Raw genomic sequence first — 72,089 nt, forward strand, 5'->3', positions numbered from 1 at the left:
ATTCAATGTTCCTCAGCAGGTGCTGGCATGCAGGGGAGTCAGCCGGCCCTACGCAGAGGAAGTCATCCAGGTAGTGTACCACTGCTCTGTCCTCTGCCTCAACCCGCACCACCCATTCGAGAAATGAACTGAATTTCTCAAAGTAGGAGCACGAAATGGAACAGCCCATCAGGAGGCATAAGTCCACAAAGTAGCCCCCTTCGAAGAAGCACCCCAACAAGTGGTGACATGCCGGATTAACCGGAAGCAGACAAAAAGCGGCTTCGATATCCACTTTGGCCATCAAAGCCCCGCGCCCGGCCCTTTTTACCAGCTCGACCGCCTGGTCAAATGATGCATAAGAGACCGAGCACAAGTCCCTGTCGATACCATCATTCACCGACGCTCCTTTGGGATAAGAGAGGTGGTGAATGAGCCAAAACTTCCCCAGCTCCTTCTTGGGGACCACCCCGAGCGGTGAAACCCTGAGGCCCTTCAGTGGCAGTGCCAAGAACGGTCCCGCCATCCTACCCAACTGTACTTCCTTGCCAAGTTTTTCCAATTCGACCCCGGAAATTCAGACACCGATTTAAGATTACGAAGACACACTGTACCGCCCCTCTCCTGAAAGGGAATGACGAACCCCTGTCTAAAACCTGTCCTGAGCAGCTCCACGTCCGCCCTGTTACCGTAACAGCTTAGCCAGGGTTCCATCGCGTATAGCTTCACCGGGGTTAGACCCTGGGGCAACGGCAGTCCCCCCGCCGCCAGCCGCGGCAGGAGCCCCAGTTCCCCCCGACTTCCCTCTTTTAGAACAGCGCTGCAGCCCGTGTGCCCCCCTGCAGCCTGAGCACTCGTGCTTAAAGCGGCAGGACGTACCCCACTTGCACTGACCTTCGTTGAAGAGCCAGCATAAGCCCTTCTGCAAGGTGGCCGACGAGGCGGACTGACCCTTAGCGCCAGCCACGTGCTGAAAGGGCTGCGCCTTCTGCGCCATCATCAGCTTCATCCAGAGAGGCAGGTCCATTTGGTCCCACCTCATACCCGAATTAGCCGAATCGCTGCCGGAACTGCTTGTCATACCGCCACAGGCCAGTCCGCCATAGGTGGGGTATGCCTCCCAAATTCCGTCCAAGTAGCAAAATAGGGATGAGCAGGAACTCAGCAATTTCTCCCCTATCACGCTGGCTAGTACGCAGAAAGCCCTCAACCAGTTACCAGGGGACTTCGGTATCTTACGATACCACCGCCGCTTCTCTTCCTCCTCCTTTTTCTCGTCTTTCTTATCTTCTTCCTTGAGGTCAAAAGTCTTCCAAAGGAAGGAGGGAAAAGATCTCACAGAATTCCCCTTTCCAAATTTTTTCTTTCACCTCCTGTTTGAGGTGCACCCCTAGCGGGCCCGCGAACGAACGTACGCATGTTGCCGTGCCGCATCCGGCACTCCCCCAGTCAACTCCGCCCGCTCACTCCCCGTCTCCCCCGAGCTTGATGCCGCCCCCGCCTCCCCGCTGGAAGCCGCCACTGCTGGGGACCCGCTACCGGACCCCGCTTCCACCGCCCCTGTGCCCACACCTGTGCTACACTACCCTTTGTACCACCCCCCACCCCCCACCCCCAGTGAGTGGAGGAGTGATTGCAGCGTTTGTACTAATGCGCCGGAACGCAGTGATTCACTGGACTCACCGGCCAAGCCCCTCGATCCGGAACCACCCGGGGCTGCACTGATAACCGCTGCGTGTCATGGATGAGCGACATCCGCTGATACCCCGCCAACCGGGAAGACCTGAAACGAGGAGAAGACGTCCTGGGCAGGGTGTACTTTCCCCCATCCACCCTCCCGTCCCGACTCGGGGAGCGCCTGCCTGCTCCCAAGTCCTCCCGTTGCGTGCCCCCCGCTGCTGCGCCCCAGGGGCCTGGATAGCCCCGCCCCGCGGACTACTGCTCCTACCCTCCCCCCTAGATACCCGCCCCCATTGCCTCCACCTAGGGGACCCTGACCTCAACCCTGCCGAACTGCCGACGAAGACCGACGGCGCCGGGACCTCCTACGAACCCCATGGGAGCCCTTGACCCTAACCGGCGAGGGGCTTCTGCTAGACTCCGAACCTGACCCCCCACCAGATCTACCACCAGATCTACCGCCGCCCATACCCGGCCCTAGGACTGACCTGGCCTACCCCTGCCCCCACCCCACCCTGCCCCGGCAAGTGGCCCCCCGGCCCCCTTGAGCCCCAGGCTGCTGCACCACCCTCCTACCAGGATCTACCTCCGGCCAGCTGAGACATGCCCTTACCCCTACCACCCGAGACCACCCCCATGCCTGTCAAGCAAGGGGATCCCCCCAACGCCCCTTGGGAACCACCTGGCGACCTCGGACCCCTCACCTTAGAAACCTGTCCCTTGACTGCCGCCCTCACCTCCTGGAAGGTGTCTGGGGCCCCCCTTGGAGCCCCCCACCTGACGCCAGCACACCAGGGGAAACCCGCGCGCCATCCCCCCTCACTACCCGCCCACTAGACCTAGGCCGCACTTCCCCCCTGACTGGCTCACCAAGAGGGCCCCCAGAAGGGCCCCCTGCACTTGCCTGCTATTCCTGGGGGCCACTCAGAGCCGTCCCAGCCCGGACACCACCGTCCACTGCCTCCAGCGATGAGGGCGCCCTCCTGGGCCGTGACCCCGTCCCGCCTGGCTCCACATGGGCTCCGGGTGCCACCCCATCCCACTTGAGGGGGGCGCCGCCGACGTCCGGGGCAGCCGCCCGCCGAGAGGTAACCCGCCGAGGCCCCGGCCGTGCTCCGGGAGGCGGAGCCTCGACCGGACGGCCTCCGAGCCTGCCGCGGACTTCCCCTGCCGCCTCCTGACCTTCAGTGCTGCTGACCTCGGGCACCTCCGGCCGGCGCTGACAGGATCGGGCCGAGCTGCGCCTGCACCCACTCCGCTCCCTGTTGCCGCACCGCCATCCGGATTCCCTCCAGGAGCCTCTCCACGACATCCATAGCCCTGCAGAAGGAGACAAAAGAAAAAACCCTACCCAGCAAGTCAGGGAGCACCAAGGTGCATACAAACTCCACCAGGAAATTAAAAGTGCACAATACAAAATGGCTACCTATTTAACCCCTTAAGGACACATGACATGTGTGACATGTCATGATTCCCTTTTATTCCAGAAGTTTGGTCCTTAAGGGGTTAAATAGCCAACTCCTTATTCCCACAACCCACCAGTCCAGGCTGCTTCCTCCTTAGCCCACCTCCTAACCCCTGTCAAGGCCCTTTTTTCGCTAAGCTGCGTTTTTGCTACATGGGGGCTACATTATATGATAAAGTAAGTATTAGTATAGATCAGGGTGTTTCAGTGGATGTGATTTATTTGGATTTTGCCAAGTTGTTTGATACGGTTCCTCACAATAGATTAGTCTTCAAACTAAAATAAATTGGTCTAGATGAATATTCTTGTTCTTGGGTAGAACATTGGCTTAAAATTAGAGTACAAAGAGTTGTCATTAATGGTAAATTTTCAAGCTGGACAGAGGTGGCAAGTGGTGTCCCTCATGGTTCTGTTCTGGGACCCCTTCTATTTAACATGTTTATAAATGATCTTAAAAAAAGCATTGAAAGCCATGTTTCAGTGTTTGAAGACGACACGAAACTCTGTAAAGTAATACAATGTGAGCAAGATAATTACTTTGCTGCAGAGGGATTTAGATAGGCTGGGGGACTGGGCAGATTAAATTTTATGTAGAAAAATACAAAGTTATGCACTTTGGCGTAAAGAATGCACAAGCAATTTATACCCTTAATGGAAGCGAATTAGGGATAACAATACACAAGAAGGAATTGGGAATTGTTATAGACAACAAACTCAATCAGCAGTTGCTAAGGCCAGTAAGGTATTGTCATGCATGAAAAAGGGCATAAATTCTCGTGATGAGAATATAATTTTGCCTCTTTATAATTCACTGGTAAGCCCCCTCTTGAATATACTGTGGACCTTTGGACACCTGTTCTAAAGAAGGATATTACGGCACTAGAAAAAGTGCAGAGGTGGGCTACAAAATAAATAAAAGGAATGGAACATTTTATCTATGAAGAAAGGTTAACAAATTTAAACCTCTTTAGTATAGAAAAACACCGCCTCAGAGGAGATATGATAACATTATATAAATATATCAGGGGCCAATACAAACCACCGTGTGGAAATCTATTCACAAACCGGACTTTACATGGAACATGAGGCGATGCGGTTAGAAGATTTTGTCTAAGGCAAAGGAAAGGTGTTTTTACCATAAGAACAATAAGGATGTGGAATTCTCTGCGTGAAGAAGTGGTTTTATCAGAGTCTGTACAGATGTTTAAACAGCAAATAGATGCATACTTGCAAAAACAGAATATCCAATTATATAATTTTTCAACTGTAGGGTAATAGCTTCTTGATCCAAGGATAAATCTGACTGCCATTCTGGGGTCAAGAGGGATTTTTTTTCCTAGCTTGTTTCCAAATTGCAAGTGCTTCAAACTTTTTTTTGCCTTCTTTTGGATCAACAGCAAAAAACAAATGTAAGGAAGGCTGAACTTGATGGACACTTGTCTCTTTTCAGCCTATGTAACTATGTAACACCAAATACCATAACCACTACTGCCCAATTTTTAACAGAGCCCCCACATGCCGCTAATGGGTGGGGACAGGAACATTAGGTTCCCCCATGTAAGATTATTAGAGCCGTTACCCACCGCTAATGGGTGGGGGCTGGGAACATTGGGTCCCACTATATGTCTTAAGTAGCCTCCACCCGTGGTCATCACAAGACGTTGTGTTCCACCCTTCTACCACAGTTTTTCAAGTTTTCAAACTTAAGCAGATATAGGTATGGATAAGCATAATATGGTTGATTACTTCCATTAGAGTAGTCTTTTTTTTTAGTTCTTTATTTTACATTTATTGGGTCAGCTGGCTAGCATCCAGACCCAGAGTTGAAGTCATCAGGTGGCATTTTGTCCGACTGAAATCTAGACAAATTTAGGTCAGTTTGGGGCCTGAATTGCACAGTTTGGACCTTGTGGACCAGTGTGAACAGTGTCTGGATTTTGCAGTCTAAAATGCCTTTTATGCAGCCAGATGATTTTGCTCAGTTCGGTACAGGGACATTTAGACTTTAGCGAATAATCTTGTATGTGTCATGGTGCATTAGACGTTCCCTTGTCCTGCTCTTCCAAGAAGGCTCATACTGTAGATGTTCTATGCAATGATTCTACTGTTTTGGTGTGGGTTTTGATGTATGTAAAGGAATACCTGGTGATGGCAGGGGGTTTGCTGAAACAGGATAGAGTTTTTATTCCATATAATCAATAGTAATATTGATAATATTAACTGATATAATCGTAAAAGGTTCCTCTGTATCTCAAGATTCTTGTAAAGCAATGCAACCCAATGACCTGGCATTATTAATTTGGAACAGGGCATAATATAGCAAAGCCATGATTCCAAATTATTAACTGTATTAAATCCATTAGAACTGGAGGGGGTAGAATAGTATTGCTTTAAAAAAGAAAGAATCCATAGATTAATATATTAGATTGCATGGGTCTAGGAGGCATATACTTGTAATATAGGATTGAACCATTTGTATAGATGATGATTTATCTTGTGTTCCTTCCTACAGGTACCATCTGCATAATGCGCCTGTTAATATTTGATATGGCCATATGTAGTAGTGGAATTAGGACAATAAGATGGTAAAAATGCATTTGCCTGAAAATGCCAAAAACAATGATGTAATATGTTATGCATATTTATTGTACAATATTTTTTCCATTCTACGTTCATATATGCAATGTGAACTGCAAAGTGAAGTAAAAAATAAAAATAAAAACAAATATTTCTGGCAAACACATAATGCAAAGTTTTTCCAATATATTTACAATACGGTATAATTTAGGTGAAATGCCAACATTGTAAGGGAAAACACCCACTGTAATCACCAATTAACTAAAGGGACTAGCCCTAGTTAATGGGACTGAGGGGAGGGTATAATTAGGCTGCTTTTTTGGGAGCATTACTGATATTATTTTTTTTTATTGTATATTGGTCTCTGAAGAAGTCCAATAGTGGACAAAATGCGTAAGACCAAATTTCCTTTTATTGCTTTTTTATATACAAATAAAACCTCTTTTCTACTCATCTACCTGTCAGAGTCCTGCATGGTTCCTGATATTGGGTGATACCTGATCCTACGAGGGAGATATTAGCCCCCCTAAAACATTGGGGGAGGCACCATTTGAGCGCATATAACTCTAACATCCCGTGAGTGCAATCTTTAGCAGGGAATATTACATTTCCATCAACTGTATTATGCTATGTTCTACTTTTATTTTATTTTACTTTAGATTTATCAGCTGAATCCCATGTGTATTGTATCTTTTGGCTTGTTTAGACGTAACACTCTTTGGGAGGTGTTCGGTGGTAAGCTGTCTTCTATTTATTTGATAAGTATATGATTTTATTTTTGTTGTAATATATTTTATTTGGAATTGTGCAAAAAGAATGAGATTAGCACTGTCACATAAGTCTGAGATCTTTATTATAAGAAGCAACAAAGTGGAAACCACATTCAAATAAGCATACAATAAAAATACAACCTGGAAAATATATCCAAAGTTAGAATATTCTATGTAAGAATATAATTAAATCTGGAATGATAAAGAATATATATCATAGCGTAACACAATAAAATGTAATTAGTGAAATGTGAAGCAAGTAATGAACTCACAAACAAAAGTGAAAATCAGGCCTTTATTATACCTTGATGGATCCACGACTGAATATTCATTCCTTCTATTACATATTGTAGAAGTTCGAAGGGTATGCTATATATTAATCTGTCCTGTAGCCTTATTTTTTTTGCTAAAGATTTTAGAAGTATGAAACATATCGATAAGAATTTTATTAGAAATTAAGCCGGTATCAATCGTCCCCAATTTTAAAATGCCAATCCAAAATAAGATGTGCAATTTATATCTAGGGCTATCCTCCTGTCCTTGAATGGACCACGAGTATTTCCCAATTCCTAAATTTAACCATAAAGATAAATGTGATAGCATACTGACTTCATGGAGTTTCTCCGAAGGATCTCATAAGAAATCCTAGGCTGTTTATCACGTCAGATTGTCAGGATTACAAAATGATCCAGCACGTAGAATTGTGTAACACAGCGGACTGATAGGTATCGTATACCGGACCTTAGAATGGCCGGACTAACGTACCAAAGAATAGTCAGGAATAGCCGAGGTCAAGGGAAACAGAAAGAGACACAACGATAAGGAAAAGCCAGTAGTCAGGGATGCCAGAAAAGAGGGAAGTCAAAAACAATGCCAAAGTCAAATAACCAGAATTACCAGAATCAATAACGCGCTCTCGGACAACCACAAGGGAAACCACGACAGGGCACTGAGCAGGATGAGAAAGGGCCTAAATAGATGGGCCTAAATACCCCTAAAAAGATGAGCCTAAATACCCCTAAATAGATGGGCCTAAATACCCCTCCTCTAGATCTGATAGACTGTAACCGGCCTTTGACCCCAAAGCAGTTACCAGGTTCCCATTTGCATAATTGCTGCTCAGCATTAACCCTTCTGTGGATTTGGTTGCTGCTCGGCACAACTTTTCCTGTGTGGACAGTAAATGTCATTAACCACATTTTTATAAGCGGATGAATACGTGACACAGATATATTTAGAAAACACATGTTGAAACTGACCTAAGACTCCTGTTCCCACTCTATAGGGTAAGATAATATACAGGGCCGGTGCAAGGATTTTTGCCACCCTAGGCAAAAGAAAGATTTGATGCCCCCAACCCCCCTCACTGTAATCTTCTCCCCCCTCCCTCCAACCTTCTCTCCCCCCTCCCTCCAATCTTCTCTCCCCCCTCCCTCCAATCTTCTCTCCCCCCTCCCTCCCTGTAATCTTCCCCCCCTCCCTCCAATCTTCTCTCCCCCCTGTAATCTTCTCCCTCCAATCTTCTCTCCCCCCCTTCCAACCTTCTCTCCCCCCCTTCCAACCTTCTCTCCCCCTCCCTCCAACCTTCTCGACCCTCCCTCCAAACTTCTCTCCCCCTCCCTCCAATCTTCTCTCCCCCTCCCTCCAATCTTCTCCCCCTCCCTCCAATCTTCTCTCCCCCTCCCTCCAATCTTCCCACCACCCCTCCCTCCCTCCATGTAATCTTCTCCCTCCAATCTTATCTCCCCCCTCCCTCCAACCTTCTCTCCCCCTCCCTCCAATCTTCTCCCCCCCTCCACTCCAATCTTCTCCCCCCCTCCACTCCTCTCCCCCCCTCCACTCCAATCTTCTCCCCCCCTCCACTCCAATCTTCTCCCCCCTCCAACCTTCTCTCCACCTCCCTCCAATCTTCTCTCCCCCCTCCTTCCCTGTAATCTTCTCTCCCCTGCCTCCAATCTTCTCTCCCCCCTCCCTCCAACCTTCTATCCCCCTCCCTTCAACCTTATCTCCCCCCTCCCTCCAACCTTCTCTCCCCCTCCCTCTAATCTTCTCCCTCCCTCCAACCTTCTCTCCACCTCCCTCCAATCTTTTCTCCCCCCACCCTCCAACCTTCTCCCCCCCTTCCTCCAACCTTCTCCCCCCTCCCTCCAACCTTCTCCCCCCTCCCTCCAACCTTCTCTTCCCCTCCCTCCAATCTTCTCTCCCCCCCCTCCAATCTTCTCTCCCCCTCCCTCCAATCTTCCTACCCCCCACTTCCTCCCTGTAATCTTCTCCCCCTCCAATCTTTTCTCCCCCCTTCTTCCAATCTTCTCTCCTCCCCTCCCTCCAATCTTCTCTCCCCCTCCCTCCCTGTAATCTTCTCCCTCCAATCTTCTCTCCCCCCTCCAACCTTCTCTCCCCCTCCCTCCAATCTTCTCCCCCCCTCCAACCTTCTCTCCACCTCCCTCCAATCTTCTCTCCCCCTCCCTCCCTGTAATCTTCTCTCCCCTGCCTCCAATCTTCTCTCCCCCCTCCCTCCAACCTTCTATCCCCCTCCCTCCAACCTTCTCTCCCCGTCCCTCCAACCTTCTCTCCCCCTCCCTCTAATCTTCTCCCTCCCTCCAACCTTCTCTCCACCTCCCTTCAATCTTCAATCTTCTCTCCCCCCTCCAACCTTCTCTCCCCCTCACTCCAACCTTCTCTCCCCCTCCCTCCGATCTTCTCTCCCCTCTCCCTCCAATCTTCACGCCCCCCTCCCTCCAATCTTCATGCCACCCCCTCCCTCCAATCTTCTCCCTCCCCCTCCCTCCCTGTAATCTTCTCCCCCTCCCTCCAATCTTCTCACTCCCCCTCCCTCCCTGTAATCTTCTCCCCCCTCCCTCCAATCTTCTCTCCTCCCCTCCCTCCAACCTTCTCTCCCCCTCCCTCCAATCTTCTCCCCCTCCAACCTTCTCTCCACCTCCCTCCAATCTTCTCTCCCCCCTCCCTCCAATCTTCTCTCCCCCCGTAATCTTCTCCCTCCAATCTTCTCTCCCCCTCCCTCCAACCTTCTCTCCCCTCCCTCTAATCTTCTCCCCCCTCCAACCTTCTCTCCCCCTCCCTCCAACCTTCTCTCCCCCTCCCTCTAATCTTCTCCCCCTCCAACCTTCTCTCCACCTCCCTCCAATCTTCTCTCCCCCTCCCTCTAATCTTCTCCTCCCCCCGCTCCAACCTTCTCCCCCCCACCCTGTAATCTTCAGTGTGCACTTCCTGTCAGTCCGGCCGGGTCGCGGACCGGAGAGGAGCTCGGCCACGCTACAGGAAGGGGAGGTGAGGCAGTGCGGCAACCGTCTGAGCGCTTGAACGCTCAGGCGGCTGCAGCATTTAAAGGGCCAGCGATGGGGGCACAGGGTGCCCCCTCCTATATGGCGCCCTAGTTCGCCTTATAGGAAGCGCCGGCCCTGATAATATAGTAGTGTTTGGTATAAGAAAGGCTTTAACCATATTTACTCTACCTATCCAAGAAGCCTCTAGCTTTTTCCAGTTATCTACATATAATTGGAATTTTTTAAATAAAATATAATTGGTTTGTATCAGATTTTCAAAGTCAAAAGAGATTTTATTTCCCAAATAATCAGTATTATTTTCATTTCAAGAAAAGTGGAATTGTGACGTTAAAAGTTCTTCTTGAGCCATCGATAAAAAAAGAGGATATGATTTGAGTTTGTTTTATTTTTTTATATTAATCTTATAATTTGAAAATCTACTGTAATCTGAAAAATATTCTAATACCAACGGGATTGAAGTTAACGTGTCCACAAAAAGGCAGATTTTAATCCTAATCCCCCTAATATTAATGTTATGTCTAATCATACAGGCTAAGGGTTCAATAGTGAGAATATACAACAGGGATGCCAAAGGGCATCCATGTCTGGTACCGTTTCCAATCCCAAAGGAATCAGATTCAAAAAAGGGATTAATTATTTTTGCTGAGGAATTCATGTAGAGTGACATAGTTTTATTTCTAAATTGTCCAACAAGGCCGAACTGACCCATGACAGAGTCAAGGAATCTCCAATTGACTCTGTCAAAGACCTGCTCGGTATTGAGGGCCATGATAACGTATCTCAAACCATGCTCATTAATTCTATGAATTAAACTAAATATCCTGTGTGTATTATCCGTAGTGCCTCTCCCCCTGATGAAACCTGATTGGTCAATGTTAATTAAATCAGGGATAACCTCCTGAAGACGATGTTGCGGACCGTTTCAGCATAAAAGGGGAAAAATCCGTTTAGGCGATAATCCCCTTTAGATAGACCAGCAGCTACTATAATCACCAACTTCCCGAACTCCCAAACTGCACGAATTCACCAACTCTCGAACAGCAGACACACGAACCCTGGGAGCAGCCGAACAGGAAAAGCAATACGAACAGCTTACACTCCTGGCAGTCGGCATACAGTCCCCTTCCCCCCAAGAAAGAGACACACTCCAGCTTCAGGGTTAAACAGCAACAACACTGATTTATTCACACACAGGCTTATATGAGATTCTCCCATGCAAGGGAGGGGTTTACAGTACACCAATCCAGTTTAAGGTACAACCCACACATCTCCTCCCTCCAACATATCTGTTAACACAATTAACAAGGACATAGTTTTACCCAAGTTTTGGATGTACCCTAAATACTTGGGGTACATCCACAAATCCAATATCTCCAGATAGCCCTAGTCTGGAGGAACAACATATGTTAAAATCAGCCCATTCGGATAAAGCGTTCGGGAGTTATGGGCAGGCAAAGTTTTGACCGACCGCATGGGTAAAGTATCCGAAAACAGTTCCATGCATTTTGGCCCTGCAGTCGGTCACAGAAAAGGGAACGAAACAGACGAATTGCCTGGGTTATGGAGCCTAAGGGGGATTCGCAGGAATCCCCTAGTTCGTGCGTTTCTTTCTACGAACGTTCGGTAGTTTCCCCACGAAATCCTGGAAGTCTGGAGGTCTCAGCGGTGTTTGCCTAGTCGAGTGTCCGTTTTCAGTTCCAGACGCTCGACGGCAAAACACCGCTGTTCGGTAGTTTAAGATGGCCGCCGCCACGTGTTCGTTTCCCGAATGGCGGCCACCCAGAGGACAAAGACCACACTACACTGATTGCCAATTACCCGTTTGCAACATTGTTGCAAACGGTAATTGGAAGCACACTTAGTCCTGGGTGGTCTGGTTGTTCGGTAGTTTCCTCAATACAATGAATGGAGTGATTCTACCGAACAATCAGATGAATGCTGCATATATATAACCCAGGTTAACTGCACACATAAATACATACATGACATTAAAGGATTAAAGGCAGGATTACTGTAATACGCTCCACAGTCTTAAAGGTACAGTATCCCAAAAGTCCCAATAGGTCCACGGATGGCTCTTAAAGGCCCAGTAGCAGTGATATAAATTATTACATGCCCAAATATAGTTTTTACAGTACAATATGTCCAGGGGCCATAGTCGCAGGGCAGGAGGCTAGCAACCAGGCTTCTCCAGTTCACAGTGGCGAAGTTGGTTTCACCACAATTCTCCCCTTTACCAATTAGACTAACAGGGTATCTGACCTCCTGCCGGTCAGTGCCCTGGTTAGTCCAGCAACCCACCCACAAAACAGAAACAGCAGGGCAGCCCACCCACAATAAACAGTTACTACACCTGGGTGAGGGAGAATTTTGTCCAGGTTCAGGTGCCTCACCACGGCTGTGTGGGGGACTGATAGGCTGCCTTGATGGTTTGCTGAGGGGGCAGAGACCAGCGGTACTCTGTCCTGTTGCCAGCACTACCACGGGAGTAGTCTGGTTGGAGCCTGGTTGCTGGAGACCGATTGTCTCCCCTTGGGATATATTGCTCTGTGGCTGGGGGACAGGACCGACCGTCCCTACCCCTGGTGCTGTAAGTGCAGAGACTACGGTCCCATCTGCACAGATGTGGGGCTTAACATCTCCCCTTGGTGGGTTAGGCTGCCGTGGGAGAGAGGGTGTAACAAGCTCCTCTCTCTGGACGGTGAACTGCCGCTGGGAAGAGGGGTTAGCAGGCTCCTCTCCCTGACACTCTCTCTGCTGGTGGAAAGGGAGACTAGCTGTCTCCCCTTTCCTTCTCTTGTCCTGCTGCTGGGGTGCGAGACTGACTGTCTCTGCTCCCTGCAGGACACACTGCCGCTGGGGAGGACGGACGACACCATCAGCTCCCTGGGGTACACACTACCGCTGGGGAGGAAGGACGGCACCTTCGGCTCCCTGGGGTACACACTGCCGCTGGGGAGGAAGGACTGCACCTTCTGCTCCCTGGGACACACACTGCCGCTGGGGAGGATGGACGACACCATCAGCTCCCTGGGGTACACACTGCCGCTGGGGAGGAAGGACTGCACCTTCTGCTCCCTGGGACACACACTGCCGCTGGGGAGGATGGACGACACCATCAGCTCCCGGGGGTACACACTGCCGCTGGGGAGGGAGGACGCTGCTCTCCGCTCCCTTCACTTCACACTGCCTTCCTGGCATATCACTTTGCTGCTGGGGGGCAGGAACAGCTACCTCTGCCCCCTGTAACTCAGCCTGCCTCTGGGGAGGATGGACGACACCATCAGCTCCCTGGGTTACACACTGCCGCTGGGGAGGATGGACGACACCATCAGCTCCCTGGGTTACCCACTGCCGCTGGGGAGGATAGACGACACCATCAGCTCCCTGGGGTACACACTGCCGCTGGGGATGAAGGACGGTACCTTCAGCTCCCTGCGGTACACACTGCCGCTGGGGAGAAAGGACTGCACCTTCTGCTCCCTGGGACACACACTGCCGCTGTATAGGGCGACCGATACCTTTGGCTGGATCTGCCATGAACCGCAGGTACTCGTCTACCTGGCTCCTTACCCACTGCATGAATTTCTCAGAGGGGACAAATGTAACGAAAGCCATCCGCGAGGCATACTCTTTGTCAAACGCCTCCTGAGGGTAGCTGGGTGCCATGCTTGCTCTGCTGAAGTTGGTTTCCTTTGTAGATAGGGGCGCTGTACGGGTACTGGTGTTGCCCTCACTTTGTAATCCAGGAATGGTGTTGTCTGTAGCTGTCCATCTGGTTGTAGGAACGATCCCACCGCTGCCACCAATTGTTGCGGACCGTTTCAGCATAAAAGGGGAAAAATCCGTTTAGGCAATAATCCCCTTTAGATAGACCAGCAGCTACTATAATCACCAACTTCCCGAACTCCCAAACTGCACGAATTCACCAACTCTCGAACAGCAGACACACGAACCCTGGGAGCAGCCGAACAGGAAAAGCAATACGAACAGCTTACACTCCTGGCAGTCGGCATACAGTCCCCTTCCCCCCAAGAAAGAGACACACTCCAGCTTCAGGGTTAAACAGCAACAACACTGATTTATTCACACACAGGCTTATATGAGATTCTCCCATGCAAGGGAGGGGTTTACAGTACACCAATCCAGTTTAAGGTACAACCCACACATCTCCTCCCTCCAACATATCTGTTAACACAATTAACAAGGACATAGTTTTACCCAAGTTTTGGATGTACCCTAAATACTTGGGGTACATCCACAAATCCAATATCTCCAGATAGCCCTAGTCTGGAGGAACAACATATGTTAAAATCAGCCCATTCGGATAAAGCGTTCGGGAGTTATGGGCAGGCAAAGTTTTGACCGACCGCATGGGTAAAGTATCCGAAAACAGTTCCATGCATTTTGGCCCTGCGGTCGGTCACAGAAAAGGGAACGAAACAGACGAATTGCCTGGGTTATGGAGCCTAAGGGGGATTCGCAGGAATCCCCTAGTTCGTGCGTTTCTTTCTACGAACGTTCGGTAGTTTCCCCACGAAATCCTGGAAGTCTGGAGGTCTCAGCGGTGTTTGCCTAGTCGAGTGTCCGTTTTCAGTTCCAGACGCTCGACGGCAAAACACCGCTGTTCGGTAGTTTAAGATGGCCGCCGCCACGTGTTCGTTTCCCGAATGGCGGCCACCCATTGGACAAAGACCACACTACACTGATTGCCAATTACCCGCTTGCAACATTGTTGCAAACGGTAATTGGAGGCACACTTAGTCCTGGGTGGTCTGGTTGTTCGGTAGTTTCCTCAATACAATGAATGGAGTGATTCTACCGAACAATCAGATGAATGCTGCATATATATAACCCAGGTTAACTGCACACATAAATACATACATGACATTAAAGGATTAAAGGCAGGATTACTGTAATACGCTCCACAGTCTTAAAGGTACAGTATCCCAAAAGTCCCAATAGGTCCACGGATGGCTCTTAAAGGCCCAGTAGCAGTAATATAAATTATTACATGCCCAAATATAGTTTTTACAGTACAATATGTCCAGGGGCCATAGTCGCAGGGCAGGAGGCTAGCAACCAGGCTTCTCCAGTTCACAGTGGCGAAGTTGGTTTCGCCACAGACGATTTGCCAAAATTTGGGAGTAGGTTTTTTACGTCTATTTTAGTAACGGATATAGGTCTACAGTTAGTGGTAAGTGATGGATTGTTACCTATTTTTAGTATCTGAATAATTGATGCTAAGAGCATATCAATAGGAAAAGGATTTTCAACTCAGATGTCCAAAAATAGTTTCAGAAGGATAGGAGCAATAAGTCTTCATAATTTTTTATAGAAAATAGTTGAAAAGCCATTCGGGCCAGGAGCTTTATTTGATTTAAAATTGTCTATTGCTTCCAAGACTTCCATCAATTGGAATGGAGCATTCAGTAGATCTAATTTCCCTTGATTTACTTTCGGGAGTTTGAGATAAACTAAAAACTCCTCCATTTCCTTACTGCCTTTTTCTACATCTTTTAGATTATATAGTTATCTGTAGAAATCTACAAATGCTTTAGCAATATCTTTTGGGGAAGTTAGATGTTTGTCTCCTATCACATTTTATAGATTTATCTTTAAGGTAGTTATTAATTTTATTTGAGAGATCTTTGCTTATTTTGTTATTGTTGTGGTACCACCTTTGTTTAAGGAAGTTGATATTTCTTTTTACTGTATCAAATATTCTTTCTTTAATAGACTCCCTTAGGCTAGCTATTTCTTGCACTAACTCGTTGTTAACCATATCTTTATTTAACCGTTCTTTAATTTCTCATTTAATCTTTAGCTCCTGTATAGTTCCTTCTTCTCTTCGTTTTGACCTGAACCCAATTTTATCACTAGGCCCCTTGCATAACTTTCAAAAGTACACCACAATGTTGTGGTGGAAACTTCATCATTATTGTTAAAAGTAAAAAAATATATATAATTCAGATGACAAGTTATCAATATTGTGCTCTGATTCCAAGAGAGTTTCATTAAGTCTCCACCTATTCCACCTATTCTCTTTCAATTTGATATCTATAAATACTGGAGCATGATCCGAATAACTATAGAGCCAATGTTAGATTTAGTAATTGCTCCTAATAATCCTGCAGTGACCAAAAACAGGTCTATATGAGAATAGGTCTGGTGGACGTGTGAAAAAAAAAGTGTAATCTTTCTCAGTCGGGTTCAAAATTCTCCAACAATCGTATATAGAGTTCCTACTTAAAAATTCTGAAAATTCCAAGACATTAAACTTGTAAGACTTCTGGTCTCTAGTATGTTTATGACTTTTATCTACTCTAGGATCCACTACACAATTAAAGTTGCCTCCAAGAACAACATTGCCACAAGCAAACTCATCTACCTTCTTCATGATCTCATCCAGGAAACCCACTGGTCTATAGTTGGGTGCATATATATTAACTAATGTATATAAAACATCATTAATTTTTTAGATAAGAATTAGAAATCTATGAGCAATGTCTTTAATTGAATAAACAAATTCAGATTTGACTTTGTGAGAGATAATAATAGCAGTCCCTCTTTTTTCCCTCTTTTTCCATTACTCTCACAAATTCAGATGATTCTTTTGTATTTAACTCAGGCCCCTATTACATCAGTTGAAATACATACTTCCTATATTAATAATTAATTTCTTAATAAAGCAGCCATATTAAAAAGATTGTATGTTCTTAGAAAGTTAAGAGACTCATTATTGTATCATTCTAGATTTATTTAGTCTAATTCTTTATTCATATGTATAACAGTTAATTTATCTATCATGTAGATACATCCTATGTAACTGTAACTCTATATATGAAGTAGCGTAAATAAATCGTAATCTAAAGAAACACGCATATTTCTTAAAAATAATGGACCTCCCTCAAAGGTTTGGTTTTGGTCCCTCAAAAGTGAAAATAACTCCCTATCATAATAGTCAAATCTTCATTACATTCATCACAATTCTTCCCATAATATTAGCCATGTGTATATTGAGAAATCCAACAAGTGACTATAATTGTTCTTTAAAAAAAAAAAAAAAAAATTTAAATTAAGTGACATGACTATACCATCTTAAATCGTATAGTCTAGTTTCTAGCTCATTTATATATACCAATAAGGTTATCTATCATGTAGATTAAATTAAATATTTGCAAGTCTATATGTAAAATAGTATAAAGAAATTGTGAATTAAAGAAACACACATATATCTTAAAAGTGGACCTCCCTCAGAGGTTTGGTCACAAAATTTGAAAATAAAGGTAACTTCCTATCAAGGTGTTCAAATCCTCATCGCATTAATCCAAATTCTTCCCATAGTGTTAACCATGTAAATATTAAAGAATCAAACAAGTGCCTATGACTACCACAAATAAAACCCATATCAAAAGTTATAGAAATAGCCAGATGACTCATTAGTGTGTCATCTTTAATATCCTAAGATTTCTTCATCATAGCCTTAAAATTAAAAAAAAACATTACCCTTCATGCTACCTAAATAGAAACACAATTACACAAAATAATGTAAATACAATTCACCGACAATAGGAAAGCCACATATGATCCAAATAGCACGCTGATTATTTTTCTTATAATAATAAAAATTGACATTTCCCCCGTCCTCTCTCCTTCTGCAGGGAGCTAAAGGGTTAAGCTATAAATTATTTCCCAAGATTGAATTATTTCTTGTGTGGCAGCTGCTCCTTTAAAAAAGTATTGCTGGACATGTAGGGGGGCGGAGCTAGCGCTCAACGGCTTCGGACGCACATCTTCTGAGCTCTGACAAACGGGAGCGAAAAAGCCTGTAAACTACGAAAAAAACGGGGTGGTCACCCCCCAAAAAGCAGCGGACAGCCGTGCAAATGATGGGGAGAAAAAACAAGAAGCCCCGTCCGGACCGACCACGGTTCTGTGCCGATATCGGCGAACTCCTGAGAGGGCCGCATGGCGTGGGGAGAACAGAAATGGCGGCGGACCTGGAAGACTTCTCTGACGACTCAGAGGACTACTCCCTCCTCACTGCAGAGGGGCCAAGCATGAAACCTCTGAAGCCTGCCCAGCCTGCCCAGTCAGCAGCCACAAGGTCAGAACCACTCACCACAGGCATACTTACCAGCCTCCTGGCGGACCTCCGTCAAAGCCTGTCCTCCGAAATCTCACAGGTGAGAGAAGACCTCAAGGGGTTCAATGGGCGCCTAAGCACAATAGAACAGACCACTACAACACATGCAGCCCACATCCAGGAGCTGCAGAATCAAATAGGCACCCTCACTACAGCTCACACCACTCTGAGCCACCAGATTGCAGCAATGGAGGACAAGAGAAGGTGGAAACACCTGAAGATAAGAGGCCTCTCAGATACTATTACACAGGCAGAACTACCACACTGCCTGCGCAGACTCTTCACAACCCTGCTCTCTACCAAACAAGCGAAGGGCATTATACTAGAGGGGGTGTTTCGGCTCCCTAAGCCTCCTGCAGCAGCAGCGGTTACCACTAGCGACCTACTGGTCAAGTTCCAAAATGGCCAAGATAAAGCAGCCATCATGAATGCAGTGAGGGGGAAACCACCGCTCCGCTTCGAAGAAATGGACATTACATTCTACTCAGATCTCTCCCGTCCGACCCTACAGTGGCGGAGAACACTACGACCACTCACATCCATACTTTCAGCAAATGGCATCAAATATTGCTGGGGTCCACCACAAGCACTGATAATACAGCACCAGAACATGGAGATCAAGGTGGCGGAGTCATCGGAGATAGCGGCAACCCTGACCACCCTGGGCCTGGACCCTACCGCAACACTTGCACTGACAACTTGGGACCCGGCTAACACTGTCCCATTTATCCCGGCAACCCGGAGCACACACAGCCGGGCAACTACCTGACTCTAGCAATTCACAAGTTCCTTTTCTTTTATGTTTTTTCTTATGTTTTTTCTTATGCGAAAATTTGCTTCTCCTTTTCTCAAGGCACGGCACCACATAGGGCCAGCCTCACGCAAATATTTCACTGACGAAGTATATGTTATATATATCTAATACTGTTCTAGTGTACCATCGTTTATATGACATACCCATATGTTTATGTTTCACACACCACGCAGACAACATACTATATACCACGCAGGACACCGACAATGAAAAAACATGCGCATCGACACCACCTCCCAGGCCTCTATGGGCCAAGACCGGGAACACTAGCTCATTAAGGACCACTTACCCCCCCCCCCCAGGCTCCATGCGAGTAACCACATACACCCACTCCAATATGGGGAGCTGTAACTTCACAGCATCCAGTCCGCTCTTGACACACACCACAACACGTCTCATCCTCTGACGACACACAGCCATACCTGACCTTAACACTCACACCTACTACAACCACCACCCGAGGCAGGATTATGGCGGTAGCAAGCCACACCACTTTAAATAATAAAAAATTGCAGTCAACATCGATCACTTGCCAAATGCTAGCGAATTGTTAACTGTAATGATATGCCTTATCGAATGTATCTTTGTCTATACCATGTTGACTGACAAAATAAAGAATTAAAAAAAAAAAAAAGTATTGCTGGTTCTGAAAAAAACACTGTTAGAGCAGTTGGAATTTCAATTTGTATTTGATATTGTGAGCTCTACGTGTAGAGGTCTGAGCCGCAAAACTTTTCCTTGCCTGTTGAGTCATTAAGGATATATCTGAGTGTAGCTTAATATCTTTGAATTGTGGATCTGGAGCTGGATTTTTCTGTAACGATTGCATAATCGAGTTCTTAATATGATAATTAGAAAAGCAGACAATAATATCTCTAGGAACTTCTGGTGACAGGTTCTTAGGTCTGTATAATCTATGATATCTTTCACATGGGAATTCTCCCATTGACTTTACAGGTATAAAATTTGAAAAGAAGGATCTTAAGAAGACATCCAACAGAAAAGCAACAACCGATTCTGGAACACCTCTTAGTTCAATAGGTTAATCTTCTTTTCCAGTTGGCTGTACTTCAGGGGGCCCGGCCACCCTGCGGACCCCTGCGACCGGGCACCAGCCTCCATGTTTAGTGGACCCGGCCTGCGCAGTAAACCGCCGAGGCTGCACATGAAGGGGTCCATCGGGTGGCCCATGCTGTTCGGACCACTCGATGGATATGGATTTTCAGGGGGCCTGGTCGGCGCTTTAACAGCGAGACTGGGCCCCCTGTGATGACAACAGACAGAGCTGGGAGTAAGTGACTGTCCCGGTCACTTCTCCAAGCTATCACACAGAGCCCGCGCGGGAGGAAGGAGGAGGGAGGAGGGAGTCAGAGTGGGAACTCTGAGTTCCATCAACCTGAGCCACCACTGGACCCCAGGAAAAGTCACCCTCCTGCAAATGGTAGGAAACAGGAGGGTGACAAACATTTTGTATATGTGTGTGTTTGTATGTGTGTGTATGTGTGTGTCTCTGTATGTATGTGTCTGTAAGCCGGAGCACATGATGCACGTACAACTTCTCTCGATTCATGTCCTTCAGATCATATACAAAATTACACATTGAACATACAGAAGAAATGTACAATATTGCTTCACATTATTAACAGTAATTGCAGCTTTGTTTTAATTGAAGATGCAATTAGACAGATGTTTACAGAGATGTTAAACTGATGGAACAGTTGATATTTTTGAAAGTTACATTCCACATCTGCAGAGTTCATTTATGAATGGTCTCCTCACTTTCTTTTGCAATGCTGGATAAAAAGTGAAGTTCCTGTCCCAGCATGCAATGCCATAAATTCATGCACAATGTTGCTATCAGCAGCATAAAGATGAAATCACTTTCGTGAATGCAGAAACTGAATATTTGTGCTACTGAAATATATGAAGAAGCCTGATTTGAGACACTGGAAAATGACAGTAATTGATATTCTTGGTTCAAACCTTTAAACTGCTAAATTGAAGTATTTGATGTACATGAATAGAGCACGATCTGCATAACTATTATCTTGGTATATTACTGATCTAAAAGGAAGGTGCACAAAATTGTATTACCATTCTAATCAAATTAAAAAAAAAACTGCACTTAATATTTATTCACAAAAACCATCCAAGTACAAACCTACTGATAAACAGATACAAAAAATGAATGAATATTGAGTAAGTAAGACACAATAATGGAATACTGTGTTTATCACCGTTTGATGCCCTTTTTATCTAGTGACACCAATATTACATTACACAAGGATATCAGTTTTGAAAGGCTTATAAGGTGCTCATAACTGCTGTTTTTACCAAAGTCAGATAAATTCAAGGGTGGATAGAAAGATGATGTATTTTGAAATTGCATTGGCCAAATTAGAATTTTTCACAACTGTTTTTTTTTCACTGAAAGTCACGTTAGAGGAGCTTTCTAAAAAGCAGTGTGTTTGACCATTTCTATTTATGCATTTTCGTCATATTTACTGTTTTTGACATAAATGGTATTTCTGTTTTATGCAAATATTTCACTCTTTCTGAAATCGTATAAGAAAATAATAACATACAATCTCTAAATAGGTTTATCATATAAAAGATTTTTGAAAAGACCAAACAAATAAATAAAAAAATCTAATTGTGGAAATGTACATAATTTCCATTATCCCAGAGTAGCAATTTTTAAATGAAACAACTGTTTTATCCCGCATCATGTGCTCATTATGTATCCCATGTTAAAGTGAACTTTGTGCTGTTTTTAAAGGAACACTGTAGGCACCCAGACCACTTCATCTCATGGAGTGCCATGTGCCTTCAATTTTAACATTTATGTTCTGCAAGAATAGCAATGTCTTCATTGCAGGGCCAACCTGCCCCTAGTGACTGTCAGTATGAAAGCCATTAAAGGTGCTTCCATGAAATAGTAAAGTAAAACATCACTATTTCAGTCATATGGTTTCAGAGAGACCATCTGATGGGTGCAAGGTGGCATTTTGCTGATTAATGTTGATGATCCCATTCAAGGAGGCAGTACCAGCCATTGAGAAAGCAGGTATGTTGACTCTTGAGGACTTAACGCTTAAACCTTGCTGGAGGGCGGGTCCTGATCACATAAATGATTACTAAGGAACTATAGCATTAGGAATAAACATATGTAATCCAATTGCTATAGTGTTCCTTTAATAGAGGCACTGTAAACATCATAACCACTTCAGTATGCTATAGTGGTTATGGTGGCAGGAGACCCATGGCACCATCTCACTGTAAAAAGTCAAACCATCTTCAAGTCCTTTGACACTTACTTGGTCACAGCCTCTCTATTTAAAGATATTGTTAAATTAAAAATAATAAGATTCTACTTTCTCTAAGGAGAACTTCTGCTTTAGCAAATGATGTGAAGAGAGAGCGGACAGCAGGTACTTGGGGGATAGTGTTGAACCATTCAAAAACAGTTTCACTTTTAACACTGGGACAGTGCCACGGGACTCCTGACACCATAACCATAACAGTGGGCTATAGCAGCTCTGATGTTCAGAGTGTCATTTAAATAGCATCAGGATTCTTGTCATTAAAGGGATCCTATAGTGCCAGGAAAAAAAAAAACGTCTTCCTGGCACCATTGGCTCTTGGAGAGCTCCCCTCCCTCGGGCTCCCCTCCATCGGTGCTGAAGGGGTTAAAACTCCTTCAGCCACTTTCCTCAATCCAGTGCCAGGCTCCCTCGGCGCTGGTGACCTCTCCTCCCCCTCCAACATCAGCTCTAAAGTGGAGCCGAATGCGCATGCGCGGCCAGAGGTGTGCGCGCATTCAAACCCGCCCATAGGAAAGCATTACTCAATGCTTTCCTATGGGGATCTTAACTAACGCTGGACTCCGTGAGGACATCCAGTGTTAGATAAGTGCGATTTACTCAGTGTAAATCACGGAAGCAGCCTCTAGTGGCTGTCAGTGAGACAGCCACTAGAGGCTGGATTAACCCTGCAATGTAAATATAGCAGTTTCTCTGAAACTGCTATGTTTTCAGCTGCAGGGTTAAAACTAAGGGGACCTGGCACCCAGATCACTTCATTGAGCTGAAGTGGTCTGGGTGCCTATAGTGGTCCTTTAATATAACATTTTGACGTTCTCCATCTCTTTTATTCCAGTCTGTCATGTTATAATATTCTTTGATTAACCTCTGATGTGTCAAGATAAACTTCAAAAGAACCTCACACAACTGCAGTTCTAAACTGTGCAGACATTTTTAGCATAATATGTCAACAATGTCTAAGTCTTACTTACTATGAAGCATTTATATATAGTCCTATATTCGTTGCTTAGTTTTATTAATACAATTATCTCACACAGCCCATTAAGAGGGATCAAAACCTACATTTCTCAAGGTCTAAATGGGTCAATTAAAGTTTGAATATATCTTGTAGGATTTGAAGTGTAAAACACAGTAATTTATCATTTGGAGATGAAAATTGCTTTCTATTCAGTTCTGTTTGCTCTACATTAGACAGCTGAATAAATCTACTTCAACACTAGAAAAAAGCTTCTTACAAAAAAAAAAGCATTTCTCATGTCCTCAGTTTCATATCATCAGCAAGCGCATTCAAAGCCATAACCCTGAATGGAGTTAAGTAAACTAAACATGCTGCAGGCATTCAAATATGAATGATTATTACTAGATTCCAATTTTATTTTCCAGTGAGCTGTGAAACAAAATAATATTTATTGCATTTTCAGCAAGGCATTGGGGTGGCCAGATGACCCCTTTAATGGGGACAGGAATGTGAATGTCCTGACCAGACTACAAGAAAATACATTCTAATCTCTATAGTTGCTTTTATAGATGACCCTTCCCGTAAAGAGGAGATGAGCAGTTCAATGATTATTTATTATTATGATCATGATGATTACTATTTATAAAGGGCATGCTTTGTTGAGCTTTACATTTGGTGGAATAAAGTGGACATGCTCATTTTAACAGATAACATGTCCATAAGCAAAAGATTTGTTGAAAAGACCCAAAGTGCTATCATATTGGAATATATATATATATATATATATATATATATATATATATATATATATATATATATATATATATATATATATATAATAAACAATACACAAGATCCAGCGCACTCTCCTATCTACTAAACAGCAACTTCAATGTTGACAGATTTTATTAGTTTTTAAAAGTTTTTTTAAAAACACCTAATCTAGGCAAAAAAATAATGGGGATTTAGTTACATTATATGATCATACATTGCATAAGCCTGCCACAACGTCAATGTACCCCATCTTTGGCAGGTCCTACTCTCACAGTCTAATGTCTGCTCTTATGAGATTAACCACTTACTTGGGAAAAAATTCCATCTGAGGCTCTCTGCAGTACAAGGCTAAGGATGGTTTGAGCATACCCAACACACATGCCCCTTCCCAGTCCTGTGGCAACTCCGAATAGGCTTTCTTACCACAGATCCAGTACAAATTTGCTGGGGCTCTCCAACTAGATGTGATGGATAAATCAAACCATACGTCCCTTAAATTGGCGTATCTTGCAAACGGGTTAGATGGTTCTGAGACATTTGAAGCCGACCACCAAGTTGTATTCTTTGTATCATCATCATAAGCTTTTTGCCCTAGACAAGTTAACTCTCCTACAGAAGTATTATACATCATTCCTTTCCTTGCTATGCAAACATAACCTATGATGGAGGTCTTTAATCTCCACTCAGATTTACCTCTGACACTCATCTGATAATCGGCTTGTGAAGATATTAATTGTTCAACTGCCTCAGAACCGGACATTACCTCCTTTGCTTCCCAAGGCCATTGGTCTCCCATGTTAGTACCTCCACACACATAGCAGTTGGTAACATTAAGACTACCGGCAATACTTTCAGCTAAATCAATGAACAGGTTTTTAGCGTTATGGGGGATCTTATTATCTATACTCATTTCTTCATAGAAGGAATGGTATACCTGATGAGTTTGGGAGGTTACCATATCAGTCTCTATCCCTATAAATAATATTGTCCCAGGGTCTAAACCCGTCCCATATATTTGAAACCCAAATAAATTACCATATTTATCTAAGAACTTGTCGGGGTTATTTATAAGTATATGGACTGGATTGCATTCAATAGACTTACAGTATGGATTGGTAGGCAACTTAGTCACAATCATGTCCTTGTCTGCTGTCTGTCCCCAAGTTGCCCACCCCACACAAGACCAATATGGGCAAAAGTTATAATCTCTATTTGGGCATCTAGGACTCACATACTTATTTTTACTGCTGGGACAAATATATTTATCATTAGACCCATACGTTCTCTCCCATCTAAGATCCCCACATACATTCCACGGCTTTCTACCACTTGATATCGCCTTACATGCATCAAATAGCAGAACACCCGAAGAATGTACGGATTCTAATATCGTTTTATTAATTAGGGTCCCCTGAGGATCTCCATTCCTGAGAGTGAACCAAATTGTACGGGGTTGATACTCTGGACTGAAGCACTTAGGTTCTCCTACTCCTAAATGGCACACACTATATTCTATATTTAAGTATCTACATCTTGATACATCTCCTTTACACTCGTATTGCGAATGCCAAATTAGGGTCTGGGAAATATGGTTACCTGTTCTTGTAGTCTTAATGCATACCTCACAGCTAGGAGTGTCGGTACCTCTACCTTCCTGAATATAAAAATACATATATAAAAACATTATCAGAAACACATCTTTCATCGGCATCCTCAGTCTTCGTCCGTGCGATGGCACCTCAGCTTCCAGGATGTAAGGGCTGCAGGGAATGGAGTTCTGCTCGTCTTCACAGGGGTCTCTTCAAGACTTTTCCTGACTTATACACTACACGTCGGTGAGCGGACAGGCTTTATTATGGCCTTCTCACTCACTTACCAATCTCTGAAACAATAAAATTTGTAATCCACAAGGTTCCTCGTCACTCCGACGAGTCGTGCGCTTTAACCGGATCTTGCAGGGATTCTCTGGATCTGCTGTAGCTTGCCAAAAATCGACCGCTGCTGGTTTAACCCTGGAGTGATGTATCCACGGAGTCACTTCGGCCACTTTTATCGCTGTAGGGGTAGACAAAAGAACAATATAAGGACCTCGCCACTTGGGCCCTAACGGTACATTATTCCACTCTTTAATCCACACTTGGTCTCCTGGGTGGTAACTATGAACTGGGGGATAAATATTCACAGGTAATCTATCTTGTACACATTTCTGTATCTCCTCCATAGTCTTACCCAACTCTACAACCTGCTGCCGAGTAATTCCTTCTCCCAACTGACTCAAATCCCCCCTTAAGTTACCAAGTACGGGAGGTGGTCGCCCATACATGATTTCAAAAGGAGAGAGGCCCATCCTTCTGGTAGGTGTACTGCGGATTCGCAATAGAGCTATGGGCAAAAGAACGTTCCACTTAAGTTGGGTTTCCTGACACATTTTAGCCAACTGGTTCTTAATAGTTCTATTCATTCTCTCTACTTTACCAGAACTCTGGGGTCTATATGCCGTATGAAGCCTCCACTTTATACCAAGCATATGAGTCAGTTGTTGTAGGCACTGATGAACAAAAGCTGGACCATTGTCCGATCCTATAGAGCAGGGTAGTCCATATCGGGGTATTATTTCTCGTAGCAGGAATCTCACAACTTCTCCTGCTTTCTCTGTACGAGTAGGACATGCTTCTACCCAGCCTGAATAGGTGCACACAACTACCAGTAGGTAGCGATGTCCACCAGAGTTAGGCATTACTGTATAGTCAATCTGTAGATCGGACATGGGGAGTCCCCCCATAAACTGGACTCCTGGTGGCTTTACTGGTCCTTGCCTTGCATTATTTTTAGCACACGTTACACATCTTCGTACAATGGCTTGAGTCAAGTTGGACAATCTTGGTATGTAGAAATGTTTTCTGAGAGATTCTTCTGTACTATCTCTCCCAGAATGTGTCCCGTTGTGATAGTTTTGGACAATTTCTACCGCTAGTGATGCTGGAATGACTATTCTCCCATCTTCTAACTGATACCATTTGTTCTCCAAATACTTTCCAGGTTCAGTCTTTAACCACTCCTCTTCTTGAGCTGTATAAACTGGAGTCCATTGAGACAGTGGAGTTGGTATAAGAGCAGCAATATGCTCCACATATTCCTGTCTTTCTGATTCAGCGGCACGCTTAGCTGCATTATCTGCCATCCGATTTCCTTTGGTTACATCACCATCTCCTCTCAGATGCGCTCGACAATGTATGATACCGACTTCTTTCGGTTCCCATACTGCTTCCAATAGTTGTAGGATTTCAGCTGCGTACTTGATTTCTTTGCCTTCTGAATTCAATAGTCCTCTTTCTTTATACAAAGCTCCGTGGGCATGAGTGGTTAAAAACGCATACTTGGAGTCCGTGTAGATGTTCACTCTTAAACCTTCAGCCAATTGTAACGCTCGTGTCAGTGCTATCAATTCTGCTTTTTGTACTGATGTTCCTTTTGCCAGTGGCCGAGCTTCTATCACCTTGTCTATTGTTGTTACTGCATATCCTGCATAGCGGATCCCTTCTTTCACATAACTACTGCCGTCGGTGTAATATTGAACATCAGGGTTCTGGATGGGAAAATCACGAAGATCTGGTCTACTTGAAAATACTTCATCCATCACTTCCAAACAATCATGTTGACTTTCAGTAGGTTGTGGCAAAAGGGTAGCTGGATTTAAGGTATTAACAGTCTCTAAATGCACTCTTGGGTTTTCACACAACATTGCTTGATACTTGGTCATACGGCTGTTACTAAACCAATGATTTCCTTTGTAATCCAACAACGTCTGTACTGCATGTGGAACTCGTACATAAAGTTCTTGACCCAGAGTGAGTTTATCGGCTTCAGCTACCAGCAGGGCGGCTGCAGCTACGGCTCTTAGACAAGGTGGAAGTCCGCTGGCCACTGCATCCAGTTGCTTAGACATATAGGCAACAGGTCTTTGCCATGATCCCAAGTACTGTGTCAATACTCCCACAGCCATTCTTCTTTGCTCGTGTACATACAGGTAGAATGGTCGTGTGTGATCAGGTAGACCTAATGCTGGGGCACTCATCAAAGCCTTCTTCACATCTTCAAATGCCGTTTGTTGTTCTTGAGTCCATAAGAAGGGGTCGTGCTCTGTACCTTTGATAGCTGCATACAGAGGTTTTGCCAGTATCGCGTAACTGGGAATCCATATCCTACAGAAGCCTGCTGCCCCCAAGAATTCTCGCACTTGTCTTCTATTCTTGGGTGTCGGTATTTGGCACACAGCTTCTTTTCTCTCTGGCCCCATAATTCTTTGACCTTCAGAGATATGGAATCCCAGATATTTGACAGTTGGCAAACACAACTGAGCCTTCTTTCTAGACACCTTGTATCCTGCCTTCCAGAGAATGTGTAATAGATCGTGCGTTGCTTGCTGACATATTTCCTTTGTAACTGCTGCTATCAACAAGTCATCTACATATTGTAACAATACACACTCTCCTGGGATGGACTCGAAATCCAGTAGATCTTGACTTAGAGCTGAACCAAATAGGGTAGGTGAATTTTTAAACCCTTGGGGCAGTCTTGTCCAGGTCATTTGGCGTTTTGAGCCCGTTACAGCATTTTCCCATTGGAAAGCGAAGATACATTGGCTTTCTGCGGCAATTCGGAGGCAAAAGAAGGCATCTTTGAGGTCTAAGACTGTAAAATAAGTAGCCCCGCCCAGAATTAAAGAAAGCAGGTTATACGGATTGGGTACAACTGGATGTATACTAACAACCGCATCATTGACTGCTCTCAAGTCCTGCACAGGTCGATACTCATCTGTACCGGGCTTTTGAACAGGCAGCAATGGGGTGTTCCAGGGGGAAGTTCAGAATTTTAGGATACCATACCGTATGAACTTATCCAGATAGGATTGAATGTTCTTCTTAGCCTTCTGCGGGATGTGATATTGCCGTAGGCTTACTGGATAAACCCCAAGTTTTAGTTCGATTTTAATAGGTGGAATATTGCGGGCCAGTCCTGGTGGGTTGTTCTCTGCCCAAACTCCTGGTATGTTGAATAAGGATTCATCACTCCTAGGGTTTTGGCTAGTCAACGCTGTATAAAGTCGCCACTCTTCTTCCTTTGGTACGGATAATGTCATAATACCTGAAGGTCCATTAAACTTTAAGGATGTTGTTCCGTTTGGTAGGAACGTAATCTGCGCTTGTAATTTGGAAAGCATATCACGTCCCAGCAATTGGACTGGACATTTAGGCATGTAAAGGAATTGATGTTTTACTACGTGGCCTCCCAATGTACAGAGTCGACTTTTAAGAACCGGTTTTGCAGCACTTCTTCCAGTTGCTCCTATTACAGTAATAGTTCTTCCAGATGGAGGAGCAACTAGGTTAGTCACCACCGAATGTTCAGCACCAGTGTCGATCATGAATGCACTCCTTTTTCCCCCTATTGATACATCGACCATAGGCTCCGCTCGACCAAAGGGGATGGAGCCCGGTCGGTATCAATAGTCCTCCATGACCGTGTCAGCCAAGTCCCTACCTTCTCTATCGCGGGACCTTTGCGCTGCTGGATAATACCTATCTTCTCTTACACTTCCTCTGTTTCCATTACTTCCTCTATTACCATTACTCCCTCCGGGGCCTCCTCTACCTCTCGCTCTGCCTCTAAAGTTTCCATAACCTGCCCTGGGTGGGTCTCTCTCATACTGCTCTCTTTGCGGACACTCGCTTCTCCAATGCCCTTCTTCTCTGCAATACGCGCACTGATTCTTACTCAAGGGCTCCCTATTCCACCTACTATCGCCTCTATCTGGGCCCCGTCTATCTACGCCTGCGATTGCTACCGCTAACATATCAGCCTTTTTACGCATCTTGCGCTCTTCCTCTTTCTTACTTTCTGATTCCCTATTCATGTACACCTTATTTGCTACCTCCATTAGTTGGGTGATGGACATTCCTGCAAACCCTAACTTTTGTAGCTTGCGCTTAATATCTCCGTAGGCTTGGCTGACAAAGGAGGAGTTCACCATTCGGGAATTGTCAGCGTCTTCCGGAATAAAGGGGGTATACAAGCGGTATGCCTCCAATAATCGGTCATAAAAGACACTGGGCGCTTCATCACTTTTCTGAATCACCTCAACTGTCTTCGACATATTAATGGCTTTCTTCCCTCCGGCTTTCATGCCAGCAATTATAGCGTCTCTATAGGCTTTTAGTTGAACCATATAGGCGCCATTAACATTCCAGTCGGGATCGGTATTAGGATAATGTGTTGCGGCCCATGCTGCTGGATTGGCTTGATTTAAAGTACGGGCTTCATCCTCTAGCGCTTTAATGGCCGCTTGGTTAATCCTAGTCCTTTCCTCATTATTGAACAATGTCATTAATAACTGCTGGCAATCAGCCCATGTCGGATTATGTGTCTGAACTATCGAGGTGAACAGATCAGTCATAGCTTGTGGTTTCTCAGTGTACGAGGAATTGTGGGTCTTCCAATTCAAGAGATCAGTGAACGGGACATATACGAAGACTGGGTCAGCATATACCATTTGACCTGCGGCATCGAGATAGGCTGACCCAGGATTCAAACGAAGAGGCATCTGATAATGTTTGGGTTGTTGGGTACCGGTCAGTTGTCGGGTTAGTATAGGGCTACGTGGAGGGGCGTCGGTTATGGGTTCTGGTCGGGGGGTAGTAAGACATGAGGATGTAGAAGCTTGATTTTGGGGAAGGTCGGTGAATAGAATATTCCGAGCCGAGCTAGAAGAAGCTTGACCGGAAATTTGAAGTGGCGCCAAATCAGGATAATCGGATCTAACGGGGGTTGGTTCCGGAAGGGGAGGTTTAGTACGACGGGGGGTGGATTCTGAACTGGAGGAGGAAGCGGAAACGGATGGGGACAATGGGGGAAGGGATGTAGAACTTCCTGTGCTCTTATCACTTCCTTCTAAAGGGAAGTAAGGGGGCGGCAAAGGGATCTCGGACTCAGGGGGCGTGTCCAAAATGGGCCTAACCATAGTCCTAGTGGACAAACAAGTCCTGGCCACCATGAGGCGACATTGCTCCTCGTGGCATATCCGAATCCATCTTGGCGAGTCGTTTACGGCCTGTCTCCAACAATCAATATATGGAAACTGTCCGTAAAGTTCAGGCCTACCTGATACAGCCACGTGTACACGCTGTACCAGAGTTGGATCCAAACTGCCACGTGGCGGCCATGCCGCAACCAAAGTAGGCCACTCCCTAGTGCACAAAGTGACCAAACGTACAGGGGACATTTTAACCCCAAAATCACATGTTGTAAATCCCTTTTTAAAATTCTTTACCATACAACCTAAGGGATCCAAAATCGTCGACTCCGACGCGCCCATACTTATCAATGGAGCGTCGTTGACAACGAATACTATGCACACGTTCTATTCAACAGTCACACCCGTTTCTTCCGGCAACAGCACCACGTGGTACAGTTACCAAGTGAAACGTACACAGTAACACAATGAACACTCAGGGAATTCCCGTACACACACAGCTGTTACACCAGTCACTAAGTAATCGATATTATGCCCTTTGGCGAAACTATACAGTCACCCACGCTATAATTCTCTATATATGAATTACCCGTCTATAACACACCCCAGTAACATCGTCTTTTACAAACAGCGGTTACAGTACGGTTAGCATAGGTCAAAGCACAATTTAAGGTCACAATGCAATTATTAGTGGTTATGGTGTTAAACATGCAATAGACGACAATGATTAGTACTTATATACAGTGTCAGTAAATATACAGGGTTATGGTACCGTGCACTATAATACAGCAACACACTATTAACACTCTCGCTAGACGGCTGAGCTCGCGCTATCTAACAAGATATACACTTTACTAACAATCTTTAACACATATACAATCCCAACTAAACTATTGGCCAGTACCTTGATGGACTACCTAAAACTATCTACATCCGTTTTGGTTAGCCACACTGCCCAAGCACCACATATAGCGAACTAGAGGGCGGAATTGTAGCGGATTGGTACCGGGCTGTCCCACGACATGTATGAGAATAAGTGTATTTGGTCATATGGCTGGTTTAATGTGTATGTACATGTATAGAAAGCATGGTATCCGGGTATAATGACAGTTAAATGTATGTAAAGAATTGTATTCCTCTAGTTGTTCGGTAGAATCATTCAAATAAAACAAGGGAAGTGTGCCTCCAATTACCGTTTGCAACAATGTTGCAAACAGGTAATTGGCAATCAGTGCAGTGTGGTCTTTGTCCTCTGGGTGGCCGCCATTCGGGAAACAAACACGTGGCGGCGGCCATCTTAAACTACCGAACAGCGGTGTTTTGCCGTCGAGTGTCTGGAACTAAAATCGGACACTTGACTAGGCAAACACCGCTGAGACCTCCATACTTCCAGAAATTCGTATGGAAACTACCGAATGACCCGCCGTTCGGTAGAAAGAGCCCCATAAACAAGGGAATTCATTCAAACCCTCTCCAGGCTCTATAACACAGGCAATTCGCCTGTTTTCATTCCCTTGTTTGTGACCGACCGCAGGGCCAAAATGCATGGAACTGTTTTCGGATACTTTACCCATGCGGTCGGTCAAATCTTTGGAACCCCATATCTCACGAACCATTCATCCGAATGGGCTAATTTTTAAGTATGTTGGTCCCCCAGAATAGAGCTATCTGGGGATGTTGGATTTGTGGATGTACCCCAAGTATTTAGGGTACATCCAAAACTCGGGGAAAACTGTGTACACAATAAGGGGATTATGATGCTAGAGGAGGGGAGGAGATCTGTGGGAGGTTACTACTTAGAGATTGGATAATGTCTTAAGTGTTAGAACCTCCTCCCTTGCATGGGAGAGGGCTTTATAAGGAACTGTGGAATAAAGCTTGTCAGTCTACTCCTGAAACTGTGTGTCGTCCAGTTATTGGGATTGCGATGGGGATACTGCTGTATTACTTTACCTGCTGGAAACCTTGCCTATGGACTTAACATCACCTTGTTCCTGAGCCTCACTGGAATCTCTAGTGGAGAATAGCTGTGCAAGATCGGCTCTCCGCTACAGGAATTTACAACAGAACCCTTTTAGTCTTTCTACTCTATCAATAGTCTAGTGGGTTCCAAATTTACACGCCTTCCCACTTAGCCAAGATAGGTTGAGATCTAGCAAACGATAATGTACATCAGAGTCTGCTTAGTCTCCCGGTCCCTCCGACCTAGCGAACGAATTGTACACCCTAGAACGCTAGTCTAGACAAGACACCGGTGTCCGGCTAGCGCTATTTACACAGAACCCCGCCTGACTCCAAACCAAATCAAACGGTCTTACTAAAGAGCGTTCGATTGAGCGGTGCGCCTTCGCTCCTTCCCTCCGACAGAGGGGGCAGATTCCATACACAGATTTAAACCCCTTATGGGCCTACCGCACAATCAATATACACCTAGTGGGTCCGCCGTCTAAAACAGCGGTCGTCTTACCTCCTCGTTCCTGAACCTGAGTTCACACTCATCGACGGGGACACCCCAGCACTTCTTACGTAGAGGCCGATGATCTCCTGGACAACAGACCAGTGGCGCCGAGACGAAGGGAGGTCCACGCAGAAGTTCAGGGGTGCAGCCGTAGAGAACGTGGGCAAAGATAGACCGTCTCCGCCTCTGCCTCTCAGCTACCGTTGAACGATGAGCTTCCCGGCCAATGCACCAAATGATACCGGAGAAACTGACGGAAGCCAAGCACAGAGAGATGGACACAGGTTTCTTCAGGAAGGAAGAGATTCTTTATTCGGTTCACCGATCGGGACTCAGAGGGACTAATGTCACCAAAATACAGCAAGTTCTGAGCCCCGGACAATAGTGCAGGCTCCTTATATAGGCACATAACTCCTCCCATAATAAGCTCCACCCGCACATTCTCTTGACCAATCAATACAAATAAGAATTAACTTCCTGCTTGACCGCATGGCCTGTCCAGCACAATGGAGGAGGGGAATACTACATCCTGTATTCTTGCACATGCTCCGTACACTACTGATCGTATCTTGCCACGTGCAACTAACTGATCGATACGTCAGCATATGCACGTACACATGCCACGTGGTAATCTCGGCCTACTAAATTTATTTTTACCGAGATTCCACCACACAACCATCCCCCCCATGTTTCCTATATATATTTGGGAGTCTAGCCAACTCCTTGGTTTTGCACCCCTCCCTGTTACAGGTGCCTCATCTCAGGTCCCTATTTAGCCTTGCACTGCAGAGAGCCTCAGATGGAATTTTTTCCCAAGTAAGTGGTTAATCTCATAAGAGCAGACATTAGACTGTGAGAGTAGGACCTGCCAAAGATGGGGTACATTGACGTTGTGGCAGGCTTATGCAATGTATGATCATATAATGTAACTAAATCCCCATTATTTTTTTGCCTAGATTAGGTGTTTTTAAAAAAACTTTTAAAAACTAATAAAATCTGTCAACATTGAAGTTGCTGTTTAGTAGATAGGAGAGTGCGCTGGATCTTGTGTATTGTTTATTGTATAATATGGCCCCCAGCAGCACCCCATTTAAGCATGTTTAGGTGAGTGCAACCATCCCCCCCCCCCCATGTTTCCTATATATATTTGGGAGTCTAGCCAACTCCTTGGTTTTGCACCCCTCCCTGTTACAGGTGCCTCATCTCAGGTCCCTATTTAGCCTTGTACTGCAGAGAGCCTCAGATGGAATTTTTTCCCAAGTAAGTGGTTAATCTCATAAGAGCAGACATTAGACTGTGAGAGTAGGACCTGCCAAAGATGGGGTACATTGACGTTGTGGCAGGCTTATGCAATGTATGATCATATAATGTAACTAAATCCCCATTATTTTTTTGCCTAGATTAGGTGTTTTTAAAAAAACTTTTAAAAACTAATAAAATCTGTCAACATTGAAGTTGCTGTTTAGTAGATAGGAGAGTGTGCTGGATCTTGTGTATTGTTTATTGTATAATATGGCCCCCAACAGCACCCCATTTAAGCATGTTTAGGTGAGTGCAACCATCCCCCCCTATGTTTCCTATATATATTTGGGAGTCTAGCCAACTCCTTGGTTTTGCACCCCTCCCTGTTACAGGTGCCTCATCTCAGGTCCCTATTTAGCCTTGTACTGCAGAGAGCCTCAGATGGAATTTTTTCCCAAGTAAGTGGTTAATCTCATAAGAGCAGACATTAGACTGTGAGAGTAGGACCTGCCAAAGATGGGGTACATTGACGTTGTGGCAGGCTTATGCAATGTATGATCATATAATGTAACTAAATCCCCATTATTTTTTTGCCTAGATTAGGTGTTTTTAAAAAAACTTTTAAAAACTAATAAAATCTGTCAACATTGAAGTTGCTGTTTAGTAGATAGGAGAGTGCGCTGGATCTTGTGTATTGTTTATTGTATAATATGGCCCCCAACAGCACCCCATTTAAGCATGTTTAAGTGAGTGCAACCATCCCCCCCCCATGTTTCCTATATATATTTGGGAGTCTAGCCAACTCCTTGGTTTTGCACCCCTCCCAGGGCCGGATTAACATAGGGGCTGATGGAGCTGCAGCTCCAGGCCCAGGCCCATGGAATAGGCCCATCTAAAAAAAAAAAATGTTTTTTTTTTTACACACTACTCTTAGGTTTGCCACCTGACTGATATTTTACTGGCACAGCCGGTATTTGAGGCTGCCTGGTCGTGCTGGTATTGCAGTAATACTGGCAATACAAATGCAGGTATTTTTCTCAGAATAAATGGCGATTACTCTGCGATACCAGCACCGGCGAGTAGGGGTCACTGTGTGTAGAGAGAGCATATCCCTGCCTCTCTCTACTACTCACTGATCCGTGGGAAACAGCAACACAGCACAGAGTCCAGACAGCAGCTCTACAGCTCAGGTAAGTGAGGGATGGGGGGAAAGGCAGCAGGGACACATGGGGACACTGAGACACTAGGACACATGGGGACACAGACACTGGGAGACCTGGGAAAACTGAGACACTTGGGGACACTGGAAAACATGGGGACACTGAGACACTAGGGGACGCTGTGAGACATAGGGACATTGGGAGACACTGAGAAATTGGGACACGGAGACACTATGTCCACATTTCTCCCAGTGTCCCAATGTCCCCCAGCCAGTGTCCCTAGTGTCTTAGTGTCCCCGAGTCTCCCAGTGTCTGTGTCCCATGTCTCTCAGTGTGCCTAGTGTCCCCATGTGTCCCAGTGTCCTTATATGTCCCAGTGTGCCCATGTCTATGTCCAAAACTGTCCCCATATCTCCCAGTGTCCCCAAGTGTCTGTCCCCTAGTCTCCCAGTGTCCCCTAGTCTCCCAGTGTCTGTGTTCCCATGTTTCTGTGTCCCTAGTGTCTTAGTGTCCCCAAATGTTTCAGTGTCCCCATGTCTCCCAGTGTCTGTGTCCCTAGTCTCTCAGTGTCACCATTTCTCCCAGTTTCCCTAAATGTCTCAGTGTCCCCTTGTCTCCCAGTGTCCCCATGTCTGTGTGTCCCGGGGTCTCTCAGTGTCCCCGGGTCTCTCAGTGTCCCCATGTCTCACTGTGTCCCCAGTATCCTAGTGACATGGGGACACACTGAGACATTGTGACACTGGGAGAAATGGGGACACTGAGACACTGGGAGACTAGGGTACTGGGCGACATGGAGACACTGACACTATGATACATAGGGACACTAAGACACTGGGTGACTTGCGAGACTGAGACACTGGTTATTTTACAGAATTTTCTCTGATGTCACGCCTTGTGATTATACAAATGATTAAGGCTGGTATTTTTTCCCAATAAAGGTGGCAACCCTAACTACTCTTCACATACTCTTGCTTAAAGGAGCACTATAGAGTCAGGAACACAATCATGTATTTCTGACCCTATTGGGTTAAAACCACCACCCTTTCTTGCCTACCTAAAATATAACTTGTATTCAAGTCTGCAGCTGATGGCTCTGTCTCTGAACTGACTGTCTGCTGACATCATCAGAAGTGGTTGTCTGAGCAAACTACAAATACTTGCCCATAGGATTGGCTGAGACTGTCAACTAGGCATATCAGGGGCAGAGCCAGCACAAGCCCAACATAGCCCTGGCCAATCAGCATCTCCTCATAAAGATAAATTGAATCAATGCATCTCTATGAGGAAAGTTCAGTGTCTGCATGCAGAGGGTGGAGACACTGAATGGCAGTGCTGCACAATAGGCAGTACTGCCCCAGGAAGCACCTCTAGCAGCCATCTAAGGAGTGGCCAGTGGAGTTATTTTCTCTGAAAAGACAGTGTTTACTGCAAAAGACCTGAATGGAATGATTCTACTTACCAGAACAAATACAATAAGCTGTAGTTGTTCTGGTGACTATAGTGTCCCTTTAAGTTTGGAAGCTTAAGAGGGATGTATGGGAACAAAACTTGTGTGGACTGGCTGCCAATAAAATTAGTTTAGGTAATGCAAACGTTGGTCTCTCTAACACTGTGGCATGTCCCCTTTCTTTTACACTTACTACATGCACCTTTTCTCTGTCCCAGACTATATACCAGGAACTTCTGCCTGCTAGTAAGAAGGTAAGGAGACAAGTGGACCAGTGAGTGCTAGGGGACAGTCCTTAGAAAGCATGGAGTGAGTGCATCATTAGCCTCAACAGCCTGCATGATTGGCGGGCAGCCTGACATGCATTCATGCCAGGCTGCCCTTCAAATTCTTTGGACAGACATGCCCCCTTTTTGGGCATGTTTTCCCCTTTTGGTGGGTCTGGTCACGTGATTCGCACCAATGGCCCACCCTTTTACCCCGCCCAGTGACTTCCTCCTTCACTGGACACTGCTGTTAGGGGTTATGGATTTACTTGAAAGCATAAATTAGAGAGAGATTAGCATGTGTTTTTTATGTGTTTTCCTATAGCTGCATCCTATGAGTTTCCCTCCAGCACCATCTCCATCAGATACATGACGCTTGGGAGGTATGACTGTTTTAGTCTTTTAGGTCAATAAGATTCCGTAATGAGGCCCATCATAATTGTCAGCACCAGGCCCACTGTGCTCTTAATCCGGCCCTGACCCTTCCCTGTTACAGGTGCCTCATCTCAGGTCTCTATTTAGCCTTGTACTGCAGAGAGCCTCAGATGGAATTTTTTCCCAAGTAAGTGGTTAATCTCATAAGAGCAGACATTAGACTGTGAGAGTAGGACCTGCCAAAGATGGGGTACATTGACGTTGTGGCAGGCTTATGCAATGTATGATCATATAATGTAACTAAATCCCCATTATTTTTTTGCCTAGATTAGGTGTTTTAAAAAAAACCTTTTAAAAACTAATAAAATCTGTCAACATTGAAGTTGCTGTTTAGTAGATAGGAGAGTGCGCTGGATCTTGTGTATTGTTTATTGTATAATATGGCCCCCAGCAGCACCCCATTTAAGCATGTTTAGGTGAGTGCAACCATGCCCCCCCCCCATGTTTCCTATATATATTTGGGAGTCTAGCCAACTCCTTGGTTTTGCACCCCTCCCTGTTACAGGTGCCTCATCTCAGGTCCCTATTTAGCCTTGTACTGCAGAGAGCCTCAGATGGAATTTTTTCCCAAGTAAGTGGTTAATCTCATAAGAGCAGACATTAGACTGTGAGAGTAGGACCTGCCAAAGATGGGGTACATTGACGTTGTGGCAGGCTTATGCAATGTATGATCATATAATGTAACTAAATCCCCATTATTTTTTTGCCTAGATTAGGTGTTTTTAAAAAAACTTTTAAAAACTAATAAAATCTGTCAACATTGAAGTTGCTGTTTAGTAGATAGGAGAGTGCGCTGGATCTTGTGTATTGTTTATTGTATAATATGGCCCCCAGCAGCACCCCATTTAAGCATGTTTAGGTGAGTGCAACCATCCCCCCCCCCCCATGTTTCCTATATATATTTGGGAGTCTAGCCAACTCCTTGGTTTTGCACCCCTCCCTGTTACAGGTGCCTCATCTCAGGTCCCTATTTAGCCTTGTACTGCAGAGAGCCTCAGATGGAATTTTTTCCCAAGTAAGTGGTTAATCTCATAAGAGCAGACATTAGACTGTGAGAGTAGGACCTGCCAAAGATGGGGAACATTGACGTTGTGGCAGGCTTATGCAATGTATGATCATATAATGTAACTAAATCCCCATAATTTTTTTGCCTAGATTAGGTGTTTTTAAAAAAAACTTTTAAAAACTAATAAAATCTGTCAACATTGAAGTTGCTGTTTAGTAGATAGGAGAGTGCGCTGGATCTTGTTTATTGTATAATATGGCCCCCAGCAGCACCCCATTTAAGCATGTTTAGGTGAGTGCAACCATCCCCCCCCCATGTTTTATATTTATATATATATATATATATATATATATATATATATATATATATATATAAAATAGGGATTTAGTTACAGTATATGATCATACATTGTATAAGCCTGCCACAATGTCAATGTACCCAATTTTGGCAGGTCCTATTCTAGCAAGATAATGAGATTAACACACTTGGTTTGGAAATATGTCCTCCGGGTGCTCTCTGCAGTGTAAGGGTAAATAGGGCCCTGGAATGAGGCACCGGTGATAGGGTGAGCACTCGCAGGTCTTGTGACTTACTGATTGTATCAACTAGTAAACAAGATATTTTGTGCATTCATAAGACCCATGAGTGCTCTCCATTTTTGGATTATGTGCATGGCTGGAGATTGCACCAGGGTGGATTTCTAGTTATTTGAATTTTTTTGCTACTTATGAGCCACAATAATGATTATAGTATTTATCAGCCCCAATATATGGAATAAAAAAATATATATATATATATTTGCTGTGTACTATCCCAAATCATAAATTTAAATAACTGGAGGTTTTATAGTATCCGTCCAATGGCCATTAAAGTGCAAGCTGACCTTTCTGATTAATTACACATACATTGCTTATGGAGATATTATCAGTGGGAATGATTATATCAATTGTCTTAGGAAATGTGGATTGTATGTAGGTTAAATGTAAAACATGCAACCTATCCCTGCTTTCCACCTGCCCCTTCCTACTGCTTGACAATATTTCCAACAGAGTAATGTCTGCCCCGCTGTCCCTCTATTCATGTGGCACTAGACATGCTTTCCAGGTTAATATCACAGCAAATACAGCACTTGTAGTAAATAGAAAGGGAGGGGAACAGCGCTACAGTACTGATCACAAGGGGGGATAGAGCTGCACACCTGAAAGGAAGGGTAACCCTCAAACCCTTCAAAGAATGGAGAGAACAAAAGACAACAAATACAGGGTGCGCTAAATAAAATAAAGGGAGATGAAAAAGTCTTTAGGTACAATGTGGACCTTGAGTGAATGTTCTTATGTTCCTTCTTTGGGATCTCAGTAGTCGAATATGGAATACAAAAGCAGAGAGGGGAGACCAATAGTGCAAAACCGTAATGCGGAAAGGATCACGAACAACACAGACGTGGAGAAGTGCCAACTTACAATTTAAAGAGCTAAGCCCAGCTCTAGGAAAAACAGCATACAGTGGTATTTAGTACTCCCCACATGTAGGATATTGCTGGACAATTGGAGGTGTCTTCACAAGATTCTTTACACCATCCCAGACAGACGTCAGCATATAAAAGATGGAAAAACCCAATGGTGCAATAACTTTGGTAATACTGCAACAACAGACAACACTGAGGTCCTAAGAGTGCCAACTTACAATTTAAGTTCCTCTAATGATGCTTGCAGTGCCGGTCTTATGAAAATAAAATCACAAGAGAGGGCCCATAGTGTTTTCCATATATAAAATGACAGTGGAATAAAAAAGAAACGTACTTAGTGTTCAGAGCAGCCACACTGCTCTATGAATAATCCCCACCAGGGATTTCTTTTGAAGTACTGGATCTTGTTTAAAAAAAAAATCAGCCAGGATAAAACAGCAACATATAAAGTAAATGTACTAACCAAAGATAAGTGGTAGTCACAAAATACTTTAATTAAAAACAAAGTAAAAATACACATCGCCAAACAGTCGGCTTTTTCAAATGTAGAGTAAATAATCCTGGCTATTCACATTATATAGGCAGCTAATTTGCAATGAATTTCAAAGATTGGCGCCAAAATGGCATCATTACCATGTGACTGCAGTCACATGACTTTAAGTTATACATATGATAGGTGGACATATTAAAATAGTGAAAAAAAATCGTTTTTATATTTTAATAGTATAGGGTAGTACTAAACCCACATATGACCTGAGGGGTATAAAAAGAAATAGACTTTTATGCGAGGGAGGAAAGAAATTAGGTTGTGAAATGAAAGGTTAAAGGTCGCGAAGGCGTGGACGTTTTTAAACCAATAAGGTGGGCGGGGTCAGCATAATGCTGTGTGTATTCGCTGGGAATGCAGGGAAATTTAGTCCTGGTCACATGACATTGGTTTACACATATAATAGGTGGACAAGTTAAAACAGTAAAAAATAATCATTTTTATATTTTAATAGTATAGGGTAGTACTAAACCCACATATGACCTGAGGGGTATAAAAAGAAATAGACTTTTATGCGAGGGAGGGAAGAAATTAGTTTGTGAAATGAAAGGTTAAAGGTCGTGAGGGCGTGGCCCTGGGACCATCTTAGTAGAGTGGAGTGTAAATAGAAGGCGGCCATATTGTTGAAGGGCAAAAGGGGTGAAATGTAAGGGTGGGCACTATATTTAAAGGGCAAAGGGGTGGAATGTAATTATGGTTGGAGGAGAACATAAAGAATATTAAAACATATTAAAAAACAGTGACAATATAATACAATTTTATGTGCAAATATAAAAAAAAAAGGAAAATAAAGTTGCAGATTGTATATGGATAAATATTGCTAATAAGGGTTACAATGTATTTTGCTACTATTAAAAGAATAATCCTAATAACCATATTAATTAAAAGTGAATATAAATTATTATGAAACAATACAAAGAATTACAAAAAATTAAAAAGGTCAAATTCTGCATTTAAGCCATCTGGGGTTAGTGTCTTAAGATTAAAAACCCATTCCATTTCGGCTTTTCCCAGAATATTTCTTATATCACCGCCTCGCCATGGAATATTGCATATTTGAATAGGGGTGAATTTAAGAGCGTTGGTTTTTTTTTGGTGGTGTGTCAGAAAATGCTTGGACACTGTGTGATTTTCAAATCCATTTTTGATGTTCCGACAGTGTTCTGATATCCTAATTTTTAGGAATCTTGACGTCAAACCCACATACTGGAGGCCACAAGGGCACTCCAGTAGGTATATAACATTTTTCGTGCAGCAAGTCATAAAGTGTTTGATGTTGTAGCTTTTGTTAGTAATGTTAGATTTGAATGTTATGGTTTTATTTGGGACTGACATTTGGGTAGTCTTACAGACGATACATTTTCTGCATTTGTAGAAACCTTTAACATTAGATAAGGTGGATAATTTATATATATATTATTTAATTCTTTATTTTATTTGTGCATGGTTAGACAGTGAGTATGCAGAGCCACGACAGCTGCTGCAGACAGTTTCATAGTATCACATTACGTGGCAGATTAAACAGCACAGTTTTTCTTTTTTCATCATGAAGTTAACAAGCTATAAGACAATTATGGTTTGTGATAAACATGCTAGGCTAAGTGTGTGCATAGTAGAGTCGTACTCGTTTGGTGTTACATTGTGGTAGGTGTCTATGCTTTACTTGTGAAGGAAGATGATTATAACTAGGGCAACATTGCAAGTAGACCTCGCTTGGTGGATTACATGAGCTAGGCTTTGTGTAGACAAGCTTTGTGTAGACAAGCATTTAGAAACTTAGATATTACATGCAGTGTGTCTACATCTAATGTGCTGCATCGCTTTCTCTGTTAACAGCGCTAGTGGAGCCTCTGGGGCAAGCCAAAATTTGCATACATAGGTTATGTGTGAGATACCACCAGGGAAACAGACAGGCTAGCTAAACATGGGGATATATGTATAGGAAAACCAATTCGGTCTAGCTGTCAACACCCAAACACTTTTGCTTATTTATGTGGAGTTACGTGGTATCCGCCCTTGAATGTGTAAGTAATCTAAATAATATAACATAACAAGGAGACAACAGGTCACCAGAAGTTAGAGACTGAGTCCATGCTGGCGTGCAGCAGTCATCCCCCATGTTAGGGTGGATTATTTTGACTTGTGTCCTCAGCGTAGCCCGAAGTCAGCCAACTCCCGATCTGCCGAGCCGCAGTGGTTGCAGGTAAGCCGGGTGGGAGTTTCTGTGCCCATACGCTCTGTCCTTTGGTGCCCCTGCGGTGGTTGTTGTTTGCACCGGTGTCCGACGACTGCTATAAGCTTGCAGGAACGTGGAGGCAAAGTCCTTCTGGAGGCTGGTTACGGCTGAGTAGTGCCATAAGCGGGTGATGCGCCGATATGCCTTCCTTGCGACTTCTGCCGACGGCCATGTATAGGTCCGTCGGGTGTGTTTCCTTTGTAGTAGCGTGCTGTGGGGAGGTGATCTCCGAACCTGGCGGTGCTCGGGCTGATGATGTCGGGTAAGCGATGTGCGGCTTTGAGGTCCGGGCTGAGCCCTCTTTGCCCCCTGCTGTCGCACTCTGGTTGGTGGCTTGGCTGTGCGTTTTAACGCCGGGCCATGTGCAGGTAGGTTGGTGGACATTTGGGCGGCCTGTATTGCTGTTCGGGGCTGTGTCGTTAAGGCCTGCCATCTCGTCCAGAAACGGTCGAAGGCCGCTGCTATGTTGTCCGTGTTAGTCAGCTGCAGTTGTTGGGTCTGGGCGGGTTGTAGCCCTAGGGCCTGGTCGGCATTCGCCATCTTGGCCTCCGGCTGTGGGTTGCTAGCTATAACGGAGGCTTGTTGGATCCTGTGGCCCTGTAGGGATTGGACCGGGATGACCCCCGCCGGTCCATGGGGGGGGATGTGGGCTCCTGGTCGCCGAGGTAGTTGGTTGTGGCGGCAGGAGAGCGGCCGTCTCTCCCGCGCTCGCCATGTGAGTAGGCCTCGGATGCCAGAACTGTGAGTGCTGCCAGTAATGGCGCTTGTGGGGTATCATTTTGTTCTGCTTTATGTCCCCGTTCTATTGCTGGCCTTCATGGCCCGATTAGTCGCTTTTAAATCTGTGGATTTATAGTTTTCGTGTAGCTTAATGCAGGAGCTCTGGAGTCACACGTCTTCACTGCTCTGCGGCCAGGCCCCGCCCCCGGTGGATAATTTTTTTTACTTAATCTTTGTAAAAAATTTTGTTAAAAGGGTTTTAAAATTAGGGGCTCCTCTAAAAATGATGTTGGGTTTTTCAGGGATGATTTTATTGAGAACAGGGTCTTCAGATAAAATGTGCCAATGTTTGTGAATTGTTTTCCTTATGTCTTTGTTTTTGTTATTGTAGTCAAAGATGATGGGAAGGGAAGGTGTAGTGTTGGAGTTTTTGTTTTTATATTTCAGCAGGCTACTTCTATCATCTGACTTGATTTTTGTGATTATGGTTTCAAGTTTGTCCTCTGGGTAATGTTTGTCTAGAAATTTATTTTTTAAAATGTTGCTTTGTTCGTTAAAATCTTCATTAAGTGTGCAGTTTCTTTTAAGTCTTAAAAATTGGCTTTTTGGAGCACTATCTAGCCAGGGAGTATAGTGACAACTGTTTTGGTCAATGACTGTGTTAGTGCACACTTTTTTTTTTTTTTTTTTAATTCTTTATTTTTGGTCGTGACATTGAGCAACATGCAATTTAATAAGACAGTTGGATGGCTTGCGCAGAAGCCCATGGCGGTATAGTAAGACAATTCAACCGTTAACGTGACAGTGCGGCTTACGCAGAAGCCCATTTATGCTCAGTGAAGTGGACTTGGGCAATCGATATTACATGTTATGATCTGTCCCGTCACCTTTCTTGTTTGTAATGTATCAACTAGGCATCTATAGGTGCCTTGGTGAGCGAAAGACGCCCTTTTATTGTAGTTTTTAGGGGCTTGCGCAAAAGCCAGCGTTTGCAGTGTGCCATACGTATTTCACGGTTTACAGTGAGGTCGTTGTGAACAGCTTGTTACTGAGGCAACTCATATGGTCTCTGCACTGTGATGAGCTGTCACTTTAAACATTTATACCTACTTAACATTATTAACATTATTAACAAACTGAAATTCAAGTAAAGAAGGAAGGAGAAGAGAAGACCGGTAGCATGATAAGAGGAAGTTGGAGCATATGACAGTGTTGTTTTCCCCCGGTCAGTATGTGAGGTTGCGAGAGAGAGAAGAAAGAGAGAGAGGGGGGGGGGGAGGGGAGGGATGAGTAGAGGTGAGTTGGACCCGATGTCGGGAGAAGGCAGGCATCCGCCCTCGAAAGGTAGTCTCTATTTCCCTGCGAGTATGCGGGGCACTTGTTCAGGGATCTATGTATTCCTCCCAGGGTTCCCAGACCCTACGGAAGTGTGTGTATGTGTCTCGCACCTGGGCCGTGAGTTTATCCATAAGGCAGGCCTCTTTGATATTGCCTATGGTTCTGTCCATGTGTGGAGTGTCAACCTGGAGCCACGTCTGCGCCAGGGCGCGCCTGGCCGCTAAGTTGATTTTGTTCACCAGTTTTTGTTCTCTATTCAAGAGGTTATCTATCGGTTTGGCCAGTAGGCACGTCCAGGGGTCGGGCTGGATTGGTCGTTTGAGAACGTCTGTCGTGAGTTGAGCTACCTGTTCCCAGTATTGGGAGACTTTCGGGCAGGTCCACCACATGTGGAGGTAGGTACCTTTTTCCCCACAGCCTCGCCAACATACATCGGAGGATGTTTTGCCCATTCTGTGTAGTTTGACTGGGGTGGTGTACCACCTCAACAGTGTTTTATAGCATTGCTCTTGGTGAATAACACAGATTGAGGACTTGGCCGCTGCCTCCCATATGTCTTGCCAATCCCCGCTATCCAGGGTTTGACGGAGGTCAGCTTCCCACTGCAGTATGTACGAGGGCGTTTGGGAGTCTTTTGTGGGTGCGCTTAGCTGCTCATACAAGCGAGTGATAAGGCCGGTACGCGGCCCGCCAGACATGCATAATGCTTCAAAGAACGTGGGCTTTGCCCTGGCCGCTGCTGCTATGTTGGGTTTCTTGGCAAAGTCCCTAAGTTGAAGAAATCGAAAATAGTCTTTATTGGTTAGGGGGGCCCTAGTTTTCAGATTGTCGAAAGTGTGGAATGTACCATCCTGAAACAGGTGACAGTAACGTTGCGCTCCCGTGTCCTCAAGACCTCGGAAGTCCCTTGGGGTCATGCCAGGAGGGAAGGCTTTATTGCGAAGGTAGGGCGTCAGAGGCGAGACAGGGTATGTGAGGGCATATTTATGAGCTGTAGTATTCCATATTCGAATTGAGTTTAGGATGGCTGGGCAGGAAGTACGGAGCTCTGGGCGGTCAGGTTTCGGGACCCAGATCCAGTACTGGGGGAGGTCGGTGGACATAAGGTGTGTTTCTAGGTCAACCCACCTGTGTGTGTCAGGCGGTGAGTGCCACTCTATAATTTGTGCTAGGTGGGCTGCCAAGTAGTAGAGGTAGAGGTTCGGGAGTCCCAGTCCCCCTCTGCTCTTAAGTGCACACTTTTTTAAAAAAAGTTTTCGTGTTTAGTTTTCCCTCTTTGATAAAAATTTGTAGGTCTAAAAAGCTGATTTCTTCTTTACTGAATTCTGTGGTTAAAACAATGCCTCTGTCATTTTGGTTAAGATGGTTTAAAAATAGTTTTAACCCCTTAAGGACCAAACTTCTGGAATAAAAGGGAATCGTGACATGCCACACATGTCATGTGTCCTTAAGGGGTTAAAGAATTATCAGTACCTTTCCAGATAAAAAATAGATCATCTATATAGCGGAAATAGGAGACCAGGTTTGCTCTCCAATCATGGTTGCCCCAGACTGCTTCTGATTCCCAGTACGCCAAAAATAAATTAGCATAGCTAGGGGCAAACCTGGTCCCCATAGCCGTGCCTCTTTTCTGAACATAAATGGAATCTAAAAACCAGAATTTTTTTTTTTTTTAATGATATTGATGCCTTCTATGATAAAATCAATTTGGGATTGTGGTATTCTCTTTTCTGCTTTAAGTATTTTCGAGACTGCTTCGCAACCTTTATCATGGGGAATGATAGTGTAGAGTGATGTAACGTCGCAAGTCACTAGGATGTAGTCGTTTTGCCATGTAAAATCATTAAAAAAAGAGGAGAAGAGGCATAGTGTCTTTAAGGTAGGATTTCATATTTTTCACAGATGGTTGAAGTAATTTGTCGATATATTCCGATAAGTTGGATAAAATTGAATTTATTCCTGAAACAATTGGGCGGCCTGGGGGATTGGTCTCATTTTTGTGGATTTTTGGAAGGAAGTAAATGACTGGGATTTTTGGGTGTAATTTATATAGATAATTAAATTCTTTTTTTATTTAAAATGTTAGAATTACTGCCTTTCAGTAAGTAATTGTGTAGGGTGGCTTGAATCTGAGGGCTGGGGTCTGTGGTTAATTTTTCATAAACGTTTATGTCGCTAAGTTGTTTGTGAGCCTCTTCTATACATTTCTTTTGAGAGGATTACAAGGCCACCTCCCTTGTCTGCTGATTTTATAACGATATTTTCGTCTAATTGTAGTTCTTTAAGGGCTTTTAGTTCTTGGTGATTTAGATTAGGTTTGTCTGACTTTTTTTTCCTGATTTTGCCAAAGTCTTTAAAAACAAGTTTTTCAAAGACCTCTAATGGTCCGGACTTGAAATTGGATGGGTAAAATTTTGATTGTGGTTTAAGGTGGATATTGATAATGGTCGGGGTGGTGATGGGCTGAGTAGGGGTGTTGGGAGGGGACGTAGTTTAATTTCCCATAAAAAAATCTTTTTAGGGTGGCTTTTCCTTCGAATTTGTTTACATCCAAGAATGCTTGGAATGGTTTGAAAGATGTGGTGGGTGCAAATTTTAAACCTTTACTAAGAACTGCAATTTGAGTGGATGTAAGTGTTTGTTGGGATAGATTAAAAATACCCCTTTCTTTAATAGGTTTTTGGTTTTCTATTCTATTAACCTTTCTCTCTTGCTCTCTTCTGACACCTCTCCTTCCTCTAATGTATAGCTCCTTTTTCTTGCTCGTGATGGTTGGAATGATAATGGATGGGGCTGTGAGTTGGATCTGATCTCTAAAAAATTATCCTCCATGTCAATTTCTGAATCTACTGATAAGAGTTGGTATCTGTTGTGATTAGTGATAGGGGATTTGGGTTGGTCTGTGTAGCCATAGTTTTTGTGTGTACACAAATACAGCACTTGTGTTGTTCTTGTTATGCAGGAGATAAGTAGAACAGCCTGCATAAAGTACTTTCCAGATATTTCCTGTCACTCAGTTCTCAGCACAGGATGGTCTATATATTTGTAATCAATATAGCCAGCATAAAGCATAGATTGTACTGAATGATGGTTATTTAACCCCTTAAGGACCAAACTTCTGGAATAAAAGGGAATCATGACGTGTCAGACATGTCATGTGTCCTTAAGGGGTTAAACTTACGTTTTGTGCACTGTGGCTTTAGTGGCCTTTATTGCAAAATGCAATCAGTTAATTAATTACTGACTGTACAGCATTAACTGATTAATTAATTAATCAGTTAATGCTGTACAAAAGGAAAGGAGGACTCAGCCCTGAGAACGTGTAGAACGTTTAAAGCAAAGTATAAATTCCACTTATCTAAGATATTAGGTACTTTCCCTTAACTCATACAATACCATAATATTTATACTTCCTCTAACCTTTACACTAACACTAGCTCTAAACCTAACCATAATCCCAGCACTAATACAACATCACATTAAACATAGCCTAAAAAAAATGTCATATAAAGATGAACCTTTTAGTAGGGAAAATATTGTCATCTATGAATTCTGGAGACCTTCGTACATATACATATAAATATTAATATATACATATAACGTATAACATCTCTAAAATCCCTAATTATTTTATGTAACAAACTGTGAAAAAAAATATTCTGGATAACAACCCAGCACAGTTAAGTGGAGCACTCAATTTGACTGTTCTGGAGTTATTCTCCAGAGCTTTTTTTTTTTTTACTGCTTTGAATTTTTGTGTTAGGTTAGAGAAAAATACCTACATAAGTGTGGTAGCTGCATGTTATTTTTTCATTAATTGAAACTAATGTTTCCACTCCTGGTGTGTATTATTATTACAATAATTATTGTAATAACAGTTTATTTATACAATAAATTGTTCACTGTTACATATTCTCTCTCTTTTTCTCTTCTCCATTTTTTGTGATTGCACCATAAATAAATCTATTGCTTTCCCTGAACTAATGTCCATGAGTTTACAACCTAAAGATTGATTTAGTTAAAGCATATGCGAATATGGAAATCTCTATGCTTAGGTACATAAGTACTACTCAGATTGTGCAATTTTAAGTTACATGCATTAACCCCTTAGATGAGACGCCCAGTATGCTACATATAAAATTGCAACGTGTGAGCATCGAAGAACAGTTTATTCAGTTTCAGCATTCAACAGTTGGTCACTAGGCTTTCTATCATTCACGCACTAGTACTCACAGTGAAAATTGCATGGATGCAGTGTGTTTGAATCCTTTATCACAAATCATAATACACAATGCTCAATGGGTGACATGTCCGGTGAGTATGCTAGCCATGCAAGAACTGGGATGTTTTTAGCTTCCAGGAATTGTATACAGATTCTTGCAACTTGGGTGTGTGCATTATCATGCTGCAACATAAGGTGATGGTTGTGGATGAATGGACTGCCCCTCTGTTATTTCTAACTGGATGGCTGCCCACTTCCTTAAACTCAACTTGACCAAAACTGATATTCTGGCCTTTCCTCCCTCACGTGTTGCTACTCCTGTGTCTGTCTCCCTCCAAGTCAACGGTGCTACCATCATCTCAACCATACAGGCTTGCTGCCTAGGTGCTCTCTTTGACTCCGACCTCTCCTTCACTCCTCATGTTCAGTCTATCGCCAAATCCTGCCGCTTCCATCTCAAAAATATTCCACGCATCCAACCCTACTTAACGCCAGATACGACTAAGATGCTGGTCCATTCCACTGTCCTTTCTCGCCTTGACTACTGTAATCCACTTACGTGCTCTATACTTGCGCCATTACAGTCCATAATGAATGCGGCGGCGAGGCTCATTTTCCTGTCCACCTGCACCGCCCACACCTCACCCTTCTGTCAGTCCCTACATTGGCTTCCTGTAAGGCTCAATTTAAAATTCTGGTTCTTGCTTTCAATTCTCTACATAATGCTGCTCCCACCTATCTATCCTCCCTAATACACAAGTATGTCCCGTCTAGGCCCTTACGTTCTGCTGAAGACTTACATCTATTTTCTGTCCGTACTCCCACCTCTGATGCTCGCCTTCAAGATGTCTCAAGGGCTGCACCGTTCCGGTGGAACTCACTTCCCTCCTCCGTTAGATGCTCAACCAGTCTCCACTCCTTAAAAAAATCATTAAAAACCCACTTCTTCATAAAAGCGTTTCAATTAAACTGTTAATAGCTCCCGACTGCTTCCTCTCTTGCAACTGTCATTAATCTAATACTATCCTTACCTTTTGTGTCACTTTACCCCACTCCCTCTAGCATGTAAGCTCATTAAGCAGGGCCCTCAACCCCTCTGTTCCTGTGTGTCCAACTTGTCTGGTAACAACTACATGTGTGTTCGTCCACCCATTGTAAAGCGATGCGGAATTTGTTGGCGCTATATAAATAATAACATAATAATAATAATGGAACAAATGTGGGCCTCGGGTCTCATCACGGTATTTCTGTGCATTCAAATTGCCATCAAAGAATGCACCTGTGTTTGTTTTCCATAACATACGCCTGCCCATACCATAACCCCCTGCCACCATGGGTCACTCAATCCACAACGTTGAAATCAGCAAACCACTCACCCATACAACGCCATACATGCTGTCTGCCATCTGCCCTGTACAGTGAAAACCGGGATTCATACATGAAGAGAACACCTCTCCAAAGTGCCAAACACCATCGAATGTGAGCATTTGACCTTTCAAGACGGTTACGATGACAAACTGCAGTCAGGTCAAGACCCCGATGAGGACGACGAGCATGCAGATGAGCTTCTCTGAGACAGCTTCAAACAGTTTGTGCAGAAATTCTTTGGTTATGCAAACCGATTGTTGCAGCAGCTGTCCGGACAGCTGGTCTCAGAAGATCTTGGAAGTGAAGATGCTGGATGTGGAAGTCCTGGGCTGGTGTGGTTACACGTGGTCTGCGGTTGTGAGGCCGGCTGGATGTACTGCCAAATTCTCTGAAACACCTTTGGAGGCGGCTGATAGTAGAGAAATGAATATTCAATTCACGGCCAACAGCTCTGGTGGACATTCCTGCAGTCAGCATGCCAATTGCACGCTCCCTAAAAACTTGTGACATCTGTGGCATTGTGCTGTGTGATAAAACTGCATATTTTAGAGTGGCCTTTAATTGTGGCCAGCCTAAGGCACACCTGTGCAATAATCATGCTGTCTAATCAGCATCTTGATATGCCACACCTGTGAGGTGGGTTGATTATCTCAGCAAAGGAGAAGTACTCACTAACACGGATTTAGACAGATTTGTGAACACTATTTGAGAGAAATAGGCCTTTTGTGTACATAGAAAAAGTCCTAGATCTTTGACTTCAGCTCATGAAACATATGTTGCGTTTATAATTTTGTTCAGTGTATATATTTAAATATATATACAAAAATACCGGCACTCCATGGTTTTCATTCAGGTAGGTTCTCATCTGCACAGTTTTAATTTACTGTTCAGCAGAGTTTACCTAGTTAAATCCAGTGTATAACCTAACTGATAACTGTCAGACTGTTATCCTATAGTTCTCCATTCAAGGATAAGTCCAGAGTTTAATAAAAGATGCTGTGGCCAGATGATAAGTTGAGGGGTCTGGCAGAAAAGTGACAAGTCATCTCTTCTAGCTAATGAACACGGACATGCCCCCACCCATAAGAATCCCATGAGGGTTATATTTAGCTAAATATACAGTGTTTGTACAGGATGATTCTAAATTAATGGCTGATTATAATGATGTTCAGTCTCAATGTTCATTGAATTTGATGGCACTTGTTGTGAAATATAAACAGACATAATTAACAGTGCTCAGAGAACAAAAATCATATCTATTTAGACATTACTGATAAACAAAATGTACCCTTCTATAAACAATTAGATATAGAAGTGGCTGAGCAATTTTAAAATTCCAAGCTGATATCAAGCATAGAAAAACAGCTTAATCGTCATACTGGCTGATTAGGGAAACTAAATTGTGCTTTTCTGAGAGAAGAATAGCAAAAAAAAACAAAAAAAAAAACAACGAAATAAATATATCTAAAATTCCTAAAGTTTATGTAAACATCTCTGCTTAAAGTGTTATTCTAAGCAGTAACCACAATCACATGACCAGTTATTTGAAGTGGTCATGGTGCCTGGAGTCTCAATGCTAGCTACTGCAAAACCTCTGCAGAAGATGGTAGCAGGTCAAAATAGGAGCGAACTGTTCCTAAATGGTTTGTTCCAATACTTGGGATCCTGGCCAGGGCACTTCTGGCATCATAACCACTACAGCCGACTGAAGTGGTTATAATGCTAAGAGTGCACCTTTACAAAGATTTGTGATTTTTCATTTTACTTTTTCTTTTTTTCTACTGCTATTGCATAGTTCTTTACTGCTAATGCCTCTTCAAGTAATAAACTATATATAGGCTCCTTCCTTTTCCTCCTATAATGCTTAGCACAAAGAAATCTTATAAACCTTGACTTCTCTATTTATTGGGTATTTATAAGAGGACAGACATTCTACCCCTCCCCCAGTCACACGTGTAATAGTGTTTAGATTACTTATGGTTAATTGTAGATTTATTTACTAAATCATAACTTGTGTTAATAGAAATTAAAAACACTTTCAATAACCGTGCAATAGGAAGGGCCAAGTCCAACAACTTTCTTTTGCAAGTAGGTTTGCCATAACTTTGTATAATTCATTTGTTTCATTATTGACATTGATGTTTAGTGAACGTATTGGTAAGATCTGACATTTTAATATAAAACAATGTCCCACTTTGCAACCCTACTAGAATGTTGTGTATGTCTTTAAATCTAATGCTTCTTTGAGGAGGTATTATAACTATTGGAGTGTACCTTGAGTTGCTGTGTTGCTGCATTGTTTTGTTAAAGGGACACTATAGTCACCAGAACAACTACAACTTATTATAGTTGTTCTGGTGCGTCTACTGTGTCCCTGCTAGGGATGTGCATGGGCAAAATATTTGCTTCTGTTTGGAAATTCGGGTAAGAAAAAAAATCCATCTGCTTTGGCAATTTGGACCAATGGCATTCGGTTTGGCACTTCCGAAATTTGGGACTTTGGCAATTCGGCATTTCAGCAATTTGGCACTTCAGCAATTCGGAACTTCGGTAATTTGGACCCTAACCCTACCTCTAACCCTACCCCTAACCCTAATCCCTACCCCTAACCCACTTTGGAACTTTGGCAATTCGGTTTGGTTCGGCACTTCGGCAATTCGAACTTCGGACATTCGTAAGCATCCAAATGTCCAAATTGCACGAAATTCATCCGAATGTACATATTCAGAGAAAAGGCAGTGTTTACATCAAAGCCTAGGGATACCCCCAATGGCCACTCTTCAGATGGCCACTACAAGTGCATTCTGAGGCAGTGCTGCAGAGTGTGAACATTCCTCATACAGATGCATTGATTCAAAGCATCTCTATGAGAAGATGCTGATTGGCCAGGTCATCTCCCTCCCCCCACCTCCTTGACTGAGATAATCACAATTGACAATCTCAGCCAACCCAATACTTTCCTATGGAAAAGCAGTGTGATTGGCTGAGATCATCAGTTCTCAAGGAGGTGGATCTGGGGTCATATGTGAGGAGCCCCATGCAACCATGGAAAAAGGTGTGTAAATCAACTTTCTAACCCGAGGTATGGGGAGTTGTTTTTTTTTTTTAGAACTATAGTGTCAGGAAAACACATTTGTGTTCCTGACACTATAGGGCCTCTTTAAGCTGAAAATCTTTACAGTGCTAAGCAAAATTCATTTTAGCAATATCAAAAAATGTATGTGTATATGTGTGTGTGTGTGTGCGCGCGAGTGAGCACGTGTGTATGTATTTTCTAATTTTAACACTTGTAGAACATTTCTTTAATATATTGCTTTTACCACAAGAAGTTTAAAGAATATATACATTTATTCTACAACATCCTCTGTGTATTCCACGGCTATATATCATTAACCCCTTAACGCCGTTACGGCGTGCTATGCCGTCACGGGTTAAGTGGGCTTTAAAGCCGTTATGACGGCATAGCACGCCGTAACGGCTTGCAGCCCCAGGAGGTAAGTTATACTTACCTCCGCCGCGATCCGCTTCGGGAGGACTGCCTCACAGCCCAGGCAGCCCTCCCACGGCAAATGAGGCCCCCGGGGGCCATGTGATCGCTCTCAAAGAGCGATCACATGGCCCCCTATAGCTGGCTGTGGATCTGCCAGCAAGGGGACTGTTTGAAATATCAGACAGTCCCCCTGCTGGTGGGAAGTATAAAAAATAAATCAAAGACAAGTGTAAAAATAAATTAAATATATTTTTATATATATATAATATGTATATATATTATATATATAATATATATACATATTATATATATGTAACGTCATACAAAGTGTATTTTAATATTAATATAAGTATATATATTAATATTAAAATACACTTAGAATGACGTTACATATATATAATATGTATATATATTATATATATAATAGATGTACATATATATATTATATATAAATACGTATAATTAAAATAATAAATAAATTAAATAATAAAATAAATAAATAAAATATTGAAACAAAATTTAATATAAATTATATATGCATATGTAATTTCATTCTAACTGTATTTTGTTATTAATATATATATATCGGTAACAAAATACACTTAGAATGACATTCTATATATATCTATATATATATAAAATACAAATAACCGCAAATATATATATAGATAAATACATATAATTACATAAAAGATTACATTAGTATACACGTAGAATTTAAATACCTATAAATGCATATATATTAAAATTCTACATGTATATTTAAATAATCTTTTAACGTAATTATGTGATTTGATTAATTAAAATTTGATTGACATGCATGACAACACAGGGAGAAAGTGCAGAGAATTTAATTCGCAAGCACTATATTTGACCCTGTAACTCTCCAAGACACCATAAAACCTGTACATAGGGGGTACTGTTTTACTCGGGAGACTTCGCTGAACTCAAATATTCATGTTTCAAACTGGTAAATTGTATTACAACGATGATATTTTAATTAAAAGTGACGTTTTTTGCATTTTTTACAAGCGAACTGCACTTTTATGGTCTATATTATTGTTGTAATATGTTTTACTGTTTTAAAACACTAATATTTGTGTTTAGTGAAGTCTCCCGAGAATAACAGTACCCCCCATGTACAGGTTTTATGGTGTTTTGGAACGTTAGAGAGTCACATATAAGGCTTGCATTTCATTTTTTTCACATTGAAATTTGCCAGATTGGTTATGTTGCCTTTGAGAGCGTATGGCAGCCCAGGAATGAGAATTACCCCCATGATGGCATACCATTTGCAAAAGTAGACAACCCGAGGTATTGCAAGTGGGGTATGTCCAGTCTTTCTTAGTAGCCACTTAGTCACAAACACTGGCCAAATATTCGTTTTTTGCTTTTTTCACACAAAAACAAATATGAACGCTAACTTTGGCCAGTGTTTGTGACTAAGTGGCTACTAAAAAAGACTAAACATACCCCACTTTCAATACCTTGGCTTGTCTACTTTTTCAAATGGTATGCCATTATGGGGGTAATTCTCATTCCTGGGCTACCACACCGTCTCAAAGGTAACATTACCAATCTGGCAAATTTCAATTTGAAAATGTAATGTTCTATATTTGACCCTGTAACTTTCCAAAACAACATAAAACCTGTTAATGGGGGGTACTGTTGTACTCGTGAGACATCGCTGATTACAAATATGTGCATTTTTTTTGCAGTAAAACCTAACAGTATTATGACATTCACAGTTAAAATGTCAGACGGAAATGCAAATTTAAAAAAAAAATCTTATTTTCTCACATTTTTTTTACTTTTATTCATAATAAATGATGTTCCATATATGAATAGTTAATGATTGATTAAAGCCCTGTTTCTCCTGAACAAAATGATATATAATAAGTGTGGGTGCATATAATTTGAAAGAGGGGAACTACGGGTGAACAGACACATAGCGCAAATTCCAGTTTTTGTTTACGTTTTGTTTTGATCAGAACGTGCACTATTGACTCCGTCCTGAAGGGGTTAACTGTAAAGTAAACACCATCTTTTATTCATATATGAAGGTGCTTGATTTCTATAGACAAGTACTTGTATTGTTATGGTTCCTTTTTTCCATTAAACATTTAATAGTAAGTGTTACTATGTATTAATATGAATCTCAAGAGTAGAAATTGGGCCATGGGTACATACAAGGTCAAAAGGTATTCCTTAGGATAAATTCAATGCAGCTACATTTAATTGGGAGGGATATGGGGAAAATAGGAATTTTACCAGCACGGAATATGGTTTGGTATGTAGAACAGGAGTAAATGACAAGTAAATCTTCAGCTGTTTCAAAGTGGGTGGATGCACACAGGAATATAATAAAGAATCAATGTATTTATAAACTGTAAAAAAAATCTGAAATAAATTACATAAATTTAACATAAATAAATACATAACAATAATAGTGCTCAATTAGTCACAAATGCACACTGCTAAATAGCAACAATATATACTGAACTATTAAAAAGTATCACTCTGCTCAGCAGAAATCACCCTTATCACCCAAAAACGGTGAGAGTCTCTCCCCCCCAAAAAACCCACAGGTAAAACTCCAAAAGTACAAAAAGTGATAAAATAGTATCAAGTTGGAGCTGACAATCTGACAAAGAATAGGTGTAGATGACAGTACCGTAATGAGGGGGGTGGGGGTTGAAATCCCAGGTTCAAGTTCTGATGTGCTAAAACTCCAGGGTGCCATAACAAGTAAGTAACAAGAGAGAATATAGAGCTGTGCAATGATACGCATGGCCTGCTGTCCATGGTCAGCTCAAAGTGTGAATGACACTGACAAGACTGGAGCACCATGCTGCCAATTACGGGAATAGGTGTAGCAGGCAGATTATTCCACATGTGGCAATGAATTCCCAGCTCCAAGTCTGATCTCTTTAGCCGTTAGGGGCGTGCACAGCCCACAAACAACAGGCTGACTGCTATAAAATAAATAAATATACTACAGGAAGAGTCCTTAGTTGTTAGAGGGAGAGTGCCCAAATAACGATGAAATAGCAGCTTTATTTAGAGCAAAACAACAGCAACGTTTCAATCCAGCAGGGGCCTGGATCAATATTTATTTTTTATATCGGGAAGTGAGACCTGGCCGTCCTCAGGTACTGAGCACCCTGGAAGCCTAGAGAGTGCCATATTTATTATCTTTTCTACACATAAAGCTGAGACAGAAAAAAAAACCATCTAAAATCAATGCATTTCGTCTCTAACAGGAGACTTTATCAAGATGTAACATAGCAGCCTCAGCTGTTGTTGACAACCATTCCCACCATCCTGGTTGATGATTATGAGAGATTTATCTCAAAAACAGTTAGAGAGCTATTACAAGTTTTGTTTCCATTTCTTTGTGAATGCTCTGTAAATATGTTTAATAAAATAATGTATTATTTGTTTTGTACGTGTGCTGTGTCATTGTTTCTATAATTCAAATAGATAGAATATAAATGAACACAGATGCATTTATCTTCCATTTGTTAACCCTTTATCTTTATCGTAAGAAATCACTATGTCAGATTATGTTGATGTGACTGTACTTTAAATTTTGATTACATGTATACTGTCACAAAATTGCACTTCAGCTATTTTTATATTTACCTATTTATGATGTCGTACTTTGCACATCCTTTTATGGCTTGAAAATGACACCACCTGTGTTCAAACACTGTAAGATACTGCTTCTATTTTCTGGACTGAGATGCATTTACCTTGAATGGTAGCTCCATGTTTTCAGTTATTTCTAGAATAAATACTATTTTGACAATAGACACAATATTCTCTGCAACCCAAAGGAAGCAATATTTATGCAGAATAATGTAAGAGGAACCTGTGTGCAGGTAATAAATGAATAATAGTTTTGGTGGAGATATCATATTGAAATCTAATACATCTATGTCAAAATTCCCCAAAAATATATTTTGCTATATTTGGATTCAAGTATATGTAGAGTTGCAGGCAAGTATGAAATAAGGGTACAACAGGCACCCCAATACAAGAGATATACACTATTTTAGCATATTTTATTCTGTTTTTCATAATTTTGTTTGTTTCTTTTTTTGCTTTTTTTTGTTTTTAAACATGGATACTAACCTTTTCCTTCCATTTTAGCTTCAGCCCCATATGAAGCATTTCTATTTTTGAGATGGCAGCACAGCTACATAAACAAGTGTATAACAACATAAACATATATAGCTATGCAAAGCTTTGAGGATTTGTGGATTTTGTCAGACCTTCCCTGCCACACTGTGATGCTCCCTGGTAGTCCAATGATTTGCTTCCAGCTTCTGCAGTGCCACAGAAGCCGGAGGCAGCGGCCATCGCCATTCAGTAACTGAAAATGGCAGCTGACCACTCTCAGTCAATGACTGACATTCTGTGCAATGAAAGTTTCACATAATTTAAATTAGCTAGCCGGCAGCTCTAGTCTGGCTGGCTGATAACCCCCCAATGATACAATGACACCCCAATGATGGCCAGTTAAACATAATGAAACACTGCCCAAACAGACACAAAAAATATGTTTATGCAAGAATATTTAATAATTTGAAAAGCGCATACAAAAATATTAAATAAATGCCATTATTGTGGATTTTTTGCTTGCTGAAATTGTATCTTTGAAATCTGTATGCAATTTTTTTTTTTAAAGTAGTTGAATAAAATACCTACATTTATACTAAAAAAAATATAAAAATAATAAACAATATGCCAAATGTCATATTGGCTATTCTGGTATTAATATGTTTGAAGTCCCTTGTATCTAAGTCAGATCATGCTGTACATTTTAATACTTGTCTATTGATAGGGATATTTCCAATAAGATTAGAAACCCATTCCATTATTAACATTTCCCTAGAGTCTTTATTCACAAGACTATTAACCTTACTCATGAAACTCATTTAGGCCTTGGCTGAATCCATAAATATTAACCTGTAAATAGGGTTTGTCTTTATGTTTGTAAATCATAAATTTATCATTAGAGTCTGCTTCTTGTTCATAGTTTCATATTTTAATGCAGAAGAAATAATACTTGCTATACTTTCTTTTTTCCCTTACAGCAGCTTTAAGTCTATAACATACACAAAGTAAAGATTTATGTCTTTCTTGCCAGTCCACTCCAACACTTGTACATCCACATAGTCATCATAGGATGAGGTGTACCAGGTGTGTTCATGTAATCACGAACACTAGTGGGACTGCACCTGCACTTATGAAAGCCCCATGATAGATAAAACTCAATGCAAGGGTGAAATTCAAGTAACATTTTAAAATTAAAGTTAACTTTTTCTATTTTTGATGTTGAAGTCTTGCACTTTTATATTTAAGAAATATAACTTGAATTTAATTTAATTTTTTTCCAAGAGCGCAGATGCAGTCTGGCTACAGTTGGTAATTACACGAAGAAATATTTTTGAGGAAGAGCTGGCGTGCACTGTCTGACATGTTTAAGGAACCCTGTAGAGCCCTAAAGCACTCCTTAATGCTAAAATGCTTTATGTGTGAAGAGTGTGTCCTCTTAACCTTGCTACACCCCCACACTGTTCCCTCTCATTTTTCTTAGTTGACGTTTTCTCTTGCACAAGTTTTTTCTTGTTCCAAAATTTTGTGCACACACCAGTGTTTGTGTGAATGCAAACTTGAACTTGTTTCTCAATAATTTTCCTCTATCGGATGGGTTATAAGCAGTGGCGTACACACAACCCGTGGGGCCCCGGTGCGAAAACTTATCCGTGGGCCCCCCCGCGCGCGCGCTTACTCTGCGCGGGCTGGGGCCGCAACACAAGGCGGCGGAGGGTTAATCCAGCCTCTAGTGGCTGTCTCATTGACAGCCGCTAGAGGATTTTCTGCGATTCTCACTGTGAAAATCACAGTGAGAAGACGCTGAAAGTCCATAGGAAAGCATTGAGTAATGCTTTCCTATGGGCAGTTTGAATGCGCGCGTGGCTCTTGCCACGCATGCGCATTCGGAGCTGAGAGGCGGATCGGGGCAGAGAGATTCCCAGCGCCAAGGGAGTCCAGCGCTGGAGAAAGGCAAGTGCTTAAGACACACACACACACTCTCATGAACAGACGCACACATTTACTGACAGACACACACTCAGTGACAGACATACATACACACTCACTAACAGATGCACACAAACACACTCAGTAACAGACACACACACTAACACACACACTCTAATACACACACACACTAACACACACTCACACATTAACACACACACACACACTCTAAGACTAACACACACACACACACACACTAACACACAAACACACACTCTAACACTAACACACTCACTAACACACACTCACACATTAACATACACTCACACTAACACACGCTCACACACACACACTCTAACACACACTAACATACACTCACACTCACAAACACACACTCACACTCACAAACACACACTAACATTTTTTTTAATCCCCCCCCCAGCCTCCTTACCTGTGGGAGAGCTGAGGGGATTTCCTGGGGTCCAGTGGTGTTGCTGGCCCTGCTGTCACCCGGCTGGCCGGTCCTGCGGGAGCGCGAGGGAGCACTGTCTCCTGAGTGCTTCCTCTTCAGCTCCCTCGCGCGCCGCGTACTGATGCCGGAGCCGGAAGATGACGTCATCTTCCGGCTCCGGTATCAGTGCGGTGCGCGAGGGAGCTGAAGAGGAAGCACCCAGGAGACAGTGCTCCCTCACGCGCCCGCAGGACCGGCCAGCCGGGTGACAGCAGGGCCAGCCGCGGCTCCTGGGCCCCCCAGGAGAAGAGGCTGGCCCAGTGACATACATACCTGGGTCGCAGGGCGGCCGGGCCCCCTGGTGGGCCGGGCCCGGTCGCAGCCGCGACCCCTGCGACCCCGGTATGTACGCCACTGGTTATAAGAGTATTACTATGTGATAATGCAGTAGTTACACAACACTATTACTGTAATGTCAGCCATTCAGAAAGACAAGCCTCTGTCTGAATGTGCTAATGCCAATTTTGGTCTGTCATACAGTACATAGAAAGAAATAGGGGGCAACTGCACAGACAAGGGTATACGCAATTGAAATTTTTCTTGAAAATTTTTCCAGCTTGTTGCCTATATACTTTGCCACAAAGCTTCAGCCCCACCACCAAAATAGCAATTTAATCCATAAAATACATTGACATTTTGTTCAGCCAAAAGATAACCTTTGTTGCTTGTTCACTGTATTTGGGCAAAAATTTTAATTCCATAACTTGGGCAGAAACAGTGAATGTAGTCAAATAAATTGTGATATATACATAATAAATGCTTCTTACACATAAATCAAATTTAGCTGACACAATTATAGCAAACATTATATGGCGAAGAAGAGAGATGCCAGCCACAGAAATTTCAAAAGGATCTCTAAATGGTAAAATATACACCAATGCTTCTTAAAAATAATTTTGATATGATGGGATATGTCCCATCACAGGAGAAAGAAACAACCCAATTCAGCAGACACCAATAGCAAAGATTATATGGAGAAATGTCACCCATAGATTTTTGCCAAATAAATGGTGACACGTACATTAATGCTTCTTAAACACACAGACAAACACTGTCAATGATAGACACACAATCTCACTGATTTGAAATGCACTCACTGACAGATATACACATATGGATAGACACACAATCACTGATAGACACACTTGCTAACAGACACATACTTACTGACAGAAACACTCACACTATTTTGACCCTGAGCTCCAGTGGAGATTTTCTCCCAGGGGTCGAGTAGCGATATTCTCCCTGGGGTTGAGTGGGGATCTTCTCCCCGGGGTCGAGTTGGGATCTTCTCCCTGGGGTCCAGTCTTTCTGCTCCCATGTGGGCCCTCTGTTGTGATGGTGAGGCCGGAGTGATGTCAGTGGCTGATTGGCTACTTCCTGGGCCCTCTATGACAGTCATTGACCCACTCCTTGCAGCACCCCCATCTTCTGGTGGGTGCCGTGAGTAGCTGTGCGCAGATCAATACCTTATGTAGACTCCCTCAAAAAGATGTGTTAATTCCTGGCTGTTTAGCTCAGTGGAGTTAAACTCAAGGCAATTGGCCAGAGCACCTGCCTTGTAAAGACTTCTCATTGAGCAGCATTGGGAAGTCTGTGATTGGACAGCCAAAGGAAGTCTGGGCTGGGGAAGAAGGGGATGGCTTACAAAGGCTTTAGACAAGAGATCTGCAGCTTTTGCAAAATGTTTTTACCACAAATGAAAAAAAATCATGCATGTTTTCACTGGCATCTACTAAACATTGATTTTTATTTTATTTTTCGGGAGGTTAATGGAGTGTTCCCTCAAGGTAATTTTCTCATTTGAATGTTGCTATTTTCAATCATTTGTTACTGTGAAATTTGTACGAGATATGCCCATGCACAACCCAATGACACACTGTCCCTACCTGTACTATTAACCAATTTTAAACAGCATTTTTAAAGATAAATATTAAGATTTATAAGTAATTTTTATCCAAAATGTGTTTTCTTTTTTTTTCATTTTGTTATATTAATGGCCGTTTGGTAAATGAAAAGCATACCTGAGTTTTAGCTTATTTGATGAATAGGAAGAACACTTATAAGGGTTGAATTTTCCACAGATATCTTACTTTATTTAAAAAAATAAATAATGGAAAATGGAGAAAAGAAAGTCAGTTTTTAAGTCAGTGGGAGAAAAATATTATAGTCCTGGACAGTATACTTTATTCTTGGATGAGGAGTAAATATCTGTTTTGTTTCCTTTAATTGTTTTAAAAGTAGTCCAGAAAGTAAAATATTTCTTCTTATGTACTCTGAATAATTTTACACTCATACAATTCTAAATTACTAGGAATATTGTGTGAATATTCTACATGTATTCTGTCTCACTTCTTACACCGTAATGAAAAATGTGTAAGAAAACCAGAGAAAAAGCAGATGTATCAGGGGCAAAAGAAATTAGTAAATATTGAGAAAAGGAATATGATATAAATAACATAACACCAAAAAGGTGATGATCGAATAGGCACAAAGAAATAAATAGTAAAAAAAGATCATATAAATCCCATCAGAAAAAAGTTCTCAGAAAACACGCACAATATTCTGCTACTCTTACCACTCATTGTACCAGTAATAAACTAAATATGTGATGCTAATAGTAAATGTGACTGTAGGGCAATATTAATTCTTCTTTACCACTTGAAACGCACATTAAAAAGTGTTTAATTGCATTAAATGCTGCTTAAATCCAAATGATTAGATAAGAAAACAAGAATGATATAGATGAAAAGCAACTAAATATAATTGAGGAACAAATAAATGACGAAAAATATTATGTGTGTTAAGCACCACTTGAAAAATTAGCCCTTTTTGCTGTAAACATTACCTATGGGTTAATCCAGCCTCTAGTGGCTGTCTCATTGACAGCCGCTAGAGGCGCTTCCGCGCTTCTCACTGTGATTTTCACAGTGAGAAGATGCCAGCGTCCATAGGAAAGCATTGAGAATGCTTTCTTATGGACTGGCTGACTGCGCGAGGCCTTTGCCGCGCATGCGCATTCAGCCGATGACGGCGAAAAGGAGGAGGAGAGTTCCTTGCGCCGAGGGAGCCCGGAGGGAGAAAACAGGTAAGGTTTAACCCCTTCAACCCCCTAGAGCCCAGTGGGAGGGGGGGCCCTAAGGGTGGGGGGGGGGGGGTACCTAGAGACCCTATAGTGCCAGAAAAACTAGTATGTTTTCCTGGCACTATAGTGGTCCTTTAAAATAATTTTAAAATAATTATAACCATCTAAGTTCACAATGATATCTTAAGTTGCTCACAGCTCCCAGATTTGCATTTTTTTCTTCTTGACTGATAATATTAATAGTGATAATTGTCCACTATTATGTATGTGTCAGCTTTACCAGTAAGCATCATCCATTTTTAGGTTTCTTTTCTTTTTCACAGACTGTATATTCTTGATAAGGCTTTTGGTTTAGTCCGTGGTCTGAACGAGAAGATTGCAATAATCTGAGGATTCTCAAATTTGACCTCAGTTAGCGATAAGTGTCTGAAACCTTTAATTATTTTATCAACAGGAGCATAATTACCGCAGAAGATAATAATATCTCTGAGTACTTGCCCTCTCAGTTCATTTGGAATCTTTTTAGAGGTTTTGCAGTGTTTTCTTCTGAAATCTCTCATGACCTGATATTTTTTACAACTACTCCTATCTTCATCTGTCATTTAATTTTACTTTAACAGTTAGCAATTTTTGACCCAGATTTAATATGTGAGTTTATAACCTTGTGTTCATTTTCTCAAATTATTTTTAATCTTTTTTCTAAATTGATGACCCTGGCTCCCAACTAATGAACTTCCCAGGTTGAAATCAACTGCATTCTGTTTAACTTTTTTTTTTTTTTTTTACGTACCAAATTGTTCATCTAAGCCTTTGGACACATATTTAAAAGAAATTGGTATTTCAGTCCTATGAAAAAAACAGTTTTGCAACTGAGCTGGCTCTCCAGCCTGAAAACTTTAAAAATATTTGCCTTCAGAGTAAATAACAGAGTTATTTACTAAAGTGAGATTTCAAAGTGAATTTCTAATTTAATTTCACCTTCAAGATAAGAGTAGCCAAATGTGAAACTGAATCTGAATTTACTTTGGATTCTCAATTTAGTAAATAACCTTGTTATAGAGGAGACTGGTCCACAGGGACAGGTAGACAAAAAAAAAAAAAAAACTGTTATTAGAGTTGTAAAGACTAATGCTGAGTGTGTGATAGAAAAAAAAATGTCTTGTCTGTCATGAATAGTTTTGCAGGGTACTCCCTCCACCTTTTTGATCACTGAAGATGCTGCATAGACGCTAAGCAACTGATCACATCAAGATCAGGGGCATGTTGAAAAATCGCTCCACTGTGTTGGCATAAACCTCTCAGACTTGCTTAGTCTGCTTTAATACCATTTGTGACATCACACTTTGGTTTTGCATTGGTCTATTAAGTCATGCAAACCCTAAAAGATATTGCTGCATGTTGTTCAGTTTTGTAAGGCTATTACTGAGTAAAAGCATCAAAGATGCAGTCAGATTTATAAAGTGGTTGTTATTTCCCTAGTGCATGTATCTATTGGCTTACGGTGTTGAACAGGGCATAGTGCCTCATTAGCTTAAGGGATGAGTACATAAGGTTACCGTCAAATTCCTTGCATTGTGATACTTGCTTATTCTTTTCTCTTCCATATTGTAATGTTTTGCCCACGGTGTAAAAATGCAGCTACAATTTAAGCTGTTTTATTGGATTTGTAATCCCGCACAATTGTGTACAACACTCCAGAATAAGTTGAGTCCTTCAAAAAATAATAATAGTTGCAATTGAAAACAGTGTAAAGTGAGATACAAAATTCTGCTACCAGTGGCATTACTATTTAACGCATGATATTACTTGAACACACTGCGCACTTACTCAGCACTACTTCACGTTTTCAGTTCTCTAGCCTAGCATAGCACATCAATGCCAGGAAACCTGTCTAGCAGACCTTCCTTTTGATGCTGTAACTTGTGCTAGTAATCCCATGTCTACATGTCTCTCACTACTTACTCTCATACTTTATGTTTATTGCTTTAACATGTACGCTCTCTTGTTTATTATATACATAGTAGTTTAGATTGGATTAGCCGTATTAGTCCAGTAGACAAGATGCCAAAATACCAGAATATTGCAGTATGCAATGATCCTTTTTTTATTGGACTAACATAATATTTCAAAGACAAGCTTTTGAGAGTTTCCTCTCTTCCTTCAGACCTGAGGAAGAGAGGAAATTCTCAAAAGCTTGAAGGTCATATATATATAATCCTAGTCACAATAAATAAGTATTTAAACCAGAAGCAAATAGTAGCTTCACACTATCCCACAGAGGGATTAATATCAATGGTGAGTCCAGAGGTGCATTCATAGGCCATTCGTGTTTAGAACACTTCTACTTTTTGTATTACAATAAAAGCAATTGAACAACATGTCAAACAGCAGGACAAGAGATAATATGCAGAGTTTTACATATAGAACACAATACTCATTTTCCAAAGCACAGAACCACTCATTCTTACATTGATTCACACACGAATACAATTTTACCCACCCTCTTGATACTAGAACCTCTTTAATCCCCAGGAGAACTCCTAATAGATTCTCGAATACACTGTGCAAAGCATGTCACACTTGAACCACACACGTGAATATATAGCATTAGAAAAGGATGGATATGTCTGCAACTTATGGAAAAAAATAATAAATTAGAGCTGTCGCAGCTGCAAGGTTGATGAGAGGCACGGCAGTCTGCTGTGTTTACAGAGTACTGAAACCCTAATAAGGACATTAAGGATGAATGAGACTTCATTGCAGAGTGTGAAGAACAAGATGTAAAAATTAGTCTAGCTCATTTGTTTCCTGGTCAACGGAGAGAGATAAGCAACTGCTGTGTGATTGAAAAATGTCTATATTTCAGGCAGAACATCAAAGTTTTTAAAGCTTCTTCACCATAACTCTTTATAACATATCCACTTTCTCAAAATCTTAAAGATTCTAAAAACATTTCTGTAGAACACAAACCACTAGTAAGGTCATAGTAGTGACTGAGGTTAAATTTAAAGCTGCTGTTTTAAAATGTGATGGGTTAATTCACTATAGTGTGGATTGCCTAAAATGTACATAAGTTAATTTTCAATATGTTGTTGTTTCATCAACCATTTTATTTAAAAAAAAAAAAAGCAGAGGACAACTGGAAACAAGTCATGCTAGGAAAAAGATCATTCTCTCTCTATACTGAACTAAAGATAAAAATACTTTCACCTTATTTTTCTCTCATGAAATGCAGCTTGCATTAGGGCAGACCTTTTGTGTCATTATACCCCACTAGCATAGAAGCTCATCGTGCAGGACAATCAACTACACTGTTCCTGTGCGTCCATCTTGTATGGTTTCAATTCCGTGTGTTAGTCCACCCATTGTACAGTGCTGCAGAATTCGTTGGCGCTTTATAAATATTCTTAATAATAATATTTGGTTTTGCGTAATCCCATGAGTTGGCTTACAAATCAAATTCATATACTTTATCCAAACTAAGATCTCTAAACAAAATAACCGTCTACTGACAATCCAGAATTTTGTGATATTTGGAATTTGCAATAATGGACTTTGAAGCAGTTGACAACTTAATTTGTCTGTATACTTTAACTCCATTTAATACCATGCACACAACAAATTCTAAATCCGGCCCTTGACCTGCACTGCCATTTAGGTTAATTTCTTACACATGTACCAAAGAGAACAACTCACACAGTAGTTGAAAACTCAGGAAACCTCAACCGAACTTGGGCTGACTAGGTGAATTCATTTATCAACCAGTCTCTATTGACTTCAAAGAAAAATAAAGTTTACTAAAAAGATCATGGTAAGTATTTTATAGAAATTACTTTCTTATTCTATTCACCTAAATAGACCATTTGACCAATCATTCACCAAGGATCATTCTTGGACTTATGTTGTATATGAGAACTCTGAGAATGTGCAAAAGCTTAGAAAAACTCAATAGTTTGCCCTTCGGTTTGTCACCGCTTATGTGTCTGAAATGTTGTGCTCATTTGTGCCATTAGAAAGAGAACCAATACCATTTGCATAACAGGATGATCCCACCCATAGGGGCAGTCCAGAATAGATATGCTGGCAAGTCCTCTTTGCAGGAGAGTTACATCAACCACGGACAATCAAGCTGTGGGTCTTGTCTGTGAGGTGTAGCTGATACTCATAGGCACAGTGAGCACAGGGTGAATGTCTAATTATCCTTTTAACTTTTGGAGAGCCTAAGCAAATGCATTGCAGAAAAAAACACTTGTTTTTGCACCCATTTTTCATGAGCTGAACTCAAAGATCTAAGACTGTTTCTATGTACACAAAAGGCCTATTTCTCTCAAATATTGTTCACAAATCTGTCTGAATCTGTGTTAGTGAGCACTCCTCCTTTGCCGAGATAATCCATACACTTCATAGGTGTGGCATATCAAGATGCTGATTAGACAACATGATTAGAGTGGCCTTTTATTGTGGCCAGCCTAAGGCACACCTTTGCAATAATAATGCTGTCTAATCTGTGAGGTGGATTGATTATCTCAGCAAAAGAGAAGTGCTCACAAACACAGATTTAAGAACAATATTTGAGAGAAATAGGCCTTTTGTGTACATAGAAAAAGTCTTAGATCTTTGAGTCCAGCTCATGAAAAATGGGGGCAAAAACAAGTGTTTTCTGTTTTTTTCTGCAATGCATTTGCTTAGGCTCTCCAAAAGTTAAAAGGATAATTAGACATTCACCCTGTGCTCACTGTGCCTGTGTTTATAATTTTGTTCAGTGTATATGCCAACAAAGCATGCTGCTCAGTGTCAGATATATTGTACTGGTAGATATCCAGCCTGTGACTGCCAAATCTGAATTTTAGAAATCCCTAACTCTTTTGTAGTTTAATTTAATGCAAGAAAGGTATGTAAGAGAGGAATATAAATGCAGGGAAACTGAAATACATACAATTGGTGGAACACACGTCTGATGATTCTAGAAAATAAGACAGAATGGCATAGTATAATACTGTTTAGTATAGATATATATGGAAAAAAAAAAGCAATATTACTCACAAGCCCAGAGCCAAATTAGCATATGGCTCTCATGGGAAGCGTGATGGGACCCTTAATAGGATGTCCCCATCCTTCTTCTTGTTGTTCCTTAAGTAGTAGTTGGTGAAGGATGCAATATTCAGATGTCCAATTGACAATTGAAAGGTGATGTAAGTAAAAAGTCCTGTATATACAGTCTGATCCAATTGGATCAGACTGTATATACAGGACTTTTTACTTACATCACCTTTCAATTGTCAATTGGACTTTTTTACCTTTTATCTTTGTACAACTTTTATTCATCAAATAAAGACACATCTGCTATTTGAAAGACATCTGAATATTGCATCCTTCACCAACTACTACTTAAGGAACAACAAGAAGAAGGATGGGGACATCCTATTAAGGGTCCCATCACGCTTCCCATGAGAGCCATATGCTAATTTGGCTCTGGGCTTGTGAGTAATATTGCTTTATTTTTTCCATATATATCTATACTAAACAGTATTATACTATGCCATTCTGTCTTATTTTCTAGAATCATCAGACGTGTGTTCCACCAATTGTATGTATTTCTAACATTTTCTGTATAAGTGGTATAAGGGGTTCCCACTTGGTGGTCTGTAGCCATTTCTTGGCTACCACACGTATTTTACTACTGTATATTCACTTGCTTACTTGTTGAAAAGTTCAAGAAAATAAGCACTAATGATTGTATTTGAAATTATTTCTTTCACCCTTTCACTCGTTCACCCACTGTGCAGTACAGTATTTGTAAATGATTTACACATTGACATATAACTGAGTGTGCAGAACTTGTCAGAATAAGGGGGAGCCATGCATCTGAGCCATAATAGTAGAAGCATATTGAATGAAATTGAGGTCAGGGTTTTTTTTATGAGCTGAAGGTATGTGTAGAACTCTATCCTATACTGCTGGGTGAGTCTGCTTCATTATTTATTTATATAATTTTACACACATCCCATATTGTTTAGAAACATAGAAGCATAGAATGTGACGGCAGATAAGAACCATTCGGCCCATCTAGTCTGCCCAATTTTCTAAATACTTTCATTAGTCCTTGGCCTTATCTGATATCTAGGAGAGCCTTTTGCCAATCCTATGCATGCTTAAACTCCTGCACCTCTACCACTTCAACTGGAAGGCTATTCCATGCATCCACTACCCTCTCAGTAAAGTAATGCTTCCTGATGTTGTTTTTAAACCTTTGCTCCTCTAATTGAAGACTATGTCCTCTTGTTGTGGTAGTTTTTCTAATTTAAATATAGTCTCCTCCTTTACTGTGTTGATTCCCTTTATGTATTTAAATGTTTTTATCATATCCCCCCGTCTCGTCTTTCCTCCAAGCTATACATGTTAAGGTCTCACCAGTGTTCTGTAGAATGGCATTAGCACTTCCCTCTTTCTACTGCTAATACCTCTCCCTATACAACCAAGCATTCTGCTAGGATTTTCTGCTGCTCTATTACATTGCCTGCCTACCTTTAAGTCATCTGAAAAAATTACCCCTAAATCCCCATCCTCAGGTGTTGAGGTTAGGCCTCTATCAAATATTCTGTACTCTGCACTTGGGTTTTTACGTCCAAGATGCATTATCTTGCACTTATCCACATTAAATGTCAGTTGCCACAACTCTGACCATTTTTCTAGTTTAGCTAGATCATTTGCCATTTGGCTTATCCCTGGAACATCAACCCTGTAACATATCTTAGTATCATCAGCAAAAAGACACACCATCAAGACCTTCTGCAATATCACTAATAAAAATATTAAAGAGAATGGGTACAAGTACAGATCCCACAGGTGTCAAGACCATGCTTCGAATATACTCCATTGACTGCAACCCTCTGTTGCCTGTCACTCAGCCACTGCCTTACCCATTCAACAATATTGGAATTCAAACTTAAAGTTTATTGATAAGCCCTATTTTTGCAACAGTGTCAAAAGCCTTACTGAAATCCAGGTAAGCAATGTCTACTGCACCACCCTGATCTATTATTTTAATTACCCAATCAAAAAAATCAATAAGATTAGTTTGGCATGATCTTTTTGAAGTAAACCCATGTTGTCTCTGATCTTGAAATCCATGTGATTTTAGATGTTCAACAATCCTATCCTTTAACATGATTTCCATTACTTTCCCCACTACTAAAGTAAGGCTTACAAGCCTATAGTTGCCAGACTCCTCCCTACTACCTTTCTTGTGAATGGGCACAACATTTGTTAACTTCCAATCTTCTGGGACTACTCCTGTTAACAATGGTTGGTTAAATACATCTGTTAATGGTTTTACTAGTATGCCACTCAACTCTTAATAACGTTGTGTGTTTTCCATCAGATCCCATTGACTTTTTTGTCTTTACTTTTGACAGTTGATATAGAACCTCTTTCTCTGTAACAAATTACTAATTTGTCCTTTTTTTTCCTAACTGAGATCTCTTTCCTTAATTTTCATCTGTAAATACTGAACAAAAAATATTCATAGAGGCAGTCAGCTAGACCTTTATCCTCTTCTACATACCTTATTTATTTTGTTTTTAATCTAACTAATCCTTGTTTTACTTTCTTTTTCTCTTTTATGTATCTAAAAAATGTGTTGTCCCCTTTTTTTTAATGACTGTGCTATTTTCTTTTTTGTGTGTGATTTGGAAGCTCTTATAACGTACTTAGCCTCTTTCTGCCTAATATTATAGATCTTTATATCTTCGTCACTCTGGTTTTTTTCTAATTACTAAATGCTAACTTTTTGTTTTTTACTATTTTGACAACATCTGTAAAGTACCACAGTGGTTTCTTAATTGTTTTGCTTTTACTGACAATCCTAATGCAATTTTTTGTTGCCTTCAGCAGTGCAACTTTTAAATAATCCCATTTCTCTTGGATTCCATTTTAATTGCTCAAGTCTAATAATAACTCCTTTACACATATTCTAATTTTAGAAAAGCATAAAACTTTTTTTTTGTTTGGTGTGACTCAGTCACTGTTCTTATATTAAACCACACTGATGGATAATCACTGGATCCTAAACTTTCACCTACAGTAATATCTGATAGCAAATCTACACAGATAATGTGATCTGAGTGCCTACAATAAACAAGTTGGCTCCTCAATGACTTTTTTTTAGAGATAATTCCAGTAGGGAGTTTAGAATATGTGTGTTCCTGGCACAAACAGC

The sequence above is a fragment of the Pelobates fuscus genome, chromosome 1 (genome assembly GCF_036172605.1).
Source record: "Pelobates fuscus isolate aPelFus1 chromosome 1, aPelFus1.pri, whole genome shotgun sequence".
NCBI lineage: Eukaryota > Metazoa > Chordata > Amphibia > Anura > Pelobatidae > Pelobates > Pelobates fuscus.